The sequence below is a fragment of the Anguilla anguilla genome, chromosome 11, assembly GCF_013347855.1.
Source record: "Anguilla anguilla isolate fAngAng1 chromosome 11, fAngAng1.pri, whole genome shotgun sequence".
Classification (NCBI taxonomy): Eukaryota; Metazoa; Chordata; class Actinopteri; order Anguilliformes; family Anguillidae; genus Anguilla; species Anguilla anguilla.
In genome coordinates this window covers 30370665-30442753 of record NC_049211.1, presented here as the reverse complement: position 1 = coordinate 30442753, position 72089 = coordinate 30370665, and the positions used below count along the sequence as shown (strand labels likewise).

The 72089-nt window shown below is 41.7% G+C and overlaps 2 protein-coding genes and 1 long non-coding RNA gene across 3 annotated transcripts; 1 reads left to right on the top strand and 2 right to left on the bottom strand.

Annotated features, from left to right (window-relative positions):
* Window positions 1-34634: 34634 nt before the first annotated feature.
* LOC118207326 lies at window positions 34635-45776 on the bottom strand. Its single transcript, XR_004761356.1, has 2 exons — window positions 45486-45776; window positions 34635-35298 (listed from the first exon to the last, which is right to left on the bottom strand). It is a non-coding gene; the product is annotated as an uncharacterized LOC118207326 (long non-coding RNA).
* Window positions 40682-42551, bottom strand: LOC118207324 (protein FAM43B-like). The gene has a single exon (XM_035380791.1). The coding sequence runs from the start codon at window positions 42101-42103 to the stop codon at window positions 41135-41137; it is 969 nt and encodes a 322-aa protein (XP_035236682.1). The 5' UTR covers window positions 42104-42551; the 3' UTR covers window positions 40682-41134.
* A 19772-nt stretch (window positions 45777-65548) lies between the features above and the next one.
* On the top strand, window positions 65549-67818 carry LOC118207516 (calcium/calmodulin-dependent protein kinase II inhibitor 2-like). Its single transcript, XM_035381177.1, has 2 exons — window positions 65549-66113; window positions 66664-67818. Exons 1-2 carry the CDS (start codon window positions 65945-65947, stop codon window positions 66732-66734), a joined length of 240 nt encoding a protein of 79 aa, XP_035237068.1. The 5' UTR covers window positions 65549-65944; the 3' UTR covers window positions 66735-67818.
* The last annotated feature ends 4271 nt before the right edge of the window (window positions 67819-72089 follow it).

The following is a 72089-nucleotide window of genomic DNA, read 5'->3' as shown; positions in this document are numbered from 1 at the left end:
ACCGTACGGTAGCACTTTGAAGCTGTATTTTAACCAGAGTGTTGTAGATTCCAATCCCCTTTGGAGCACTGCAGTCATGCCTGTGATTGACAATAATAATAATAATAATAATAATAATAAGGGCAGCAGGGAGGTGCAGTGGGTAGCACTGTTGCCTCACAAGAAGGTCTAGTATTCAAATCTGGCCTGGGTCCTTCTGTGTGGATTTTGCATGTTCTCCTCATGTCCACGTGGGTTTCCTCCGGGTACTCTGGTTTCCTCCCACTGTCCAAAGACATGCAGGTAGGCTAACTGGGGACTCTAAATTGCTCATAGGTATGAATGTGCGGTGAATGGTTTGGTGAGTGAATGGTGTGTGCCCTGCGATAGATTGGTGGCCTGTCCAGGTTGTATTCCTGCCTCTCGCCCAATGCACGCTGGGATAGGCTCCAGCACCCGCTGCGACCCTGCCCAGGATAACATATAAGTATAGATAATGGATGGATGGATAATAATAATAAACTACTCAGTAATTTTCAACATCAAGCATGTGCAATTTCAATGATAATTCAAGCCAAGATATATGATCATGTTGTCATGGAAGTATATTGTAGCTGTCACTCCTGTAAAGGCTAAATCAACATACTCAAGAGAAAAGATATGGATCCTTCCACTGTATGTTTTAGATATGCATGCACTTCACAGATCAGTCACAGGGGTGAAAAAAACCAGGTCTAGAAAGTAAATGTCCCTCCCAGTATTCTGTTCCAATCACCTGGATTTTCTAATCTGTGCAATTCCTCAGCCAGGAGGTAGAACTCATTTAGTGAAATCAATTCATGGATGGGATAAACACAGGGCAGGACTTCTACTTTCTGACCCCTGGACTTTTCACCTCTGAATCAGTCATCATGAATGACTGTTATACAGATTTCAGTCAACTGAAAGGTACTGCATACGCCCCAGAGCTTGTTCCTGTGGAAAACTAGGTCCTTGTCATTTCCAGAGCACAGAAACAACAAAAACAAACACAGGAAACAGAAATACATCAGGGGATATAGCATACCCAGTTACATAATCCTACACACCTGAGAACTCTAATAACATTTTATTTCTCATTCAAAGGTGTTGTGACATTAAGAACAAGACACAAAGGCAAGGCACAATCAGTCAGTTATGTACAGAGAACGTAAAAGGAGGGCGAAAATTGATGGGAGGATTTGGAGGGGATTTCCCATCTTCTGCTTTTTTCATCCCCACCTCTGCCTGAAGACTCTTCATCCCCAGTTAGGGGTATGATTTATCCCCCCCCCTCCCCGGTTGGAGGCTATTCTCTTCTTTGAGAAAAAGAATCTAAGAGTGGAATTACAGCCGAAGAGAAATATAGGAACATAGAAAACACAGAAATATAGAGACATATTCCAACATATATTTTCCTAACTATATTGGATTTTTTACGCTTTTGGTTTTGCTTGTTTGTTTGCTTGCCTGTGTGGAAATGTAATATGTGTTTATAATTCGAGTTATAATACTGGTGTCTTCGCAAGTAGTAGGGCTCTGTGCAGATGGATCTGTGGAGCGTGCCATTTAATTTAAAAAATACAATATTTATAACCATGCACACCCCAGTGCTCTGCTCATTTACGACAAAGTAATGCATTTTTCTTTGTTGAAGCCCATTCAATTTCATCAACAAATAGACGAGGTATGTGTTTAATTCATGGCTTCTTTTGTTTTACGTCTGTAGTGACGTTAACTTGTCTCTTCGTATTCTGTGTTGGCTGTGTGAGATGCGATAAGTGTTTTGTTGATTAAAAAATGTTCTGTCATGAAATTGTTTCAACAAATTCAGTCCAAATAACTTCAGTATAATATAAAATCATTTTTATATTAACAATCTACTAAACTGCTTTGCAGTGCAAGACTATGAGCAGATTTGCTGAGGAAAAATGGCACTTAAAATGCCCCTTACCCCTCCTGTTTTTTTCTGCACAAATAGGACACTACATGAAAGCACACTCAGAGATAAACATCCTTTGTTGGCTTTTTAAAAAAGCAGTCATTTCAGCATTTCTAATCTTAACTGGAAGAGACGGAGCACAGAACCTAAATGCTCTCAATATAGCTGACATAAGATGATACCATTGGCTCGCGCACACACCGATGAGTATTTTATCATTGGACACAACTGTCAATCACATCAATGTGCATGTGGTGAAACTTGCCCCCAGAGAAATTTAATTGGCCACCTCAGGTGCCACACTACACACTCCGGGAAATTATAGGCTATTAGTTCGTCAATCACTCTGACCCGGAATGGCTACAGTCTCGGCTGTTCCATTAGCGAACACCGCTGAGCACCCATGTTTAAAAGCAAATGTGCGAATACAAAGCCCTGGCTCCCGCACATGCATCTTAACCCTTAAATTTTCCAGCAGTATCCTATGGGTACTGTCAGGTCACATATTTTGTCAGGGACAGCTTTTTCTCAGCGGTCTTCATTTTGTTAATCTGTCCGTCGGCCACGGTAGAGCGCATAGGATCACACAGTGCAGCACACAAGAAATGTCATTTCTGTTGCCATGGGGAAGTTTTCCTTTTCTACCCAGTTTTAGTGTGCACACACAAAAATCTGCATTGGACTACTCTTGGGCTGTCTAGTCCTGATCCTGGAGATCTATCATCTTGTAGGTTTTAATTGAAACCCTAATTTGGCACATCTAATTCTACTAATTAGTAGCTCAATGCCTCAACCAGATCTCTAGCTGTTGAATGAGATGTGTTTTGTTAAGGTTGGAGTGAAAACCTAGAGGACGGTCGATTTCCGGGAACAGGCTTGGGGAGCCCTGTACTACACCTACCATGCAGCCATTAGCCATTAACCATCTGCTAAAACCATTCAAACTAAAAACCTCATTTACTAACCACAAATATTTGTGAGCATAAGTATCTATGCAGCAAATAAGTTGCTTGAATACCTTTTTTGGTGTGTGTGCACATGAGCGGGGGGATTCAGGACAGCTACTTGCTCAGTGTACAGCACTAATTTGCTTATTTTTTGCCTCTGCACAGATTACAGATATGCTAATAAAGAGAGAGAGCAGACAGCAGCCATCCAAACAGAGTGAAGCAAATCTCCACACGCTGTGGGAGTACGTGGTCGCTGAAACCTAATTTTCATCGTTGAGTCCTGTTGAAGATAATATAGATTAACCTGTTCATTTAGAGTGTAGGGATGGCATCTCTTACTTGCAGAAAATCAATTTCTAGTTCAGATCTTCCAAGCATGTACACATCCAATATAGGTATTCCTAAGGCTGTGGTGCGAACAGGCTCGCAGTGGGATGAGATTTCATCATACGTAGAAATGGGATGCCATCGATCAACATTCTCTTCTGGAGTCATTTACCTGGAAATGGATTTTCATACATTGTCATTTATATTATGTGCAAAGCAATCAATATATGCCATGCACTGCTCTGAATGATTTCTATCACTGAAACGCCAAAGGGTGCTTGTAGAGCTACCTCACAGTGGTGTACTAATGACACACCAGGGGCTTGTTCAAGAGCACAAAAATATTCTGTCAGTCTTTTTTAAATTGAACCAGGATTGAACTAAATGTCCAGCTGCAGAACCCTGTTGGCATGGCGACGTAAAGTGTGATTGCCTGCGGTGTGCTGTGCCATTTCCACTGTGCCCAATTACATACACTTTACCTTGCAGCAACTCATTACCCCACCACCAGCCTGGAGAAGCCCCGCCCCCACAGCACACCCACAAACATCTCTCGAGCAGCGATGCACGGCATTGGCAAACTGTTCAGTGAGCTTTCCGTTCTGTAGATGGAGCACTCTAAATGTACAGTAAAGGAGATTTCTGTTTATTGAGTAAGACTGAATTGTTTGACCCAGTTCAATCTCTGGTCACTTGAATGGCAGAAAGCTGCATTCACCAAAGAGGAGAAGGAGGAGGAGAGCTATTCTCCTTCTCCAGCTCCTGCCTTTTAAAGACTCAGCTCTTGAACCTCTCAGTGGACTCCTCTGGCTTACATCTGGACTGAACTAGATTGGAGAGAGACTCAGAGACCTCCACTTGGCTCAGCACTTCTGACGAGTGACCGTGGCATCATTGTCCCTGTAATTTATTCCCCAAAAATTGATGACGATGTTAGTAATTGCGAAACAGCTTACTGTTTGCTGCACTGGCATTTTCTTACAGTAACTGTTTTATACTTGCAATTGCAAACATAACCTGTCCTTACAAGCATCCATTTGCCCTGTATATAAGCACACTTGACTCAAACAAGAATTGAGATAATATGATGAATGGTGGTGATGTAGAAAAGAATGACTATGGGCAGGTATTTTATATTTATATTTTATAGGTATATAATACTTCTGAAAGAATTGTTTTTCCCATTGGAAATGGCAAATCTTATCACAATGTATTGTGCCATTCGATATGGATCATACATCGCAGTCAGAACTGTGGGTAAAACTACAATACTGCGGATAAAACGATACAGTACTTTGGGTACAGCTGTACAGTAATGTGGTTAACACTACAATACTGCGGATAAAACGATACAGTACTTTGGGTATAGCTGTACAGTAATGTGGTTAACACTACAATACTGCAGATAAAACGATACAGTACTGTGGGTATAGCTGTACAGTAATGTGGTTAACAATACAATACTGCAGATAAAACGATACAGTAGTGTGGGTATAGCTGTACAATACTGTGGTTAACACTACAATACTGCAGATAAAACGATACAGTAGTGTGGGTATAGCTGTACAATAATGTGGTTAACACTACAATACTGCAGATAAAACGATACAGTAGTGTGGGTATAGCTGTACAATAATGTGGTTAACACTACAATACTGCAGATAAAACGATACAGTAGTGTGGGTATAGCTGTACAATAATGTGGTTAACACTACAATACTGTGGGCAAAGCTACACTGTGGGAAACTTGATCAATATTATTTCTGTTCTTAGACATAGAGCCTTGATTTATTGCAGTTAGTTCGAGTAGGAAATTGTATGTACAAGCTTTACAAGATTTGTCATGTCATAAGTGATGTATTGTTATTTAGCAAAGCTTTTTCCATTTGACCAAGATGGACAGAAACACTTCATGCAGAAACCTAAATTAAATTAATCAAAAAAGTTACAGGAACACATTATGTTCCCATGCCCTATTTTGATACTTTTTAAAATTATTTTGTTTTGAAGTTTGATGCATTTATTTCTGTAGTATACTGCATGAAATATTTTTTGTATGTATTTTTCTCTATCTCTGGACGTGAAGTACTCTCTCAGAATGCCTTAAGGTATGCTACAGAAATCTGATGCTAATGCTGGATCACTGTCATTTCGGGGCAAGGTTACCCGAAGGTCTGTTCTCCCGTACTTTAATAGAATAAGGCAGGCACAGTTCTCCTCTGCACAATCCGCAGTGGAGGTCGTGCTCTTAGGTACTTAAATATTCCAAACACACTGCCGCACACCGTTTCCATGTTAATGCTGATAATCATTCAGGAGTGGGTGCCCTCGTTCTGAAGCGAGTCTAACGATGATGTGTTCTGGTACTCGATCGATGTGTATCCTTCCACCGGGCACGTGCCAGCGCCCATGCCGAAACCCGCTCTCCTTTGAGGGTCCACTTGGATTTCGAAGGAATTGGGGAGAATCTTTCTTTTTTTTACATTTTCATTTAACCTTTATTTACCCAGTTTGGCTCACAGAGAGCTCACTCTTTTGCAGCCAGGAACAATATGGGCAGGCCATGCAAGGGATTGGGCATTCAGGTAGGTGTAGGGGATGTTTAGGTGGCCAGATGCAGAGCCAGTTCTGTGTGTGTATTTGACCAGGACACCAGTGTTAACAACCCTACTCTTTCAAAAAAGTGCCATGGGATCATAATCTCTCATTCAAGGATGGCACCTTAGACAGCACATCTATTTGGTCCAAGGGGAAGACTGCCCCCTACTGACCCACTATCGCTTGTGGTCTATCTAGCAGAATAACACATTACCTAATTTTAACAAGATTGTCTCTGCTTGGCAGGCAGTGGGTTTTGAGGACTAACAAGTGTGCAATAATATAGCAGTCTCTCTCTGTCTGCCTTTCTCTCTCTTTCTTGCTCTCTGTCTCTCTCGTTCTTTTAAAATGACCTTTACGTCCTGACCTTGGGAAAAAAAGGGGGGAACACTGTCACACAGATAAAGCATCAAAGCCTATTCTAGGCCTGTCCCTGCTTTCTATTATAATTACCTTTTTATCATACGGACGTCTCAAACCATATATCATCCTTGCAACAACATAACCTCGAGAGTTTCCTTTAGCTTCAGGTTTGCAGCATCAACCTTTAATGAAAAGGTGGAGGGCTGAGGCCACAGCTCTATTGCAAAGTTGCTACAGACCTTTAAAGTCATATTCAGAGTGTGTGTGTGTGTGTGTGTGTGTATGGGGGGGGGGGATTCTGACAGAAAAAGTGGGCAGATGGGGCCAAAAATCCACTGAAGGCCCACATCCATAGACAAAGCTATCTGCTGGACAATTAAGCAGTAGCTGTCAGAAGACTGACAGATGGTCTATAGCCAGTCCGAGTTCTTGGAAATATCATGGAGAAAAGGGAATATCAACATCAATTTTTATTTCAAATAAATATGTTTGTGCACTTCTTCTAGCCTAGCCTACAGACATGTTAACTAGGATGTACAGTACATAGACAGGAAGAGCAAAGTGATCGTTAGTTTGAAAACCTCTAGTGGAAGACATTATTAAACGTGTGGAGTCACGTTGTCATCAGCCAGCAAGTTTACTGGAGCATTGTGTTAGAAACAAGTTTATGAATAAACATCATAAGTTACTGCTCCAACAAGTAAAAAATGGCAAAAACCCACTCCCAATAAACTCAACAATATCCATTCGAGTACTTTATTCACCCATTTAAAAAAAACATGTTAAAATATAAAAATCATTTATTGCTCCTTTAATAATGCCTTTCTGAAATACCTTCAAATATGAAAATTCTGAAAAGAAGAAAATAAATACAAAAGACACCTGCATGTTCATTTCTCAACCTTGTTCCCAAAAATGCATTTCAAAACTGTTTAAATTCCCGTTTTCATTTGACACCACAGTTCAATCTCAGTAACCGTATGTTTTACTGATATTAATCTCTGCACACCCCTTTTGGAGAAACAGCTGTAACAACAATTTTCCACATTTTCTCCGTCTCGCCAAATCTTGATAAACTGCGCAGTTTGATGCATGACATGGTTCACTAAAGCAAACAAAACACTACAGTGCAAGATGCATGGAAAAGGATTTCCTCTGGCTATGGCTCTGCCCCTGAGTTCTTTCCAGAAGCAGTTTATTTTACACAGTCCATTTACTTAAAGCTGTTTCATGAACCAGGCAATCTAATTTTGGTTTTCAGTACAGTACATCCCCAGAATGCTATAGTTATTTAAGTTAGGCTGAATATTCCCCAGACCGACAGAGTTGACGTCCCTTAAAGATTACCTGTAAGTCATGAGACCTTAGCGCATTAACCAGAACATTTCTCCACGTTCTAGAAACAGTTTGTATTTGCCATCTATTAATCAATCTTTTTGTACTGATGTATTTGCCATGAACTGGGGGGAAATTCATAGCATATTCAGGTGGGGGGTGGAAATCTCTGCACACATAATTTAAATGTATTATATGAGTCGTAGGTCAGATTGAAGCCCACCTGCTGATAAATTATGTGTTTTTTTGGTATCTGATTCAACATTATGATGCCACAGGGGTTTATAGTTAGCAACTGACTCACCAAAGTATCAGCTGGATGTTATTATGAATATTAATTTATATAAAGAGTGTGCATGTATGGGGGTGGGGGATGGGGGTGGAATTGCAAACCATTACCTTATATATTAATGTCTCACATGGGATCCCCCATTCAGACAGACTATTTTCTACCTGCTGACTTTTCATTTGAAAGCGGTCCTACATGACCAAATGACTAGGGAGTTGCCATAGCGGATCTGTGCTCACAACCATTTGAAGCATGAGATCATGAAGTCTAAGAGACACAGCACAAGACTGCAGTTTTCCTGAAACACTTGAAAAGTCAAGCATACCTTTATTGCCGCCTCTTTACAACAAAGTTAAACCTTTATTTTGTCAGCCAGGCTTCATATTTGTTTTTGTCACGCTCTACCTCTTTCGCTTGGTATTTCATTAGTTGGGTGTGTGTGGGGCTTCCAAACATACTTTAGGTAGAGATGAATTCAGTTAATATGTGCACATTTATTGAATAACAAACCAAAATATAAATTGTTTTTCCATTTCTACCTACAATAACAGCTGGACCCATTAGCTGGACACTTCTGTGTGTGGACTGAACACTGCACCAGGAAATCTTAAGCTTCTTTGCAATTTTTCGCTGACAATAACCTTCCTGCCACAACATGTTTATTTGGCTCCTCACATCAAAACATAACTTCAGTGCCTATTTTACTTACACTACAGACCAATTCCATTATGTTACCTGTGTTCAAAAAAAGTCAAAGTAGGTAAGATTTCAGTCAGTATAACTAACAATCTAACTTTTTTCTCACAACACCTTCTCAAACGTGACACTTTGAACTGGTCTAACCTCCTCCAACCAGATTTTACTGAAACATAATTTTTGTTACATATACTGTATATATTTCTTATATGAAAATCTTGAAGCTGGCTAATGGCTGTTTGCAAGGCCCATTGATTAAAATATTCCACAGCCCCTGGTGTTCCCAAAGATGTGTGCATGCCAGGACTGGGACAGATAATACGCTGTGTGCATATCTACTGTTTGCTTGCAGCTTGGCATATGCCTGTATTCATTATTCCCAAGCATCATATCTCATATCTGTATTAATTATTCCCAAGCATCATATCCGTGTACAGTATTGGACACGGAGAACGCCGGGCAGCCTGCCTACCGGACCAGAACCGTTACAATGTCTCTGGCTCCCGGCCAGCCCGATTGCACCATTGAGATGAGCTGCTCTGAACATGTGACAGTGTAGACAGACTGCATCCATGGAGGACTGAATGTGAACAGCCATAGTCATCAGTCATTTAAAGTTTAAAAAAAATATATATATGGAGTTGTCAATGTGTGGAAGAGCTTGCCAGGTTGTGTAGAAGAAGCAGAGACCCTTGAGCTGCTCACGTCCAGGCTTGACACAGTGTTGGATACTCTCTAGTCTGTTAGTAAAAGATGATCGTAGGTGGGCTGCATGACCTATTCTTATTGCAAATCTTATTCTTATTTTTACTCTTATTAAATCTTCCTGAATTGCTTTTGAAGGGGGCGGGGTTCTGTCAATACGCCTATATTGAGAGAGTTTCCGCAAGAAATAAATAAATTGAGAAAAATATGTTATTTCGAGCACAGAGATCACACTTTTATTTTTATTTGACTCCACTGTCACCCTTAAAGCTATCTTGGCCATTACCTGATCCCAGGAAAGGTTGAAAAAGTGCTTTATTGCCAAGACCATGAACGACAAGTGTTTTAGCCACAGTGATTTATTTCTGTGAACTGGCAGCTATTTGTTTGTTATTTATTTATAAGTTGAAAACGATGCTAAATCTGGCCCTTAAGGCCGTCAGTTCCACCTATTTTCTTTTTAACCTGATGGTTGTTTGGCTGACTTTATGATCTGTCTAAATCAGTCTCTGATTAGACGGATAGAACAAAAACTCAAATTTGAGTACCCTGCTGTGTAGGGCGCCTATTAAAGATTCTGCTTCAGTGGCTGCTGTACAGTAGCTCTGTCAGTCTCTTATGCAGCCATTGTCTTTGGAACTCTGGGGTCTCATTTATAAAAAGATTTTGGAATTCATCCTAAATAATCCTTTCCTAAAATGTATTCAAAATTAGTTAATTCCTAGAATTAATTAACTGAGAAAAAAGTATTTAAACTAATATACAAATTCACACTCTTCATTATTCATTAGCTAATTAGCAAATGTTCGTAAAATAGTCACATTAGAAAAAATGTCTGTATTTGTATCCACTTTCAAAATATAAAATTTGACTGTTCGCCTGTGGTTAAGATATTGATTATTACGGGCCAAAATCCAACGGTATTTACAGAATTTGTTTTTTTTAACTGTTCCCCTAATGTTGCAGTTTGACTGTTCATTTGGTCACTTTGTTAAGGCCATTGGTGTCATAAATCCTGCATGTTGATGGGTTATGGCTGAAGAAAGAGTTGGTGCTGAAAAGACGAATTAGCATGCAGCTGGCAGCAAAACACTCACGCGAAGCACTCCAGAGCCAGTGAATAATCCATTATGGCGTCCCTGGACCTGGTCCCCTTAAAGCACCAATGCTCTTCATCCGCCGTAAACGAAATGAAAGAGGGAATGGCGTCGCATTAGTTCCTTTATAAGAGGGGTCGTCCCCATAACCCAGATAAACCAGGAATCCTGTAAAGGTTTCAAGGAAAACCTTCCCACACTCACAGTACAAGGAGAGGCAAGGACGCAGGGTAGGCGCTTGAATATAAATGCCCTTAATTGCCGGCATGCAGAGACAGGGTGGTGCTGGCCACTCGTACAGTAGGCACACAATGCAGCCCGGGCACAATAGGCACTCTGCCTGGCTGAAGTGCACTCATCGCTGTCTGTTTTGCCAACACGGCAGCAGTGTCTATAGCAGCAGAGGCACTTCCAAGGTCATTTCATTCAGGGATTATGTCATGCTCCTATTGCCATTGTGTTGTTTTCAGGGGGTATTGTGTGGTTTGAATATTAAAATGAAACGTTTGAAGATACCTTTTACAGATTTCTTTTTATTGCATATTCAGGGAAGCATTGTATAGCTCAGCTTTATTTCGCATTGTATGTATTTTTCAACCTTTACAGTACATCTGGTGACACGTTTATTTTTTGCTTTTTTTTGCATTTGTGTTTGTCTCGTGTGTTTATTTAGCCAGTTTTTTTGCTTTGTTTTCATGCCCTTTGAGATCATATGGGAGAGACATACGCTGTGCTATAGCACAAACCATATTGAAGTCGCTTTAATTCCTCAGTCCAGTGACTTGTCGGAAGAAGTTTGTGGCAGAAAATAAACACGAAGAGTGGGGCGTCCTGGAAGCCTATTTGATGAGGTAGAAATATCTTTTTCTTCTTCCATCAGCTTTATTTTTAATCAGTAATTAACTTAAGCTTCACAGAGAGCATGCAAAACCAATTCTACCGCACGTTTCTAATTTACTAGCTGCCGAATTTAAATGTAAATTTCTTCTCTGTTTCCTCTTGCTCAAGCGGAACAGTTGAGACAGTAGGTGAGGGCGGTGGTGTACGGCACAAGAAGCAAGTATGAGCTAAGAGATTCGCTTAAATTAACCTCCAAAATGATGACACCAGGTTCTTTCAGTTCACATCTGGGGAGGCTGGAATGAAGTTCCACGCCTATAAGGATCAGACTCACAAAATGCCTTCTGAGAAAAATAAAAATGAACAAAGAGAAGAGAACATTATCAAGAAGTGCCTACAGCATTCAGCGTTACTGTACATAGTACATAAGCAGCAGTGTGGTGTAATGGGTAAGGAACCCAGTTAGGGCACTTGTTTTACCCTTCAGCAAAATTCTTTACCTGAATTGCTTCAGAACATGTCCAGCTGTATAAGTGGATAGTGTATAAAAATGCTAAAGGTGTATAAATTGTCAGTTAATTGCCAGCAATATAGCATGAAAGGCCTACCACAGTTCGGCAAAAATATAAGATGTGCACTGGATGTCTGGATATCAAGATATAAAATATTAATAGGATGCTTCATGCTTTTCTGCAGTGCTTTTTTTGTGCACGGCGTATGTAGCGACAATACAGGAAGACAGAATGTCACGCAGGATAATTTGGGATAGTCCAAATGCTTTTTCGAGTTTTATTGTGTTCAGCGGATGTTTGAGCAGATTTTTCATGGATATTTTAATTCTCTGTATCAGTTTTGTCTTGAGGTCCCATTTTGCTCCTGAAGCACAGCACATACAGTTCACATACAACAGCACCCCCGCCCCCAATCTGGGTTTATCATCTTGAGCAGAGAGGATTTATCTAAATAACATTTCACGATCTTGCACATATTAACCGTCTTCCACCCTGGTTCCACCTAATAAAAATCTCCTAGCAAGTCATCAGCACACAGTGATATTTAAATGAGACACTTCCAGGTCCACAACATTGTTAACGCACTGATTTAATTACACACTTGCACGGTGTTATTAGGTGGGGAACAAGACTTTTCTGTACAGCCATTCTAATGCTACTTAACTATTTTTTGTATTTGCACTTGACAGCTATTCTCAAAGCATAGTCGGTAGGAACTGATTGATTTCCCCAGGACGCTGTGCTGAAAGCCTATATTTTCATTTATTAATTTTAAATTCTGATTGAGAAACGAGTGCCTAAGAGCAGGGTGGTTTTGATAGATGTCCTGTTGGGACCAAGCGTGCCTCTGTTCACGTAATGGTCACAAGAGGAAAAGTGTAGGTTTGTGTGGCAGCTATAATATGTGCTGGGTCGTGAGAAGTTTTGAGGATAGTCTAGAAATTGTTCTAAGTTTACTCAGCCGTGTCTTAGAGCCCTTATGGTGCCATCAGCCGCAAGGCTCTCGTTAATGCAATTCATTCTGAAAACCAAATTTACTGGACCAATAATACACCACCTATACCTCCCTCTCTCTGTCTTTCTTTCTCTCTCCCTCTCTATCTCTACTACCCCCATAGCAGTCTGATTGAGGATGAGAGCTTTGAAAAACAGACAGGGAGAATTACCCTAAGGGCATCTTTATTTTTTAATGAAGATTATTAGCTGCCCTTTATAATGGAAGCTTTCCTTTCTTATCGCTCAGGCTCAGCTCTGAACACAGAGCCCCAAAGGAAGTAGAACTACAAACCGTCACCACAGGACTCATTTTGGAAGTAATTGGGGGGGGGGGGGGGGGAATTGGGTGGCCACCCAAGAAAAAGTATTCAGAGTAAAATGTTACACTGAATACTTTGGTGTATAAAACACCTATGACCTTCTACAAGGGACAGGATATATTGCCCTCTCAAAGGAGTTAGCTTGTGCTAGCCGGGATAGGACCAGGTCCAGTTGGAAGCTATCTGGTGCTAACTGGGTCTGCCTGTATTTTCCCATGCCACATCACTTCCCTGCGAACTGTCAGCTCATACATACTGCAAGTCTGGATCAGAATGTTGGTAAAGAAAAACAGCAACCGGTGAATGACTCACCATCCCAAATGACCCTAAAACTAGCACACTGCCCCTCTTCTGTTCCTGGGACTGAAAAGCCACACTCTCCCAGTTCCCTGTCCACCCTTTGTCAGTAGCATGACATATAGCAGCTACAGCGGCCTCAAACCAATAAAAGTAACTGTACCCTCGATAAGCAGGGGCGTACAGTGTCAGGCTCACCGTGACTGAGTGCGCCCTCCTTATCTGACCCAGCACTGAACGGCCCATCAGCGCTCCTGGGAAGTCATAGCGGCGTAATTCAACCGTTTCATTACGAAGCGCGGAAGACGCCGGAAGATTGGGTTAGATGGTAGGCGGACAAGCCTGCTTTTAAACAAATAATCAGAATCGACTGGAACTGACTATCTATGTGGGTCTTAATGCACAATCAGCAGCACCTCAGGAATGACTGGTAGCAATGCAGTAATGATGGCCAATGTTTAAGCACTATTGTTTTATCATTTTGTCCAATTGCTTTATTATTTTTCTTTTGTTTTTTATTTTAATTTTATTATTTTATTAATGCGAGTTGAGCTTCAGTTGCATGAAAATGTGTGATATAAATAAACTTGAAATGAAAAAAAATGAAGGCGTCGCTTTTCTACTGTGCTACAGTGTTACATTCCCTTGCTCTGAGTCTGCGTGCGTGTCTCGATCCTGTAGGTGGAGCTGATTAGGGCTTGAGTGCCTGACGATGCACACCTGTGTTCTCTTAACAGCCAAGTGGATAAAGCCTGAAGACATGGCAGTTGAAGGGGGCTTTTGAGAGATTCCTTTGGGAAGAGATATGCCTTTTTGACTCAGACTCCTTTTTAAGACTCCCCTTGCTTTTATGTGTTACAATTTGAATCTACCTCATTTTGTTTTCTGTTTATGTTTTATGTTTGTACTTTCCTGTTGTAGGTTGCAGGTGGTCAGGCAGTTTCCTTGTTTTAACACATTTTAAGATGGTTAGGCCAGAGCAGGAAGTGTTCAGTGTGATATTAGTACCACCATACCACCAGTTTTATATTGTGTGGCTGTGAACTGCTGCTGAACTATTATTTTAAAAAAAGGACATGGTATTTTAAACATTGAAATCTTCCATGCTAGATGTTTCTGGATATCTAGCTTCTAGCTTACTGGGAATTTGACACATTTCAAAAGAGGAAGATAAGGAATTGCTCTGAGAAATATTTCACATTCCAAGAGCAGATCTGCAACTGCTATCCCTGCTGGTCTGTAAAAAGAACTATTCAATGTAAAACGCTTTCAAAAAATGCAAAAACCTCTCCACTTTTGTGCCTGCGGATGACAAATTCAACCACTCTTCAATTTTTCACTTTTAATATTAACTCCCAAACATGCAGGACACACATAAGCAAAGGCCTTTCATAATGTTCATTAGCGGCAACCTATTTCATACCGCTTAAATCTGTCCCTGGAAGGGCATTTCAGCCCTGGCTGAACCTGTGTTTTTTTTTTTTTTGCAATGTGCTCTGAGTGCTGGCTTGCTGTAAAGGTTTCTCTCTCTATTCTTCTTTTATACAAGCCTGGGAGCTAGAGAATGCCTTGTTCTAGCGCATGCATTATAGATGTGACTGAGTAAAAGAGCTCTATAGTGTTGTCAAATCTGTCTGTTCTTGCTGTTGTGGTTTGTCACTCTTTGCAAGCTGAAAGTTTCTTCTATAAGAAGACACACTGAAAATATAGAGCTTCAAGACAGTGATCTGCGTGTATGCACATTCACACCAAAAGCTTTGATAGTTTATGCTTCATTTGTTTATAACCCAGAAGCCATCCATTAAAATGACAATAAATTACAATATATGTATAAATTAAAATGATGATAAATATGAAATAATATTTACTGAGTGAAATCACAAAATTAAACTTTAAAATCACAATTAAACATATGTCGGGGGGGGGGGGGGGGGGGGGGGGGGGGGGGGGGGGGGGGGGGGGGGGGGGGGGGGGGGGGGGGGGGGGCAGGCATGGGGCTGTTGGTGGTCTTAATTCTTTCAACACATTGGTGCATTTTTAATGCAATCTGTAGGGATGGGGAATCAAGGTAATAAGAAACCATGACATCACCTCGGGTGGGAAGCATGACAACACCAGGAAAATGCCCCGGTTGCAAATCACAAAAAAGGATTAAGAAGCACATTACCCGCCAAAGTTTTCTGTCAGCGGCTAATCTCAAAGAGCTCCCCTGGTACATTGATCTATCTTCCCTGAAATTGCAATCTGAGCTGATTTTTTTTCTACCACCCCCCCCCCCCCCTCACTGAAATACAGTGATCCTCACAGTCTGCCCTCATTTTTAAGCTTTATTGACACTTTTTGGGTTTTTTGCCCACCTCCAGCCCCCTTCTTCACAGGTCATCTTTATTATCATACCAATTGAATAAATAGTACGTACAATTTTCATGAACAAAGATAAGCAGCTGCTTACTCCCCCAGTATGCCTCCATCCTTCCTGCCCTCCACTCTTCAATACTGTACCCCCTCTCACACCCACATCTATTACCGCCATCATTACATACATCTATTCCCCCCGCCCAACATCTATTACCCCCTCCCCTACATCCATCCTACCATTGCCTAAATCTATCCCTCTCCCCAATATCCACTCCCCCTGTCCTGTATCTGCCCCCCTCCCCCCACATCCGTCCCCCTAATCTATCCCCCCATCTACATTTCCTCCCCTCAAACCACATGCCAGTTTCTCCATGCCAGTGGGGGTTTGATGCCCTGCCAGTGCACCTTCTGAGTTGTGATCCCTTCTCTGTCAGTTACCCTGTCTGCTTTCTACGTACCTGAATAAAGCCAAGTACACAAAAGGAGGGACAGATTGTCTGTCCTCCTAAAAAAAACAAATCTATGATATGAATACTCGACTTTACATAAGCTTTAAGGTATTTCACCAAACTGTCTATCAATAGCGTCCACTAGAAATGCTATGGTGACTGTGACTACTTGAGTAGTTTTTATACCAGATACTTTTTCACTCTTACTCATGTAATGTTTATTAGGGATACTCTTACTATTACTTGAAAAGATTTTCATTCACATAACAATGCTTTTATTTTATTTCAGTTTTTCATTATGTTTCCTCAAATTGACAGACATACAGTAGTGCTAGCGAATGGAACTTTGTAATATTGCTGCATAGTTTAATTTCTAGCCTATAGAATAAAATGCTTGCTACAGGCTCCAGGCAGCTCTAACCTATGGACCAGAGAGAGAAAATGTAATGGAGGTAAATTGGAAAATGTAATAGAGGTAAAAGAAAAAATGCACCTTTAAAATGTGCTTCAAACAAACACTCAGACAAGTACAAATCCCTTCATAGTCTGCTTAATGATAAATATATGTAATGGAGCACACATTACTACCCACCTCTGTTAATCAGTAATTATGGCTTTGATTTAAAAAAAAACTGATGCTTCCAGTGTGTAATTTACGCAAGTTTTAATTTAATCATTAAACAAAAGCATTGCCATCCCCAAGCACTAAAAGATTTCCATGCTTCCATCAGATTTTTCAAACCCCCCCTTCTTTTCGAAACAGCTGAGCCTGAATAACATGTACTCAAAGACTGACAGGAGAAAAGCTTTCATTAGAAATTCCAACTGCCACTTCTCAGAGAAAAACAGGACAGAAGGAGCCAGTGTGCGAGTCCCAGAGCCGAGCTGAGCCGGAATGGCTGATCACTTCCTCAGGAGGAAGTCTGTCTTTATAAGCAAGGCAGGCTGCTGGACAGGCACATTGTTCAGAGATTACTTTCCACTCAGGCCTCTGCGTGGACTTGGTACGTCTGCGGGGATTTGCTGTGAGACTCTCGCACGACCGGCCTGGGGTTTGACAGGCAAGGCGTTTATTCCCGGGGAGAGATGCAGCGCGAATATAAAGCAGAAAATATTTTTGACTCTGTTAATATCGCCCGCGGCACGCGGTCCGCCTCTTGCGGTGACAGATGCAGATTGACGGCCGTCCCCTCGGTGTGAGGGAATCTGAGAGAGAGGGGCTGCCCTTAAGCAGCGAGGATGTGTCTTTGAATTCTGATGAACTATTAGCGCCATTGTTATTCCGTCTGAAACGCCACAGGCTGCCTGAATTTCGTTCGACACAAAGGATGACCAAATGATCAGACGGCAAAAAGAACAGGTAGACAGAGTGAGAGAGACAATTTCTCATTTTTTTAAGACTCGAACATTGTTTTAAAAATTTTTTCACAGCCAACGAGGTAACTTCTATCATTCCTCAAGAAAGAAGTCATATTCATAGAAATAATACATTTTAAGATGACACAGATTAAGCCTAGCTCTCGATTACAGAGATTCTCCATCCAAAACTCGATTTAGTCCAGGACTAAGCTTAATCTGTGCCTGTGAAACTGGCCCTAAATCATTTACTTTTGTACAGTGAGACTCACGGGTAGGAGGTGGTGCGTGGCAGGAAGCTACTCAAGTGTTCTTGTGACCAGAAGGCCAAATATCATCCAGCACCAGCTGCGTCCGTCCTCCTCGCTTGCTTATAACGCATAGTAAACCAAGGCTCTGTTTTGTGGTGCATTTAAGATGAACAGTGATGCACGACCGGCCCGCCATGTGAGTCTAATTGGTCCTCTCTCTGCTTAAAAGAGATTTGTGTGTTGTGTACCAGAAAGGTGAGGCCATTTAATGGGGCTCTTTTTTTACGGCTTTCTCATTTGAATAGATGGGATGCTTCAGAGACAATGAGCTGAGAGAAAGAGCTACCAGCTGTGGACTTAACCTGGGGACGGGGGAGCCTTCTATCTTCCGCTTGCCACAACAAGCCTTGCTGAAAAGATCACGATGGCAGAAAAGACGAGGCAGTCGTGTGAGCGAGCCACCCGAGTTGGGAGTCTCTGTCCACCGGTGGTGCTCATTACAAACCTGCCAGCCTACTGGATGCGCGCATCGCACAGGCTTTTTATGTTTGCGGTTATGTTTCCGAATCGCTTGCGGAATGATGGTTCCTGCCTGCAAACGTGCAGGCCAGCAATGAAGACATGTGGTTGTGCTTTTGAAGGGAGCGCTCCCCCTTTTCTCATGCTTAATGTCTTGTTAGTGGCGCGTCTTCACCGTGATTGATTGCGACCGCATCTCTACGGGCCGCTTGCAACGTTATGCAACCGTACCAGCAGCACTAGCTGTGAAAGAGCCCTTGTAATTTGAAATAGAGGGGAGAATTTCTGTCGCAGCAGTTTTTTCCACAGTCCTATCTTGCCACAAATCTTCTCTGTTGTTTTTCCATCAAGCTGGTAATTATGTGTTGTGGTGTTGCAGCACATAGTGCTGCACAGTGTGTTAAAGTATGTGCTTCCATAAAGTTATCTACTCGTAAGAGCTGACGTATGTCCATCTTCATGGCGAAGCAATTAAAGCACAAAGTGACGTCTAATTAAAGAATTGAAAGAACAATGTCACAAGATGAAAATGGACGCTGCGTATAAGCTGTAAACAGGAGAGAAGTTGCCAGCTCATTTGTTTAATGCACGATGGCTGTGTGCAATAAAGTTGTAAAGCACATCGGTGACAGCACACAAAGGCTTTACGAGGCTATAAATACCCAGCAAAATATCAGTGTGAATTTCTAGAACATTCTTCACAGTCTGCACATTGCTCTCAGTTTGGCGCTGAGGAGTATGACATGAGTAAGGACTGCATTTGCACACCAATCATGCTTCAAAACCAAACTGAAAATTATGTGACAGCGTTTTGATTCAAGAAGTCAATCTAGAACTGCCAAATGAATTGAAAACCTGGTCTCACCCCATCATGCCACTATTGAGACAAGTCAACCTTTCCAAGGACTTCGGCCAGCTTGATTTTGCACTTCGAGTGGTTAGATTTATATTCTTTTTATAGTGGTGCTCTGGACTGAGTGAGGCCAACTTGAATATTGTCAGTTAGAAAGCCTTTGAAAATGCTGACAGCAACCTGGCACTTTGCCTCAATCAGTTTCCTCTGATTATAGTGATGCAAAGGGTGTGGCTGTTAAAAATATGCTTGTAGAATTTCTTTTCAAATATACTTTGGATATCATCAAGTGGAGCCTCTGTGTAACTTAATTAGGAACCCATGAAGGGTGAACAAACTCTGCAGGGCGGTTTGCAGATTACAGCAATGTATCTCCGACCCAGCCGCCCAAGGAATGCGAATGGTGTCCATGGTGCTGGCACTGTGCCAGCAGGGCATCACCTCAACTGCCCGCGGAACGTTAGCGTCTTCTGCTTAGCGGTGATATGACAGACCAGGAGAGGCCAGGTGACAGAACCAAGAGAATTAGGCTGGGAGTACACTTAATAAGACGGGAAACTCAGCCAAAATTGGACCACGGCCAAACACGGTGCCGCATACAAATGCGTGTATTCATTGCAGCTCTGAACTGTTTATCTAGTGATACTCCACGCCAGTGGCGGGCACTGATTGTGATTCTGCAGTTGTGATAACCACGGGAAACATTTGCCGCACCAAACACAGAACAGCAATGGCTGCGGTAAAGGTGAAGAAACTTTTACAGGTGGACGCTGATGACTTCAGAGTCACTTATTCAATTTGTTTAGCACTGGAAAAAGGAAAGAAGTATAAAATAGCATGTTCATCCACACAACCACATGAGGAGAGGGGACACTGCCATCCATCTTATATTTTAGATATTCAATTGCAGGCAATATCCTCATTTATGTCAGTGTGCGAGCATCTCGGCTACCAGAGATGTGCGCGCTGCAGTGGCCGAAGTCCATGCAAAGTTTTGTTTTCTCCACAAACGTGTTATTTTCCAGCATTTATTTCATATGAACTAGCCAAAGTTTGCTTACCACCAGCTTTAGTAGAGAGTAAGGAGAAGAGAAGATTAAGGACAGGACTCTGGGGGACTACCCCCCACCCAGGCGACTATCGAAGTAGGAAAGCAAATCAGTTGAGCGGTTGAGAGCTGCTGTTGATTCCCAAGGAAGTCAAGGAAGACAGCAGGACTTAGTGCTCAACCATGTGAAATGCTGAGAAGTCTACTGTAGAAGGATCAGAGAGAAGTCACCATTGAAAAATAGAACTCCACACTGACTGCGCAAGACTTGGCATGGTATTAGAGGACATACTGCAGACCTTTGTTAGTTAGCAAAGCCTCTTCCGTTTGCCCAGGGTAGACAAATAATTGAAAAAGGGTACATTAAAAAAAATGATGTGGTCTCTAACAACTAAGTAAAGTGTTTTCAAAAAATTAATTTTTGTATTTCCACAACACAAAATACAGTATTTTATTTGATTTACTTCTGAGGCAGTTTGTATCCAAATACAATGCAATGTCCACAGCAAATGTCCAGTGTTAATTCAACTCTAACAGAGTACAAGAGTCAATAGCAATCGTATGTACTCTGTAAAAGTTTATTTAACACTGAAAATTTTTCTGTGATGTTTTTGCTGAGGAGTCTTCACTAGAGGTGAATACCGGTGGAGTGATTTGATCTGATTGGGTTTATGTGGCGTGAATAGTTTCCATGAAGGATGTATTTAACACACCATTGAGTTTGTACACTTTTCACCTTATAACTGGCAGTTGTCACATTGACACAGACCCGTATTGCTGCAAGGTTACCGAATTTTATCAGGCATAAAGTCGATAGCATTCAGGATAAATTTATAGTCCGACTCACAACCATTTCACTTCAAAGTTTAACCCTAGCCAGGAAAGTGACTTCATCCCAATTATTTTTAAAAAAGGATTTTCATTTCAATTTAATGAGCCAAACCAAAAATGTTGCTTTACACTAACTATTAACAGTGACACTGCACAAGGTAACCCTCATCACAAGTAAGAGGGACAATACTTACGAAAGTATTTCCGTTTTAACTCCTCAATCTGCCTCTATTAAGAGTCAGCATGTTTTAAACCATGTGATAAAAAAATCGCTGTATAAAGAACACCTCAGCCTGTGTGTAGAGAGGCCTGTCAGCCCTGGCGCTTCTTCCTGCTGTGCGTGAGCTTGGGTCCCTTGTCGTGTGGGGTGAGTGGCAGCAGCTTCGGTCCCTCGGGTGTTGTGGAACAGCAGAGCCTCGACTCGGAGCACGTAAAGCGCGCTTCACGTACACGCACTTCAGCTTTATCTCACCCGAGCAGGCTCTCCCGGCAGCACAACGCTCAAATACCCTCCGCAAATCCACCTCCTGCGTTTCCCAAACTCCAGCCGGCAGCTCCCCTCCTGGAGGAGAGAAAAGCATCTGAGATAAAGTCTATGGTAGGCTCATGAATGCAAACAAAATGGAGCTCATGCACTGTCACCCCCTCGAGAGTCACAATTAACTTGGAACAATGTTAGATTTTTTTTTTTTAATGGCTAAAGACTTTGTACTTATGGAGTCGTTATACAGTTTTTGATTGTGATTAGCAGTTTTGAGAACTAGCTTAATTGCACACTTTTGAGGTAACCTTTGTCAGTGGAAATGTGCATCATTTTGTGATACTTTAAAAATAAATCTTCATAGGCCATGTTGTGTGCATTTTATGTATTATTTAATTCAGAAATACAAAATACAAAATAATCATATAACAGCAAGATACTTCAAGACTTCATAAATATCTACATTCATTTGTACTATTTTAGAAGGAAAGTTTTCATTTGTTTTATATTTCAAACACAGTAAGACCATGAATATTGGTATATCACTCAAATTATTAGCAGAGGCGTTGTGTAAAATAATATTTGTGATAGTTTTTGAAGCTTGGTTGTAAGGGGTATGTAAACATTTGCATAAATAAGCTGAGAAGCTGTTGATTTAATAAATGCTTAATTATTTAAATATTTTTAGCTATTACTCAATTTTGTCATGCTATCACAGAGAAAATTTACAGTGACATAAAAAAGAAGTGTTTCCTGGTACAAAATATTACTGGAAGTCAGATTTATGTGATGAGCTCATAACAGATGAGCAGTCTCTTACACTTTTTCATAAATTTGATTAATTATGTGGTTGTTTTGTGGTGGTGTTTCCTCGTATTATCAGACGAAAAATGTAACTTCAGAAAAATATATCAAATACACCAAATAATGAATGGATTCAGAAAGGGTTGAGGTTGAGGTGCGGTTCCCTTGTTGTTGGCTGTGACGGGTAAGTGGCAGCTTCTTTGGTCTCTCGAGTGTTGTGGCAAAGCGAAGTCTCGACTCGGAGTACGTAAAGTGCACTTCACGTAAATTAAAATTTACAATGACATAAAATAAAGTGTTTCCTGGTACAAAATATCCCTAGAAGTGGGATTTATGTGATGAGCTCATAACAGATGTGCAGTCTCTTACACTTTTTCATACATTTGATTAATTATGTGGTTGTGTTGTGGTGGTGTTACCTCGTATTATTGGTTGATAAATGTAATTTCAGCAAAATATGTAAAATGCACCAAATAATAAATGGATTCAGAAAGAGTTGAGGAACTTTTTCTCCCAGAGACTGTGGTCTGTGCGTGTTCTGTAGCCACGCTGGGCCTCTGGCCCCATAAATATCTTTGTGTTCTGTGTCTCATCAGGGGAAGTTAGATGTGCAGAGAAAGGAGACGCCATGGAGACACCTCTTTATGCCTGTTGAGGGGAAGGCAAGAAAAAAGTCACTCAGCGTGGCTCTAATTACCCTAAGGCTTACTTTAATGTTTGTGGAGGGGGATCAGAGATAGAGAGTGGACCATGCGCAAGTTTGCCAAATCAAATTATATTGCCGGTCTCTCACAGAGGATGATCTAAAAACTAGATATCGGACTCCATATAATTCAATTTTGTACCTACATTAAATAATAATAATTAGAAGACATTATACAGCTTAAAAGACATAATTAATCCTAATCATGTTGAGTAAGAAAATGTATTAATCTATCATAAGCTTGTGGCTAACCAATATTTGTATTTTTGTTATGATTAAAACCACTGGAAAAAATAGCAGTGTAAGTATTCTTTGATGGTAAAAACTAAACTGAAAGTTGTTAAGGAATGATTTTAGTTACATAAGAAACATATTTAACTCAAACCTCAAATGTCAGGATGACTAAACTGGTCATTCTACAAATATGGTAACTTTTGGAACTGAGAAATCAGTATATTTATAGAATGACCTATTTAGTCATTACTAACCATGTTGCAATGCTTTCTATATTCATCTGCAATAATCAAATCCCCTGACTGGAGTATAAATCACCCTTTCACAGTACAAAATGTTTTCTCTGTTAACTGTAATGGCTCATCTACATCGCAGAAGCAGTGCAAGATGTCACTTGTGACATCCACACCAGACCCGTCGGCTTTGCTTCTCTTGCTGTTCTCTAGCGAGACATCACTTGAGTGCAAAAATTCTGAAAAATATAATGATTTCACGATCAATGCTGCTTTTTATACTTATAATTTATTAAGGTTTCTTACATGCCATTTTAAAATGTTTTCATCAAACTGTTTTGCAGATGTTTCAGATCCATTAATGGATCATATTTAGTTCTCCAGCATGGTGGGAGTTGGTCTATTTTCAGACCCGCCCCTCTCAGCTCTCTCCCAGGTAGACCGGCATCAGTCCTCCTGTTCTTTGAGAATATTATCAGTCCCATCTAGCAATGCACTGCAACTCCCAAACACCATCAGTTCACAAAACAAATTTCTTCCTTTAAACATTATTCTGTGAAACTAAATTCATAATTAGCTGAGGTGGAAAATCCAGGTTCAGAAAGTAAAAGTCCTCCCCAGTATTTAAATCCATTCACCTGGATTCTCTAATTAGCAAAATTCTACAGCCAGGAGTTAGACCTAATTAGTGAAATCAGCTGAGTTTGTGGGTGGCAGAAACATGTGCTCATTATTTTCTGACCCCTGGACTTCCCACCTCTGATATGATTTGAGAACTGTTGACACAGCTCACCTAGAGAGGTAATGAACTTTAAATTGTTGTGACAAAAAAAAAATACGTTGTTGGAACATCTCCAATGAAAATTTGTTTTTTGTCTCGAACACAGTAGTCTTCTCTGGTCAGTGAAATTATTTGATGCAAATACTAAATCTGATTTAGTAAAAAGTTTACTCATAAACAGTTTATCTTGAAGAGATAAATCACCATTGAAACATCCCAACATTTGAGGGTCAATGTCACAGTTCCTGCTACTGTTCAGCATTAAGCCTTGTTCCCTTTTTTGCTTGTCTGTACTTTTTCGCCCAGAGAACTGACCCAAATGCAGCTCTCAGCCCGGGATAAGCCCACATGGCTGGGGAGAACCAGATTTCCCCCACGGGACAGAGCCCGGTGCATCCACGAGAAGTGCTGCATCTACTGCGGACAATCTGTTCACTTCCATGTTTCATGCCGTTGCTGTCGGGAAGCGAGTAGACTCGTCAGGGCCCGGGAGACTCCTGATGAGTCAGCTCAAATTTTCATGATCCCACCATCTCCCACACCCTCCTCCCTGTCAGACTACACTGGCACTCATGTACATTTAAATTAACTGCATTTATTGATGCTGGTACTTCTGGTAACTTCTTGACCTTTAGCCCAGAAGTGCGGGAATACCCATTAGTTGTTTGCCTGAGCCCCAGCTAATCCGTGCCTTAGATGGTCAACCGCTGGGTTCAGGGAAAATAAAATGGCTAACTGTACCCATTAAGCTCAGCATTAGCGACTCCATTAGTAGACTCTCCTGCACTCGTCCTAGTGCTCGAGCATCCCTGGCTATCCTTACACATTCCCCACTTTCATTGGTCATCAGGAACTGTACTCACCTTGGGAAAAGAATGTATTAATAACTATTTATCTTCTAATCTTGCTTTCTACAGATCACCACCCCTAGTGCCCACTGCCTCTCAGACCATAACTGAGGTTTTAGAGAAGTACTGGGCTCTCTGGGCTGTTTTAGCAAAACCCTGGCTCGCAAATTTCCCCCACACACATCATATGACTGTGGAGTACAATAGATCTTCTGCCTGGCACTTCCCCTCCTGGGAGATAATTTTTTCCTTGCCTGCTCCTGAGACTGCAGCTATGGAGGAGTACATCAAAGACGGCCTCACTGCAGGGTACAGTCGTTCCTATACTTTGCCTGAGGGAGCAGGCTTTTTTGTCACAAAGAAATATGGAACCCCCGTGGCTATGCATAGATTACCGGGGCCGGAATAGTATCGCAGTCAAAAATCTGCCTCTCATGTCTTCTGTTTTCGAGACTACAAGGGGCTTCATTTTTCATCAAACTGCATCTGTGCAGTACCTACCACCTGGTACATATTAGGGAGGGGGACACATGAAAAACTGCGTTTAACACTCACTACGACACTATGAGTACCTGCCTATGCCTTTCAGGCAACTGTTTCACGGTGTTTCAGGCCCTTCAAAATCCTTTGGTGGATTAATCTTGTCACCTGCAGTCTTCTCCTGCCATGCACCATGTGTATCTACCCATTATCCCATGTGCCATGCCTCAAGCCTGTGGTGTCCAGCCCCTTGGCTCCTCCAGCCCCTCAAACACCTTCACCCCACATCATTGGAGGTCAATCTGTCAACACAGTGCCACCCTATCCTTGCCAGCTGCAGGGTGGGACACAACACGCAGTACTTGGTGGACTGGCAGGGCTACGGGTTAGAGGAAAGATCCTGGGTCCCAGCTCATGATATTCTGGATCCTAACCTGATCAAAGAGTTCCTTCAACGTCATCCTGGTAACCCTGTGGGAAAGTCGGGAGCCGTTCATCGGAGGGGCGTCCTGCCACGGTTCCTGCTGCTGATTAAGGCCATTAAGCCTCATTTCATTATTTGTCTGTTTCCCTTCATTGCCGTTGTAATTAGTTCATTCGATTATTATCGTCTCTTGGCGTGCCTTGCTTAGTTAGTAGTTTTACCTGTCTCTTGTCATTGTTGCATTAGTGTTTTCATTATCATGTTCCTTTCAGTTTCATTTTGGTCATTCATTTCACCTGTGTTCCTGTGTATGTATGATCCACGTTCTCAGCCTTTCAGTGCTTGGTCTTTGTGTCACATGACCTCAGCCATAGCTTCCCAGTATCTGTAACTGAGTTCTCACAGGCAAATGTAAAAACATTTTCACAAAATCAGGGAATTCTCATTAGTAATCAGAATATGCTCTTTTTATTCTATGCGCAGTATCTTTTGTTGTCCAAAAGCCCTTGTTGTAAATGCTGAGAATGAATGTGTGAGAAATCAAAGAAGCCTGGAACATTAGTTTAAAGGTTCTTCAGTTTAAAACGTCCTATGTTTCCAGTTCACAGACTGTGGAGACTCTTCTCCCCCTTCACTTCTAGGATATGTCATTTGATCAGTGTTTCGGTGTATTTCCAGAAGTACCCCACACCTCCACAAAATCCGAGAAGCAGAGCTGCCTCTTCTCCCCAAGGATTTGATTTTATTTATTTTCCACTAGGGCGCAGCCAAAATGAAAAGGCTCGTTCTTCAGTGTTTGAGCTGGCTCTTAAAATATCTGCTGTTTTTTTGCTGGTACTGGAACAAGGGATGCACCTGCAGAGATATAATAATACAATTTAAACCTGATTGTATTTATCCAGCATTTTAGAGCGACTCTAATTGTATAAACACATTTCTCTGTGCTGTGCTGCAAGCCTAAAATATAGAGCAGACACAGACTGCACAGATGTGTCCCCACAGGTCCTCAGCAGGTGTACCAGGTGTTCCATTACTCTGGAACATATAGTAACCACTGTGTCTGTGGTCTAGGTAAATCTCTAAGAGCAAATCCCTCATTGTTTACTGTCCTACTATTTATGTGGGGACACTTTTAATTGAGTCCATGTATGTTTAACCATATGTCCTCACAAGTAATGTCAGATGATCTGGGCACACAGGCATAGACATACATGCAGGCATACTTGTACATGCACACGCATGCAGACATACACACATGCACATGCACACACTCACACACACACACGTACACACATACAAGCACACGTACACATACAAATATATGCATGCAATTTTACATTGGCACACACACACACACACACACACACACACACTCAACACTTATAATCAGTCTGGGCCACGTGAACATCACCCACAGCCAACCTGGGACACAAACGCGTGATTGAGCATCACAAATCAGGCCTTTTCCTCCGAACGGATGTTGTCCAATAAGGGACTTATTCACAGATAGCGTTTCACTCCGATCGATGGACGCCATTAAAACGTGCGGTTGCATGCAATCCTGCCTGAAATGTGATTGAAACAAATGACGGTGTTTCAATCGCAACTACTGCATGGGTGAGAAAACATCATGAGGACGACTGTCTACTTGAACACGACTCTAGAGAGGAGGCGAGAGAAAGCCAAACAATGACTCACACCTTCTCCTTTGTCTGTGAAGAGTGCATAATTTATATTTCCTGCTAATGCCACCGGAGACCCAAAAATACAGCCAGAATGCATTATATAAATTGGTTCCTTCAAGTTTAGAAAATGACTAATGCAAAGGATCAAAATAATTAGCTGGCTTGCAGATTCAAGGACCCGTCAAGGACCTACCTGGATACAATGTGCAAATGAGGTTTGGGAATTTTGTTTTAATTATCTCTAGCATGGATGGAAGTAAGTGTCACAAAAATGCATACATTTGTGATTCTATGACTCAAACATGCCCAGAATAGGACGATTTGCAGATCACAGCTAATGGGGACCGCTGCTCCAGAAAAAAAGTGACGTTTTATCAAACAGCATCCAAAATCACGCTGATCCAAGCTTGGTGTCCTGAAGCACCTTATGATAGAAGTCCATTGTGTTCAGTTTAAGGTTGTGAAACTAGTACCTTTGTAGAAGTACATAAATGATTCTTAGTGAAGTAACCGACATTGCTAGCAGGTTATTGGTGAACTTTATGGTGGCTCGAAGAAAAATCCCAGAATAATATGAAGAGAAAAGAATCCTTAAAATATATATGAACTGATGTAAGGAATTAATGTATTAATGTGAACCTAACAATGTAAAGCAATTATTCAGAGCCTTTTGGCAGCATTCCTTCAATAAATATAAATTCGTAACAAACACTTCAACCCCACTGGTCTGTAATGATACTGGACCCTGCGGTTACTGTTAGGCAGGGATGGATCAAGCCTTTCTTCCCAAGGCCCAAGGCCCAAGGCGAGATAGTGAATGGGTGAGGGGGGAAGACCCCAGTGGTGGGGGTTTTAATGATTGCAGACTTGGGGGGGGGGGGGGAGGGGGTCAGCTGCATCGGGAAGTCATCGGGAGGTCACGGCCCCATTCAAACAAATCAATTCCTGTAGGGCCCTCGGCACCACAGAGGGAGAACGTGCAATCAACTCTTCCCTTTCTGCCTTCCCTTACTGAACTGACCATGCGGAAAATACAGCTCTCTCACTGCCGCGCTGACTGACAGTTCATTCGATAGAGACAGATACATATTGTCATAAATACACTATCGCACTGCATCTGATGCATTGTATCACGCTTGTGGCTATGGCAAATTAACACTGCTGTATGCTGTTGCTTTGGATGACAATAACAAAAAAACAAAAATAAATAAATAAATGTTTTCCCCAAAGACCCAAACCCCCCCCCCCCCCCACGTCCTCTGCCCTGTCAAGTGTTTGAGTGACAGGGCCGTAACTGTGGAGCGTCGAAGGCTTCCCGCGGTGCGATCGATATTCTCGCCTCGTCTGCTGCCTGCGGGACTGCACGCCTCCACCACCCCCCCTCCCCTAAACCCCCCCAGCGGGAGACGGCTGAAAAAACACGCGCTAACAGGACCGACGTCAGCGGCCTCTCCTTCGCCAGCGGGCCGTAAATCCCCCCGACGGGAGCGCCGTAAATAAGGGAGTTTGCGGATTAATGGGAATGCTTTTCCAATTCCGTAAGGCAGGGGCTCGGTGGGGATGACGGCGGTGGCGGGGGGGTGGGGGGGGGGGGGGGGACTGGGGGATTGAGGAGGGCGTTTGAGCGCTCGGCCCCGCGCTCAGTCGGATCCCTCGGATCGATGCGGGCCAGCGCACGCTCGCATTTCATAAACCGGGCGAATTCCAGCGGACACTTTAACGAGCGCTGTTCCGCCGGCCTGTCCGTTTGAGTTTGCGCGCTCCGCTGAGGGAGCGCGGCGTGGAGCAGCTCTCTCCGAAACACCCGCCCGCTATCGCTCCTCCATCTGCACGGCCCGGGCCAGCCACACGGTGCTGTTTTCAGCGTCATTTAACAGCTCCAGCCCACTATTCAATAGCAGCATTTGTATTTTTAATAGTTATACACAGATACATTAAAAGATTAAACAGACGGCATTTAAATTTGAATGTAACATGTTTCATACTGTCTGTTTCAGGTCAGTAATCCTCCTGCCATATATTACTTTTCATATGGAGTCTTGCAGATTTTTATGTATATGTAGCAATGAATGTAAATCTTTGCAAGACATGATCAGTTTTAAATTTAGAGGATTTGGAGTTAGAGTGAACCCCTGCCAGAAAGAATTTAGGGGATCAGGGCCTTGCCTCTCAGGATAAGCTGTACCTGGGACTAAATAATCAATACCCAAGTTAGACAGAAGAAAATGAGCATCTCTGCATTCCCATGACACTTTTCTTTAGCTACCAAATATTTTTATTTCATAAATAACCGCACACCAAAGTGACTGGTTAATAATGAAAAAATGACAGACATAACGCACACACATAACTCTACAGTACTGACACACAGAACTCTGAGGTACTGATATGAAAAACTCTAATACTGACTCTGAACTCTGCAGTGCTGACATGTAGAACTCTGCAGTACTGACACACAGAACTCTGCAGTACTGACACACAGAACTCTGCAGTGCTGACACGCAGAACTCTGCAGTACTGACACACAAAACTCTGGAGTCGGGAGTGTTGGAAGAGGTGGCAGAAAAAAAGCGGTGTGAAACGTGGTACTAAGGGGTGTGGTGGTGCCTGCCAGCAGGGCTCTATGACTTATGGGTAATGACGGGCGCACCCACATGGTGCCTCTCCGCAGCATGCGCGTTCTGTAGCACACACAACTCTCTAGTCCTGCCAGCATTGTCCATCTGTCAGGCACCGCCCTGTATTCAGGGGGGAAAGGAAAGGTATTGAGATAAATAGTGGTCAAAATGAAGGGCCCAGTGAGTGAGTGTCCTTGTGTATATATGTGTGTGTGGGTCTGTGGATGTGTGTGTATATATGTGTGTGTGTGCATTCTTGTGTGTGTGTATGTATGTGTGTGTGTGTGTGTGTGCGTGTGCGTGTGCATGTGAGTGTGTACGTGTGTGTGTGTGTGTGTGTGTGTGTGTGTGTGTGTGCATGTGAGTGTGTATGTATGCGTGTATGTGTGTGCGTGTGTGTGTGTAGAGTGTAACAGACAGTATCCCGGTCCCTCAGGATAGTCTCTTGATAAAAGCAGTGAGTTAAAGGGTCCTGAGCTGATTTCTTTCTGTGCAACAGGGCAAATAATTCCCCCAAGATTAATGCAACGTAGGCATTAAGGACTTTTCTCATTAGGTCAAAGAGAAGAATGATGGGACACAAAGGGACATCTACGGCTCACAGAGGGAAATTACTCGCCACTCACTTTCTTTTTTTTTCCAAACTCAAGCTTATTTGAGATGTGTGAGTTTGAGAAATGTACATCTCAACGCAAACCCTTTCTCGTGAGTAGCAGAGCTCGGCCAAAATGCACATTCTTCAGTAAACGTTAACGGCAGCGAGTGAACTAGGGCCATCAGCAGCAGATGGAAGTGGCCTAACACGCCTTTGGGGCAGGAAAACCTCCTGGAGTGACCCTGGTGAGTGAGATGGATGAAAAACCCCACAGGAGATTGTGCTGTAAACAGGGCAGAAATTATGAACAAGCCAAAAGTGAGCTGATTTGTATTCTTCCTCTTCCGTAACTCAGCAACAACAACAACAACAACAACAACAATAACAAAAACAACAACTGGTCTGAATACATTTGCAGGATCTCTGCAGGACAATACACAGTGAATAGACACTGGACAGTTTATACAAGAAGCTTTTAGTTTGTCTCAGTAATGCCATTTAAATTAAAGTAAATGTTTACTTTACATGAGAATTATGTAGATATATCCACACATGAGTACGATAATAAAGAATACTAACAAAAGATCATCTCAGTATGCATTTGGTGATGTCAGCTAAAGAGTCTGCCCATGCCTGCACAGTTAGACCTTTTTGCAGAATGCAGATCCAGAACTTTTTTAAGGGAAGCTCTGGAATAATCATTTGCTTTCTCTTTAACCTAAGAACAGCATTGGCACCAATGCAGTAGATTTCACAGCTTTGTGGGCTGTATTTTCCAGGAGATTTTAGTGGTGAATGCTGATTAATTCATGTTGGATTTTTATTCATTTTTGGTGAAGGAAATGACACTGCACGGGGGCATATGTGAGAGGGTTAAATTTTGAAATAAACTGAACACTGAAATAAAGGTTGAACTGACTAAAAGTATTACTGCTAAATTGTGTATTGATAAATTTAAATTGAAATAAGATTTATCTTTAAAATAAATTTTAAAAACCCATATTAAACAAAAAAGAAAATCTTGGAAAGTACCACAGCTGCCAAATTTCCCTGAGCTACTTAAACTTTTATAAGGGCCAGATGGAGGCAGCTAAGGACACCAGAGCTGATTGCAAATCAGCCTCGGGTGTGTTTGCCTGCAAGTAAGGCCGACGTTGTCCACGGTCCTCAAATCCTCCTGGGCTTTGTAAGACAGCCAAGGAGGAGCGGCGGCCCTCCCCAACCCTCGCTGGGGTGACAAGTGCATTATCCTAATTGCAGTGACGCTGCGTGGAAAGGAATTTGAGTACAGTACCTGCCTTCCCCTCGCTCCAAACTGAGGAGGACGTGCGGATCGGAAAAGGCGATGTGATCTGCATGTCGAGGAGAACTGGATAATATCTGAAGGTTTGCGACTGTAATTTTGGCTGGATCGAAAGGTGATACAGGGCTGCGATACTATAGGAAATAAATATCCCCTGCTCCACCGCGGAGGGACGTGTGTGCGTTATTTACGGCACTGTTTCAGGAAGGTTTGCTTGTAAATAAATATCCTAGTTTGTCCTCCCATGCCGTGTGACTGGGGAAAAATATTACCAAAATAAAAAAAGGGAATCAATAAAATGTGTATGCCCTGGCTTCCAGCTGAGAGAATATTAAAGTTCTGATGCACATTGCAGGGGAAATCCATGAAAAGACATTAAAGACAGAATTACCCTTAAGGACAGAGGCTTTTTTAAATACAAGACACAGGGTACATGTCCCCACAGGTTAAACATGGATATAGGGAATTCTGGGAGTTGCGGTTTCATGCAGCATAATACAAGTAGAGCATCTAGAAGGTGTCACTACTTCTCAACCAAATAACCAGAGATGTGCTGCAGATTTGCATTCAAAGCTGGGACTGTGGTAAATTTAAAATGTAACAGTTTTTCACATTATTGATTTTCTAATTAGGCTCTCTAATGGAAGGGATGATGGGCGCTATATAGAATGGCTGAGAGAGAGAGAGGGGGGACAAATAGAAGTTCATCACCTGCCTTTTACACTGAGGAATTTATGCAACAGTACTGTGAATATCCCGTATCCTGTGGGAGCAAAATAAAAAATAAATATGCAAAGTAATTTTATTTAAGACTGAAGAGCACCCCCACCTCCACCAGCCTAAAAGTTTTCCAGAAGCATGTTTCTGTTCGAGGCTTGCTGGGGTGTGAACAGTTCAATCAGTCACACAATAATTTTTGGTCTGCAGAGAAACGGAACTTGCGCCATAAAAAAATTAAATTAAATTAAAATGCATTTGATAGAAGTTCCTTTCAGTCTGAGCAATACTTCTGGTCATTGAGTAAGGAGGAACTGGCAAACAAATAGATTTCCATCTGTTGAACCAAGCATTTCAGTGTTTTACATATGCATGGGGCTGTTAAATCCAGTATATATATAAATATATATATATATATATTTGCAAAAAGAAAGTACTGCACTGCAGGTATGAATTCAAATGATGCAAATGCAAATGTATTATTTAAATATTTATGAGCAGACTTTCAGTCTGAATGACCAATGCTCAGGAAAGCTTCTCAGCCACCCAGGACTGCTATGTTAGCTCTCTGCGATCTAACTGGATAATTATAATAGTGACCAATAATGTTTTAATTTAATTGGTTGCCAAGAGCTCTAAAAGATTAACTGGGCTTCAAAATCAGGATCCCCAGAGAAATATGTCAAATTAAATCTACTTTCAAAACAGAGCGCCTTAAGTAGGAGACTTACATTTTGGAAAATGAAAACCGGGTGTCTGTGTGTGTGCGTGTGTGTGTGTGTGTGTGACAGAGAGAGAGCTGCGATGCACTGTACAGTTTGGGTTTTTCTGAGAGCAATTCAGAAATCAATGGCTTGTGGTTGGGTTATTTTTTTAGATTGAAGTTTTCAAAATAAACGGAGTGAAACTGAGAACGTTTTAAATGCCCAAGGCCTACATGAATAAGTGAGCAGGGAGAATTCCGGTTGTTCGGTGTTTTAAGCCAAAGGTATATTGAGAAGATTTAAATAACCTTATAATTAGCATGCTCTAAAAACCGGTGTAACTCCGAGCGTAAATTCATATAGTGAAGCATTGAGCCCTCCCACAATATTCAGGCACTAAGAAATGGATGGACAATATTCAATACGCAAAGAAAATCTCTTTATTTTTCTGTTTTGTTTGCATTCTTGGGCCTCTTGTGTAGAGTATTGCTCCGTAGTGCTAATCACCCCCTACCTCTGTAGTTTATTTTTCAGGTACCAAGCTGAGTCTTAAAAGATGGCACATTTTCTCTATTTATGACTGTGCTGCATAACAGAAATATGGTATGGAGGCTCTCTAATGAGCCACTTCACTCAGGTATGCATTTCTTGTTTTTTTCTGGGGTCCAATTTAGAGCACACACAGAAAGGAATAATCAAGTCAACAGTGCATTTATTGGAACAAGCTACACTGTTGTGGGATTCAGACACAGGATGAATGGAAGCTCAGCTGTCGGATTACTTTTCCCTCAATGTATCTCTTTCTCATTATCAGCTCGGTTAAATAATTTTTTTGTAATTATAAAAATTTACTGTCGTCATAAAATTTTTAATTTGGAGTCTTTTATAAAGAGTAACATTTGATACACCCCAACTAACACAATTTAATACACCCATAATATCAAGTTATAAAATGAATATCCTTCAAGTTTCAAATAAGAAAATGTATGTACATAAACCTACTGTACCTGCATTTGACAAAAACTATCGTGAGAGTAAATAATTATAAACAGTATTCAGCATGCACATTTAATAAATGGAAAGTTAAAAGGCCAAATATGTGCAGAGAAAACAACGTTTTATTTATCTTTATTTTCAGAAAAAGAACAACATATACCAGAATGCAAGCAATTTCTAATGAAGATGCATTTAACAGATTAATGTCAATTTTGAGTCCAATTATTATATGTATTTCAACTAGAGTTTAGACATTATGAAATATAATTGTGTTGCTATAATTTGGATATTCTCCCGAAAGTTACCTTCCATATATTTTCTATAAGTGCCTTTCCTGTAAATACAATATTTTTACTAATTTGCACATTGAGACATAATTGCAGTGCACACAATGCTGTAGCAATCATTCATGAAACTTTGTTCCCTCTACAATTCAAAACAGGAACATGCTATATATATGCTATATTTTGTATCTGTTTCTGTTAAATTCATCATTTGGACGTAGTATAGACAACATTTGACAATGGGTATGCGTGAAGTTACTGTATGGTTTGTCTTTTTTGATTGAACATTCAGTACATAATGGTACAGTTAAAATGGCGTATCATGGTTTGTGTTGCAGCATTTATTCAGATGGGCTTTGTCCGACATGGATGATGTATTCTCTCTTCTGTATTCCTCTCCATCCCTGACTCACTCTGTCTGCCACTTCAGATGAGCACAGGCTCATTGCTGTGCTTCTGGAACTTTCTAGAACGGATGGCTGCATTGATAGCCACACAAGAATACATAATGACTACAACAGGGCATTTGGTCAGTCTAAGCTCACAATATACCTACAGACTTCAACTTAGAGAGAGTATCCAGCACTGTGTGAAGCCTGGACCTCAACACCATGAAGCCCTCTGCCTCCTCTTTATGGCCTGGAAAACTGTTACCAGCTTTTTGTGTAAAAAAACAAGAAAAACTTCCTGATATCAGTGTGCAATTTACCTTGAACTCATTGCTCCAGAGATAAAACTTGATCAGAAACTGTGTAACATGACAACATCGAGCATTGTATAACATCAATGAATTACGCTTAATACTTTTTCTATGCATCACAGCATAATGGCTGACTTGCTATGCTGCCTGGATCCTGATTGACTTTGTAATCTACTAGCTCCAAGTCTTAAGACATACTAATTGTGTCCCTCCCATTAAATAGTCTTCTCTAAGAAATTTTTATTTCCCACTTATATAACTTTAGATGTAGATACTATATGTCAAATGCCACCTTCCTGGATTACTTTTAGAGAGATTCTAAGCGGTTTGCTAAACCCTGGAGTTTTGTATCATCTGCAAACTGAACTAATTACTCATGTCCGTCCCTACGAAGGTCCTTTATGTAAATAAGGAAAAAGAAAAAGAAAGCCATCTGAAAAATGGCCCCTGTGGGACTCCACTTCTCACAGCCCTCCAAAAAGAACCCTCCTGCCGTTACTCTTTGTGTTTTGCCGTGCAGGTAACCCACTCTGAAATCTTCTTCTTCTGAAATTCCTTTTGACTCCATTTTGACAATGAATCTCTTGTGTGGTTCCTTATCGTGAAGCGGAGAGGGGAGAGGGCCCAATAGGGAAACAGCTACTGTGTTACAAAAAATATATAAATAGTACATGTAATGGGTTTTCCCCTTGGAATTGGCAAACATGCTCACTCTGCAATGCTCCTCCTATCCTCTGTTGTCAATTTGGGAAAGTGCAGACGGCGCTCTCCTCTGAAGCACGTGATGTCAGCCACTGCTTCTCAGCAAACTGCGGTTCGCGAGTCGGGCTCGGCTTACACAGACGTGAGGTGAAGGCAGACGCTTCACGTGCAGGGGACCTGACCGACCAGCAGGGGTCACTGGCGCGTGGTGCCAACCCTCCCTTCCCTGGGCTGAACTAGAGCCCGATCGAGCATCGCCCTGTGCGGCTGCTGACCGGATTCGATTACCCGACCGCGAAGATGCTGTTTTATCAAAGAAACAATCCAGCTTGTCTGCTGTGATAGATTCCCGTATTTCACACGAGATGGTAGTTATACTGACAGGACTGCAATGTCCTGGATCAATATGCCCCCCCCCCCCCCACCCCCCTTCTTCTATATTGGTATTACATTACCCAGCTTCCAGTCATCTGGTATTTTTCCAGTCTTGAGAGAGTGCATAAAAAATACCTGTCAGTGGTTTATGAATGACGCCCACAGATGGCTGCTCTATAGCCCACATTTTTAACTGGGAACTCCAGCCAAAAGTAATTATTTAATATGCTGGTCCTCACCTTAAAAAAGGGTCTATTTACCGCATTCAGACCACCACAAAGGAAATGTATAGAGTCCCACCCCAAACAATGATGTCACTTGGGTCTGATGTCATAATGCCTCCCCCCCTTCCTCCCCCATATCCTCACCCCCATTGTAGCGAATGGATTTAGAAACTTTCACGCCGGCTACAGTTCAAAAGAATCTAAAGCAGGGCTCCAGACCCATCAGCTATATCCTTATTGCATTCAGACATATCTGGTACGCCGTGACTGTGACTCTGACTGTGACTGTGACCTACAGAATACGAGGAGACTGTGTGGCACAATCCGTAGGGCAGCCGAATCTCTACCCATATACAAATCCCTTCCTGCAGCTGAGCTGACCATTCCCCACCATGGCACTTTCCCATCTCTATCTGTCACCCTCTCTACTTCTCTCCTGACTCAGTAAAGCAAAAAACACATAAGGAGGACAGACCATCTTCTCTTCTTAAAAAAAAGAAATATAGAGAAAACAACAGATTTCTAGCCATTTTGAAATGCTCTCCAATTCAGCAGACTTTTCCACTCAAGGCCATTGAAGAATAAAAAGAGGACAGTGGCATCTTCACCGCAAATGGCCTTTTGGAGATACAGATGAAAGACATAGGTCACGCCAGGTACCCCGAGGGTAAGAGACACAGGATGTACCAATTGATCGAATGATCATTTGCTGGCAGGGTACCACTAAGATAAAGGCACCTGCGTCTAATACTGATCACATCACTCTGTAAACACCTTCAGGTGAGCAGCGCTAGCTCCCCCCCCCCCCCCCCCCCCCCCCCCCCCCCCCTTACAGAGTGCAGTGGGACAAGCCAGAGGTCCATATTGAGCTCCATATTGACACTGAACCGCCCCCCCCCCCCCCCCCCCCCCCCCCACCTCGAACGTCGACGCCAAGCGCTATTTGAGATTCGTTGGAGCGCGACCGAGAGCGAGCCTCGCCGAGCGCGGTGGGGGAGCCTGGCGGTGCGCAGCGCGTGCGGAGACGACGCCATCTGCGCGTTTGTTTGTTTTCCTCTCCGCAAACACACGCCTGCCAGACACAAGCTCGCTCCCATGGCTTCTGCAAATTCACAGCCAGGCGAAGAGCCATTATCAGCCAAGCGCACCACGGACGCACTCCCCGCTTAAAAATATTCCGATTTCTGTGTTTTTTTTCTCTTTCTGGGGCGGGCTGCTTATTTTATGTAAACATAAGCATAACAAAGGCAATGAATACTTTTGACTTCATTAGTTTTTCATTAAAAGTTCTGTCCTATCTTTGGGAGGGAAAGTTTGCAGCTGAAGAGAAACTTGTGATTTAGAAAGTCCAATTTGTTACTTCATAAACTGAAATCCATGGGAAAAAAAATTATATGGGAGTGTAATACGTTACACAGCTCAAAGTCCTCCAAGCAAGGACAAGCGATCTTGGCCCCCCCTCCCACACACACACAGACACACGCACACACACACATACACACACTCAGCCACATATAAACACAGTGACTCATAATATAACACAGTGCTAAAACCACAGTGAATAAAACTTGCTTTGTGTGTTACAGGATATGTAAAAACAACTGGAGACACAATCCGGTCCTGAATCTGTTCCTTTAAAATAAATAACTCCCACATAAACCTTTGTTTAATTGCGTTATGGCATGCTCTTAATCAAAGCCAAAGTAAAATTGCCTTCATATGGTCCACTCATGCTGTTTGGTCAGTTGCCGTTGACACTAAAGAGAACAACTTAATTACTTTCCTTTTATTTGTGGTGCAGCAAACTCTTGAGGAAGGATCATTAAAATAAAGCTCGTAATAGCTTTGGGGCACTCAGATCTGGGGTATTATCAGCTGCTTTGTGTAAATCTGTGAGTGATCTTCTGCCAGTCATTAATGGCAGTGTCCCACAGTACATGATGTCAGAGGTTTGTATCCAACACAAACAGAGAAAAGCAGCAAGTGTTCTGTCACATTACCAAGAACAAAGAGTCCCACACAAAGCTAATTTTATTACATTGGCATTTGTCTGCTGACCAACTAATGCCAGGACAGGAGAAAAAAGAAAAACAAAAGGAAAACAAGAAAGGTTATTTATATGGAAGGCACTGAATCATTCAGAAACAGCGCAAGAAAAGATTCACTTCTTCATATTTTTTATCATGATATATTATTATATATTTAAGACTAGGAAAAAAAAAGTAGGTAACTACAATGTAACTAAGCTTACCACTTTTCTGTTTTATTACATGATGCTATGACGATTAAGTTTTATTATTAAATTTTATTATTATAAATTAAATTGCTGCTGTGATTTATATTCACATTTTTGAATATATATTCTTACGGTTGTTCTTAATTTGTAATGTCAACATTGTCAGATCTGTTTATTTGTTTTTGTCAGAGACCATATTGGGGTTGTGCTTTCTGTTTTATTTTCACATGCCAGTCTACATGTTATCTTTGGTGCAATGTATGAATTTAACCCGAAAATAAAACCCAGTGCAATCCCATCCTGCCGGGATCATGCAGTTTGGGGAAATGCTCCTTGTGGGATTCATATTCTGACCATCATGTGCCCTTCACATCGAATGCCCTCTTTGCTTTCTGGTCTTCCCTCTCTGAGCAATTCAATTTACTGATTAATTGTTTCAGTCAGAAATATGGGCTGAGTGGTCAATTAGCATATGATCCACCTTGGGCCAACCGAGAGACCTGGCCGGGCCTTCCATTAGCGCGACACACCCGTCTGTCTTTTACAGTCACATGACACAAATCGCATTTGCTCTGACCTGAAAGTTCAGTTAAAGAAAAAAACTATGTCTGTACTATCTGGTAAATTCAAACAACTGTCAAAAGGAGTATTTTCTTTCAAATTTGACCTTCTGTTTTGCTGTAAAAAATATATTTGCTTCCAAATGCAACGCGTGCCTTTTTAATTAACAATGCTCTGCTTAATTTTCAGTGTTTCAACTAGATTTCATCATAAACAACTGACCCTCCGGAAACATCCTGGATCCCCTCGCATTCACGAAGACCACGTGCTATCAAAGCCACAACACACAGCCCGACACACACGCACCGGAGACGAAGGGGACCTCGGTCAGCTCGACCCCGTCGGATCAATGCGCCCGCACGCCTCTGCAATTAAACTGCTGGAAACGGGGACCGGGCAGCAGCGCAGCCAATCAATGCGAGCGACCAAACTTGCATTTTCCTCTCGGAGGGAGACGGACGGACGGCCTTCACGTCCGTCACGGAATACACGTCAAAAAATATTTCTGCAAACCCCGGGGCGTTCGAAGAGGAGAAAGGAGAATTCAGCATCTGCTCGATATCCAGCACACTTTATTGCATTAAACTGCAGGGAGTAATGCAAAACAGTCACACCTGCGCCTCTGGGTCGCATGTCTCAGCCGTATAAGCATCACAGTGTAGAGCTAAAACACTCCTCCTAAGTAAAGGTGCACATTAAGAAACACAAACAGAATGTGATATTGGAATGGCACTGTTGTCATGCACAAACGATAGGCAGGGCACTAACAATCAGTAGCTATAAACATGTCACCTCGATGGGTCAGGTCCTGAATAACGGCTCAGTTCATTAGTGGAAACAGCTCCCTGGTTACAGCAAAATTGTATTAGACAGTTTTTTTCCCTCAGAATTGATTACACACGCTGCGTGTTACCACTTGAAATCAGATGCGGAAAATTACAACACAGTTGCGATGACTCAAAATGCACCTCCTTCAGGAATTATCCTTCTCAGGTATCTGGATGGCATTATGGATCGTGCCAAAAAAAAGCGAAACCCATCCAGCAATACCTACAGACTTCAACAGTCAAAATATATGAATGGCTATGACAAAAACCACGTCTCACGCTTGGTTTGCCGCTAAATGTGTACGCCTTGCCAGGTGGGCTTCGACGCCCGTCGAGTCGACCGACAGTTTTCTGCCCGTAGTCTGAATGTTTTCGGAGACCAGGTCGTCCCCCACATTGTGCTGCTGTCAGTTCAAACATTCCAGCCTTTCCAGAAACAGCCGACCGGGACACAGGATAACTGCCAGCTTTCGAGAGGAGAAAACAAAAGGGAAAAGTAGTTCCCGTCTCCTTGGAAATCCCGTCCTGAGGAAGTGCCAGAAAAGTGGAAAAGCAGTTCTTGGGGAACAGGGGGTAAAGGGGGGGGGGGGGCAGGTTCAAGTGGGATTAGAAAGAGAAACAGTCCTGGTGCAGGTTCACCGAAAGATAGTCAAAAGCGTGCCCGTTTGCCTCCCCCCCCGCCCGCCCCCATCACAAGAGTCTGCTAACGGCCATCTGTCTGCTGAAGCGCCTGGCTCCGCCCCCGCTGATTCTGCAGGCGTCCAGCCCGTGGACGATCTTCCCCACGTCCTTTTCGGGCGGCCGAAGGGGACGCCCGTTACGCCCGGCCCCCTCTCCGTTCTCCCCGTCGCCCTCCCCTCCCACCTCTCCTTCCTCCTCCTCCTCCTCCTCCTCGACGATGGAGCAGAGGCGGGTCCCGGCGCGGGGCCTGTCGGGGGGCGGGCGGTAGTGGCACTGCCCGTTGAGCAGCCTCCGGAGCGGGGTGAGGGGCACGGCGGCGCCGCCCAGCGCCTGCTGCTGGCAGTGGCGGGAGTCGCTCTGGCGCTTGAGCCGCTTGAACTCGCTGAAGGCCGAGGCCGAGGTCTGGTACAGGCTGAGCGCCATGGCCCGGGCCTTCTCCGCCCGCGTGACCAGCACGGCGTGGCAGCGCAGCACCACCGCCTTGTTCTTGATCTGGTGCCGGTACACCCAGGCGAAGATCTTGGGCCGGCGGGCGTCGGCGGCGCAGTAGGTGATGCGGTGCAGGAAGTAGAGCTGGCCGGGCTTCCTGGAGCCCTTGGAGCCCTCGTGGCTCATGCGGATGCCCTGGGCCCCCACCGTCAGCTTCATCTTGGTGCTCTGGCCGCCGTAGTCGCTCCGGCTCCAGATCTTGGCCACCGCCTCCTCCGTGCAGCCCTCGCCCTTGGCCGTCAGGGTGACAGCGTTGCCCAGGTAACGGACGCTGTAGGTGGGCTCCTCCTTGTTGAGCTCCACCTTCTGGCGCTTGGTGCGGAAGAGGCCGCCCAGCCGCTGGAGGGGCCAGTCGGGCAGGAGGTCGGGGCAGGAGCGCGCCAGCGAGGAGAGGATGCTGTGGTAGCTCAGCCCCACGCCCAGGCTTTTGGGCTTCCCCCGGGCCTCGTCCTCCACCAGGACAAACTTACTCCTTCTCCAGGGCAGCATGGCTGGGGCATGCAGGAGGGAAGGAGTCCCCCTACTGGATCAGGCTCTGAACGTTTCCCAGAGAGAGAGAGAGAGAGAGAGAGAGAGAGACAGAGTGAGACAGAGAGAGACAGAGAGAGACAGAGAGAGGGAGAGACTGACAGAGAGAGAAACAGCTCCTGCTCACTCAGCGGCGAGAGCGAGAGTGAGAGCCGAGAGCTCCAGCCAGCTGGTTTCCTCTCCTCGCTCGCTCGCTCACTCGCCCGTTCGCTTGCTCCTCCTCCTCCTCCTCCTCCTCCTCCTCTCCTGCCTGCGGAACGCAGCCCAGCTCCGCGCTCCGGAACCTTCTCCTTAACCGCTTCATCCCTCCCCTGCCGACAGACGCTCCGCACCTCGCAGGCTTTCCCCTCAGGTTTTTAAAAAAATAGCCTTCCTTCTCCCTCACCACGAGGAACCAAGAAGGGTGCCCTGCCTCGAGGGACCGATTCGTCTCATCAGGGGTGCAGATGCACCTTTTCTTTTTTATTTTTCCGTTTGTTTTTTTTTTGAAGGGGGCTGAAGTAGACAGCTATGATATAAAAACCATCATCTGCCATCACCATGGATACACTGTAACACCCCTGTCAATGAAGAGCTACACAAGCCTACACACCCACTTAAGCTTCCAGTAGAGCCAGGCCTGTCTAATCCCAAACATCTGAAAAAAAAAAAAACTTTTTCAAACTGGGACCAGCTTGTTTGTGCCTGATTCTAAAAGCGAGCGACTACAGCCATTACAGTTCAGAAAAGCCACCGCGGCTAACCGCAATCAGGATGCATTTCCTCAGCCTGTAATGGATTTTAAAGTATGTCTCCCACCCCCACCTAAGTGCTAATATTATATAACGCTAGAATCAGTCATTTGGCTTGCCCTCAGAGGGGAATTCATACTGTAAAACCATTCTTCCTCTCCTTCGTAATGCATCCATGAATCACCGTTAGATTAGCCCTCCCGTTCAACCTTTCTGTACTTCTTCAGTGTTATGAAGTCATAAATAAAAAAAGCAAACAAACAATACGGTAGAACAGGAAAAACTCTAAATGTCCATTCTGGCTATGACGCAGATTGTTCACCGTATTAGTTTTTAATGTTGACATGAATATTATTTAACGCTCATTCTAACATTGTAGCCGTGACACATTAAATCGTAAAACTGTGAAATATTCCCATATTTGTCTTTGCTCAATTTTTCTGTTAGTTGAAACTGGCCTGTTTACCGGAAGGTGCAAATACAGCAGTTCTGTCCCAGGGGACCAATGAGGCATCCATTTTGTGAATCATTTACATTTGTTCATTGGGGTGAGATGGGGAGAGCTGGCGGAATTGGCTTTGACGGGCTCAGATGAAGAAGGAATTTCATCATGATTGAGAAAGACTGAAGAGAAAGTGTGGTATTTTCAGAAAAAGATGTTCTGTCCCCTCTTTTTTAAAGTGCCTCAAAATTTGGCAAGACCGGTCATGTTTGCATAGCCGCTCAGGAGAGCTACTCCTCTACGCAGGCTGTGAGCACCCCAATGGCAGAATACCCTGAAGACTAGTTTTGGAACCCAGATGCTCTCTCACTCTCCCTCCCTTCCTCTCTCTCCCTCTCACTCTCCCTCACTCTCTCTACCACTCTCTCTATCTGTCCCTCCCTCTCTCTCTATTTCTCTCTTTCTGTAGCAGTGCTATAGACTAACCAGAAAAGAAACAGCAAACTGCATTATCACGTGCATTCGTTTCCCCCTGTTATTCATTCATTTAATTCATTGAATGAGCAGAAGGTCTGACAGCTAGCACAACAAAAATATTACTGCTTGCGCATGATGTTGAATGTTGTATTACTGTACACTGGCTGGCTAATACAAAGGTAAGCATGGCTACGTGCATTCCTAATCATGTGAAGTCGTGAATAAATCTGTTATGATGATCTGAGTATGATGAATATTAAAATATGTTCTGTGCAAAAAAACCTACTACAGAGGAGCTCATGGAAGTTTTCTCTTCTTATATTAAAAAAATCATAAAACGTAATCTTTCCACCCCCATACCGCCCTCACTGCTGATGCCCTTGCAGGACAAATCTAATACTATAACTTTAGTTGTCCAGTAAAGACAAGCAAAATAAATTCTCTTGTGGTTAAAAAGCATACAATCTCAGTTCTCAGGTTGTGTAAATAATCGTCAGCAATAAATGATCATAACATACTCCCACTGTGAAAAGTTGCTTCCAGTTAAAATTTCCTGTTGAATTGTGGCTCTTGCACTAAATGCACAATGCACACAGATGAATGGGCATTGCAAATAAGCATTGAAAAGCTAAACTGGCACCCGGACCCTAAATTTCTTTTCTCCACCAACCCAAAAAGCCGTCTCTTCACAATTTGTTACCCTCTCTGCCCCCCCCCTCCCCTCCAACTCTAACCCCCCCCCCCCCCCCCCCCCCCTTGGCTAATGGATACAAACCTCAAACAAGGGCAGACAGTCTGTCGTCAGCTTTTTTTACACACTGTTAATCTATTCAACAGTCAAATAATTCCCAAACAGTGAAAACATTCTATTTTTCTCATCTGGCCATTCACGAAGAACAAATACACGAACATGTATACTTCCAACACTATACTTTATAACAGTTCATTGAACTTATTTGCTTTCACTGAAATAGTCAGATTTTGGTCAAACTCAAGCAACAAATGTTTTTTTGCATTCCATAAAGGTCACCATAAAACACTACTGACCTAAACTGACCCACAACGTCATTTTTGTAAACAAAGGGCCTGGTTAACAGAGACCTTTAACACATGAAAAACCTTTTAGCACACGCAAAACAAATAACCCAACTAATGATTGGTGCTAAACAAATACCATGACCAGTCACTGGTGATGTTACTGGCTTTGTGTGAGCTAAAAGGTTTTTTGCATGTGAAATGGGAATTTATATTATTATTTATATTATCTGGAAAATATACAATAAAATAAAAACATTGCATAACAGGCTTAATAACAAACTTAATTCTGTTATTTCCTACATTAACAAGTAACAAAAAACATTCTGTTACTTCATGTAATTTCCAACATGAGTGTGACAATACCTGCTAAGAGCTAACTTCAAAACATATAATGTATAATCCTGCCTAGTCAACCTGGAAAGTAATGTACCATTGATTGTGAGAGCGTATTTAAATTTGTTTCTTTGTTTAGCTGAGACTTCAGCCATAGTAAGCAGCATGACAGTGGCCTGCCAAAAACCCAATCGATAACCCTCCATACTGTCCCCCTCCCCTTCTCTCCTCAAGTGTGATCCAAAGTTCATAACGCTAGTTAATCAAAACGGTCACCGGTGTCGACACTGAAGTGGACACATTAATCTGTATTATTTCCAACCTTCATTTTGTACTCGATTCCGTCCCGCGCACCAGCATGTATATTCTGCTACGTCTTCACCTTCCGTCGGCCAGACTAATACAATTTGCCTCGGTCTTCGCCAGAGTGCGCTTATCTGATCCTCTGTAATGAGCGAGAGGGTCCGGGGAAAAAAGGGTTTGTCTCCTATACGGTTGATTTATGGCTTACGCGGCTCGGCACGGTGACGCTCGCGCAGGAAAGAAATGAGTCAGGGAAGATGAGAGAGAGTGCACTGCGTAATTCGTCAGTCAGCTTCTGGTCACATCCAGCTTCTCGCTTGGAAATTATCCCAAAAAAGAAATAACAAATTCTCAGGGGCTGACTGTTTTTGCTACGATGAGAAGTCACGTAAAAAAAGTAAGCAAGGACGTGGGTGGCAAAAAAAAATTGGGTACAATGAATTTTCCTTGACAGATAAATAATGTTGGCCAGTATCTTAAATGCCAAGATTTCAGCACTATAACCAATTTATTTATTTTGTTGTTCTGGGGGAATATATACTTGAAGGCAATACAGAAGGAAAAAGACATATTCAACAAGACATACTTGTGCAATGCACTGCTTATGTTCCATCCCATTATTTGTAGCTGACTATATACACAGAACTATGTTGCAGAAAAAGTCCTACTATGTTGAGGACTATGCTGCAGGCCTGTAGTGTATTTCATATAGTCCTTTGGCAAGACCTAAACTGCAAGCTCTTTCCATTTTCCTCCTAGAAGGACTGTGGACATGTGGAAAATAACCATAACCATATGTCTTAAAATATCAATCCTTATTATATTTTTTTTGTATTCAAAAAATGCCATATTTGATACCTTTTCACACTGGCATTTTTGTAGCAATATCCACTCAATGTATTTGCTTTTTGTAATTGCTCCTCTATGTGCTATTTTCCATGGGTGCCACTGGGGTGACATTCCACCAAGTATTCAAATGTGATGACGCAGGCACAGGAACTTGGCTGTCGAACGCAGAAGAGAAAGCACCTATTATATAGGCCATTATAGCAGAGACTTGGTGTATTTATAACTACTTTAGGTAAAAGATGTTTGGTGGGTTTATATTGCCCTGATCAAGCTATCGACTAACCTCCTCCTTTTCTTAGATTCACAGAGTTGTGAATAAAAAATAGTGAACGTGAGTACTTACATTATACTTACAAATTCTGACATTGTTACCTAATGTTAGCTCCCTTATTTGTTGTGTTTAGTAGTTGTCTATGACCATGAAATGCACTTTTTGTATGTCGCTTTGGATAAAAGCGTCTGCCAAATAAATGTAATGTAATGTAATGTAATGCAAATTGCACAGGTAAAGCACTCCATCCTAATCCATTAAGCACCTTTAAAGTAATCAATAAATTCTTAAAATGGATTCCGTGAACAGCTGATGTATGACATATGAGCCCTCTTTTTACTGTAATTGGTAGTCAGGCTGTGGCATACTGAATAAACTAGTGATAATTTTCACTTGGATGAAGAACATTATAATAATCAAGTTGAAAGGAGATGTGTGGATATTTTACTTTTTCTGTGGATTGAAGTGAATAAATCTAATTCTAGATATATTATTGGGTAGTATTAACAAGCTTTGGCCCGCTCCTGAATATGTTGGCCAATACCCAGCTTGGAACCAAAAGTGACACTAAGGTTCTCTACCTCAAAATTTACACTTATGATTCAGATACCCAAACTAGCATGAACAATATACCAAACTTCAGATTTATCTGAATTTAATAAGATAAAACTTCACGCTGTCCGTTTTTAATATCACTGAGGCATTCGTGAAGAACTGATAGATAGTCTGAGAGTCTAGACAGACAATTACAGGTGTTGCTTGATTGGCGACAGTGTGTCCTCAGAGAGGAGTTAAGGGATTTGCTCTCTGGAAGTGTTACCGAGTAGACTGTTTTGTGGTTCCTGACAAAAACTAATGACAGCAGGCTGTTCTTCATGGCACAGAGCAATTAAGTCCCATCAGTTCCCATTGGCAGGCTGGGCTGCAGCCCTGTGTCAATAGAGATGAAGCGTTTACTCACATCTTCTATTAGTAGGCCTGAATCACTGTTTAGTCACTCTCAGGGTTTTAGGCAGGGGTAAAACTGGGATTTGGGAGAAGGGGGAGCCCTAAGATCAAGTAAAAGTTGGGGGAGGAGGAAAAAAAATTGTTAAATTACTCTAGAAAATTGATTTTAAATGAATAAATCTAACAAAATCATCTAAACTCAAAATCAGTTTGCATGATGATCTCCTAAATGTATTGAGCAAATGTTACATGGGCGGATAAACCATGTGCACTCCATGAATTAAAATCATCCTCCATAATCGGCTGTGGGTTTCGGGCTTGAATGCGGCTGCAGTTGCAAATTGTTTGGACATTCCAAATTAGCATGGGAATTGGATTTGTAGAGCCCAACGCTGGGTGACAATATTTCAAATTTAAAAAAAACTTATCAACAACTTGATCTAGGAGCAGGCAACCCAGTTTTGGTAAGAAGCTTAAATGCCTCTCATGTGTACCTATATCAGATTGTTTTTCCAAACCTAACCAAGAGCTAACTACCGAACTGTGCTGTGCTGGTCCAAGTAAACCCAAAAATGTGAACCCTAAGAAAGTTTTAGCAGTTCTGAACTGCTTATCTTTGTTATTTTTCTGCTTGGTAACATTGCAGCTTGAGAAGAGACACAGCTTGCAGAAAGTTAGACTGATTCAATTCCTTCTGTCAGACTCATTTTCAAAACACATTAGGTAGCCGTCAAGCTAAGTCTATTTCATTTAGACATCAATTCCAAGTAAAGAGCCACCATTTCCATAAGTGGTTCTTGCTACAAACATCATTGCTTTCTATCTGGCTTTTCAGTCTTTTCCTTTTTTTGAGAGTTTCAGACAATGCGGAAGCAGCAGAAGAGCAGAACCCTGCATTTTGTCAGCTTTGGGTTCGGTCCCTTGCCAACACCACACCACAGCAGCTCCATAAATTTGAGAGCAATGCTGGTATTTTGTGGCATTTCGTTGGGTTGTATTTATAAATCAGAATGGGCCGGAAGCAGGGTTGAGGTGGGGAGGATGTTGCCCTAACGAGGAAACTGTTTTTTTTTTATTTATTTTTTTTTAAAGCAGAGAACCTGTGGCCTAGGGGGATAATAAGAAGGTAGCTCTCCCCAGCATGTGTAGGAACAGCGTCAGTCCGGGTGCCAGTGGTGATTTACGATACTGAGAAGTAGGGTATTGATCAGGAACATGAGCTAGCTCTAGGCAAGGGAGATGGGGAGCTAACTGTGTCGGTTGGAAAGGGCACAAAGTTTACGTATATGGGTGTGTGTGTGTGTGTGTGTGTGTGCATTTGACAGTGTGCATATGTGGGTCTGTGCAAGCGTGTGCATTTGTGTGTGTTTCTGTGTACCATTATATCATTGCATGCCTGAGTTTGTTTGTGTATATGTGTGTGTGTGTTTGTGCATGTGTGTGTGAATATGTGCATATGTACATGTGTGCGCATGTGTGTGTGTTTGCATGTATGCATGTGCATGTGTGTGTTTGTGCATGTGTGTCTGTGTGAGTGTGTGTGTGTGTATGTGCCTGTGTGTGTGTGTGTGTGTGCATGCACATGTGTACGTGTGTTTGCATGATTAATGGGGCTGGGTCAGCAGGGTTGTGAGTCAACTACACTGATGATTAACCCCTTACTGATGGAATCCTATAGAACATGGTGCCTCTCAGGTTTCTTCTCTTCACCCCTTTTCATTTTCAAAGCTCTGAGATCAGAGAAATGGTACTATGGTTTGTATCCTCCTTTCCATTATTTTAATTTCATTTCATAAACTATTCTATCTATTCTGGCTATTCCAATTCATTCTATTCTAGTTCCAAGGCAACCTAATACATAATATAATTCCTGAAAACTCACTCATTGCTAATAAAAGCCTGTATATTTCGACCAGCTCCAACTCTGAGTAGTTTATATATCTGTATTGTAGTATGAATCCATAGCTTGACTTCTCATGGCAATAAGGGAATTGATTTAACTTCATTATGAAGGTGCATTATGCAGTGGGCCAGATGTATTAGTAGTTTCCAAAGCCAGGAAATGAACAGTTCCGTAATGAAAGACATGTCGAAAAGCTTTATTATACTTCTTTTGGTTTTTAAAAGATTTTTTAATCCACAAAGGCACTCAGAGGGGTTCTTTCTTCCTCCGTAAATATTGGTTTGATTTTAATATCTTTGAGTGCTGCAAATGTTTTTTTCTCTTCATTTACATTTGCTAGCAGGAAACATGCATCAATATGTCCAAATCTTAAAGGAGCCACAAGCAGCAAGTCTGTGGAAAGGAGGAATGCCCCTAACTTTGCATGAAAGACGAAAGAATCACTTCGTTTTTTATTTCTTGCAAGATGTTCATAGTTAATTAATAGCTTCATTAATACTTAATGAATAGTTTTAAAAACGTATTGTTTATTTAAATCGAAAAAGCAAAGCTGCATTGATTCAATGCTGTCCTAAGTGCACCTGCAGATGCACTTGAGATATCACTGTGCATCATGTTTTCTTGGTGGGAAAACCCAAAAAGTGGGAAAGGTGCAAATATTAAAGTTCTTGATCAATTGCCGAAGACAGATACGTCACAAGGGAACAGAGAAAGCACAAGGGAACAGTTGGCCCAGGTGAGAGAGTCTCTTTAACAAAAAGAAAATAGCAGGAGGAGTTTGGTTTTCTATTTCCTTGCATGTGAGCTGTTTGCACCAATCAGAGCACCTCTAAAGAAACAATGCACATTTTCTGAGACAACTTAGAAGAAACGCACTAAACAAAGTATCCTAGTCAAGAATGTGCTAATTTTTTTCATTACATGAACAAGAGCCATAGCAGAGCCCCGCCCCTCCATGAGATCACTCAGTGCAGAGGAAATTGGCTTTACAAACAAGAAACAAACCAAATGAAGAAACTGCTTTGAATTACTTCAGGCTTTCCCTTCGAACCATTTTTAAATGATGGCTGACTTATGGCAGAGCTCCGGGAATGACAGTATGTACTGGCATACTCAGTTATACATCACACCCTTCTCAGAGATTCTGCTCAGCACTTAAATCAATCCATGGTTTAGGAGTTTTGCTGCATTTTACGAATGTATTTTATATCTGCATTTCGATCAGATTTTACTGGGGTTTGGGATCAGGTTTCAGGTTTTTCTATAACTGGCTGTAGTTTTTTCCAATTCCCTCTCTCTCATGTAGTTCCAAAATTGTAAATAAAATAAAATAAAATAGAAACATTCACCATAAGAAATGCATTTCTCTGCACCGCCAGAAAAATCTGCCAGGCCAACTTTTGTAAATGTCCACCCGAAAGACCCCTATTACAGTCCTATTTCCCTTCATCTGGCTGTCAAATCTGACCCAAACCGACCATCAGTATTGGTGACACCATTGAGGGTGGGCGAACTCAGTGGTCACTAAGGGGGTGGGGGGGCACGCGGGGGGGAGGGGTTTGGGGGTGCAACAGCCCGGTGACTCACTGGTGGTTGAGATGAGTGAGGCTAGGCAGGGCAGGTGCAGCGGGTGCCCGGTAGCCACACACGCCAGGCCTGTAACTCTCCACTGTAAGACTGGTGAAACCAGTGCAGTTCAGAGCGTTAAACCCGCCCACTTTTGAGAAATTACACATTTTTTCTAACCAACCACATCAATACTTCAAACAGAAACCATGAGATACAGGGAAGTGGTTGGACAGAGGGAGAGAATGCCAGCGTCAAATGGCTAGGCTGCATTGTCATCTGTGAACCACCCCTCTGAGAACCTGACCAATGCCTACGCTGCATGTCCCTGGTACACCAGCCGTTGCCGCAGTCAGTCCCCAATCCAGGTCTCTTGAGGTCTGAACAATCTGGGACCTGATATTAGGTACCTCTACCTGCCTGGGCTATTCCGGTCTAAATCCCCTCAGCTCTGTGCGGTCCACCATGTTGGTGCAGCAGCTCCTGATTCAGGCCGCAAATGCAAGATGGCTGACGTTTAGATGAACCCTGAATGTAAGTACTTTTGAATGTGTTGAGTCAGTGTTTGAAAGAGACCAAATGACCAAGGGGGCCAAGTGACTTGAAACAATTTATGGGTAGCATTACTTTGGAATACAGCTTCTTTAATTTCTGTGTGGCAGGATAGCTTATATTGTTTGTAGTAAAGTAACTTGGCGTCATTTTGAAATCAATACTTTTAATGGCAGGCCTAGATTTAGCCAGTTTGAATGAATGACTTATAGACAGTGCTTTGTAAGTGTGAGTAACTTGGCATTTTTGTACATTGAAAACGTGTTTTTAAAGAGATTACGGTGACACTAGCATCTTTGTTTTGAGGTTTTGTGGTGATAATGCTGGATATTTAACATTCTATGCATGTCTATGAATTTTTAACAAAAGCCCATCTTTGCAAACATTGCAAATCATCTTGTCTAATAAATGTTATGACACATAACATCACACTATTTGTTCAATACTCTATTGTCATATATCAGTCCCTGCTCGAATAAATATTAAATAAATAAATAGAATTAAAAAATTCGTGAAGAAAACACCATTTCGCCAATGCGACGGCCTGCATCATGCCATGCGCAGGCCCGAAAATAGAACCCTCAACCCTCAGGCTTCTGGAGATTTTTGAAAAATGAGGCATTTTTTGTTCTGCTGACAGATGGCTCTAGTCCGCCCTTACAGACGTCAGGGTGATGCTGATTAGATTGAACACAGTCTCATTCTCAGACAGAAAGCTTACTCCCTCCACTTACTGTCAGATCAAATTTGTTTAGAAATGTAGGATAACTATTTCAGGATATTGTGAGCCATTTTCGTTGGCTTACTGTACACTAACAGAGCTTGCTAAGCTCCGCCTCCAGCTTCTCACTCCATAAAACTTAATCCACGTTTGCCCGCCATGTAGCTACTTGGTTGGTTTATTGGTAACTTCTGTTTGAAAACGTTTCTGAATCAAAATGTTCCTGCTTGCCTGCCAACTGAATTAGATGTTTTAAAGTTTGAGTTTCCAAGTGTGGCCCACCATTTACCTTTTTCTACACAACAAAACTATTGGTTATTTCTCCTTTACTCTTGATCATGGAAGATCAAGTGAAGTTCTTGAGCTCTAAAGTATAGTTTATATGGCGTACACTGGTCTAAACAGAGACACTGAAGAGGAGGTAGAAGCAGGGAACTTCTCCATTATTTTCCATTTGCCAGAGACCTTCATGTGTAATGGAGAATGGAGAGTATGGAGAAGGGTTTCTTCCTTTTTGCGAATGTAGGTGTGGCTATTCACGTTGTTTTTGGCAAACATGAGTGTGTGTATTCACTTGTTCACGGTTTGTGGAGTTACCTGGAAAAGTTTAAACACTAGATTGCCCATCGCTGAGGTTACTAGACAGCACACAAAAAGCAATGAATTTGCAACAGAGAGCTCAAGCAAAAATCAATAATACAATGACACAAGCAGGTACGATAATAATAGCAGCCCTTGCTAGTTTGGTGCAGACATTGTTTAATATGTCCTGATCCCACTCTGTTGGAAGTGGGCAGCCTCTACTAAATGTCAAACCTATTAAAATAGACACTAATTTGCAGCGATGGAGAGGGACACATTTTACATTTGGTGAGATCACCTTGATCCATTCTCTAGTAATGTCCCGCTGTGTGTTTTTATCTATGGCATTGGCATCTCCAGGTGAATCATTCCTGAAGCTGTATGAACGTTAAATCAGGGAATGGTAAACCAGATGAAAAGTATCTGAAAAGTATGTATCTTGATGATGAATATGAATCTGGTATCTGGTGGTCTCCATCTATTAAATCCAGGAGCCTTGAATCTCTCACTTAAAGCCTCCCTGATTCAGTAGATTATTAAAGAATGTCCATCTTGTCGCAGGTGAAACTTCCCCAATCCTCATTAATCCTTATAATATCATATATAATAAATGCCTGAGAAGCCATTTGTCCAAAACATTATGTTGCCCTGGTTATGGGGGGGGGGGGGTGGCTACATATAAAAAATGCTGTAATTTATACATGGTGAAACCAAAATATATAAAAATACCTATTAATAAAAGCTGAAAATCTGCACTTAAATCACGTTTGTGGACCATTTCTGTGCAAGATTGCAGGCCTGGTCTTCTCATTATAATGGTCATGTTTGTAATCCTGCCCAAAAACCATCCATATGATTTTACTTTTGGAAGAAAAAAAAATATTTTCAGCTGGACTCTATAAGAATCAAGAGATTTCAAGAGATTTCTACAACACCATTAGAAAGATACATTGCACATGAAAGTGGTTCTTTCCTTGTATAACTGGACAGACGGGATACAGTGAGACTGGCAGAAGGCTGGGAATAAAAAAGATTTAGAGGAAATTCATGAAAAATTGGAAGAAATGTACAGGTGTCATCTGATGAGGATGTCTGGAGATGAGGGGGAATTTTTATTTCAAAATTTGAATTACAGCTAGCTCTAGTTCCAATTATTGATACCAAGAATGGAAAAAAAGCTCCAATTGATTTTTTTGATATAAACCCTTAGAATTTCGACGTTTATTTGGTCAGTACAGCCTTCTTATTGTTTTCATTACCTTTTTCAGTTGTTTTACTGATCAGGATGGTGTTTTTAAACAAGGAGAAAAGAGCTCGACTTCAATATATGGTTATAGCGCTGCCTGAATCAATAACAGGAAAAAGCAATTACTTTGAGTTAACGCTTTTCCTTCACAATGGCGTCTTATGCCGAATGGTCACTGAGGGGCATAAGAAGATACTTAAAAGATCTGCCAGCTTCAGTCCATTTTATGTGGTCACATCTCTTGTAATTTTGATGGAAAAAAATCATTCATATGACAAAACTAAAAAGTGTAATTAAGCCAATCAAGTTAAAAATAGGTCTTGGGGAGGAGACTGTGTGGTGCAGTCCATAGGGCAGCCAGCATATGAATGCTCCATGCAGCTGCAAATTATATTCCAGACAATGATACCTTCTGTACTGTGACCCTATCTCTATCTGTAAATCTCTCTGCTTTTTCTCTGTCAGAATAAAGTGGAAAGAAATACATAAAAAATTTAGGTAGCACTGTTGTTTTGGGTGGCCCAGCATTTGAACAGAAGCTTATGACAGTGAGTAGAATAGAATGCGCGAAATCACACAGTTCAGATGTCTCCACGTAATATGTCAAATGAGGTGACAGAATTAAAAACGGGAATTCTAGGAAAGGAAAATAACACATCGCTTTATCTTTCCCTATTGACATTGGTCGCAATTTGCGATTTTATCACTGTCCTCTTCGTCGGAAATATTGACTTCCAGGTCACCTGCTCCACTTCACACTTCATAACCCTCATTGTGTGCTGATAAATGCAAACGCTGGCGTCGGATGCGGTGACTGTAAATCGGCCGCTGCGGGCGGCTCTGGAAAGCGAGCTGACGAAGCAGGAAGATATTATGCTAATTCGCCGCCTATTATGATTGGCTCACAAAGCTCCTCTGTTCGAGGCGAGCGCTTGCCAGACGCGCAGAATGAGCTGGAACGCGAGAGGGATGAGTCACGCGATTTATGGGCCTCCCAGACTGCCGCAGCGGAGCTGAACTGTTTCTCGGGCGCTTCCCGCTGCGTGGATCATCCTGTGCTCCGCCCCCCTTCGACGCTTTGCCCCAGAAGCCCCGAATTTCGAACCTGTCACCGGTCGGCGGCGTCCGCTTCATGCGACAGCCGTCGCCGCGGGCCCGGAGGGGGTGGGCGTTTGGCTTTATGGGAAAGGTCAGAGGTCGCGGCGAGCTTTCTGGAGCGTGAAACAGCCTGGGGCGGCTTCCTCCATTCCATATCAATTGCTGAATCACCGGGCAAAGTGACAGTTTAAATTCTCCAAAGCTTCGGCGTGACGAGATCACCGCGAACGACATCATCTGTCCTGGTTATGCTTTTCGACCTCAGGCAACACGAAACAAGCACTGGTGCAGAAAACATCTTCATAAAGGGGGTGGCAAGCGCTGATACATCAGTTACTCAGACACAATCTCCGTCCCTGTAATCTCCAGTGGTCATAAGCGGAAGACAGCATAATGTGTTCTCTGTTGATGTATTTGATACCCAAATATGACCTCATGTGTCTCTCACCCTGCACTCCTCAGAGAAAGCACAGCTGTATTTGTTGGTCTAGTTCAACCGTCATGGGTCATCTTTCGGGTGCAAAACTTATTTTTTGACATGTTTATCCTCACTTTCTCTCTTTGTTTGGAATGCCCGTGTCATATTTGTTGGCCTGTCTCACCCCTCTGACATTGCACAATTTTAGGATTGCCTTAATAACCCTCAAATTTCAAACATGTGTCTATCAGCCATGCCTGCTGTCCTCATAGTTGTTGCCAATTTATCATAACTTCAAGAGAGTGGCAGTGCTACTGATGCACGTAGCAAATTAATTATAGCACAGCGTAATGGGAATGAGTTATCAAGGATTCCAACCAAGGACACATGAACAACAGTACAATGGACAACAACTGTTTCCTGGTCAGGCTCCTGGAGTGATTGGCAGACTGATTGACCAATCACATTATTGTAAATCACATTTCCAGCATCAAAATACAAAGACTGAGAACCGTGCCCTTTTTCATTTGCAACATCCTCTGTCCACCGTGCGAGTGCAAATCAGCATGCGCATCATCCCCTGTGTCAGGTGACCAGCTAAGCTGCAGTGGAGGGCTGCACTTTTTACAGCACAGACAGGCTCCAGTCAGTGGAGTCCATTCTGCCTTAGGAGAGATGGGAAACTGTAAAATGTAAACAGATTTCTGTTTTAACTTCATGACTTGCGGTAAGGTCATGAAATCTGAAAGCTGTTTGCTATTTCATGCTATTAGAAGTGCAGTCCTTCAGATCGACGCCTGAAATTACACTTTGAGTGACTCCTTATTTGAGATATGCCTTCAAAAAAAAATGTTGAGCAGAGAGAGACTGGAGGAGTAGCTAAGCATGCTGTCCCAAATCCTCCAGCTTTGAACTTCACATCCTATCAGCACAGATGTATGTGACATGTTCTGCGTACCTCTGCTTGTTTGACGTCATGGAGTGGACTGTTTCTAAATAAAAACTTTAATATAACTCAAACTCAAGCGTAGTTGGAGGAGATGTTTTGTTTTTTTTCCTTTCCTTTGCCAATTACTTTACTGTTAAACAATGTATGCTTATGTAGTAAGAGGGTTCTATATTATGCACAAGACGCTATCTATCAATAGCTCATAAGCTCAAGACCTCACAAAGCACAACATATAAATTATATTAGCTATGCTCTTAATGTTGCTTGATTGCTAGCCGTTTTAATGATTTGGCTAAAGCTTAAAAGCAAGAAGAGTGGTGGACAAAATGCTTAGATCAACAGCAAGAAGCACATTTCATGATTTGCAGTGGGCACCAAAACAAAATAAATGAATGGCTATACACAGAGGCCTTGCTGAAAAGAGATTGCCGTGAATTAAAGGCAGGCTTTGGAGCTGGGAAGGGAACCGACAAGCGTAAAATAACTGCTCGCGCCTGACAAGGTTTAACAAGACTGCTCCTTAAGTGAGAAAGTATTCCCAAGCTCAGGTTCAATCTCATGAAAAGATTGAACAGAACCGCAGGGAAGGACCAGCTAAAGCTGTGCTGTGTGGCACGGGGGCCCGTACAGACATCGGGCCCCCAAAAGGTCCCCTCAAGCTCTCTTCCCATGCCCCGAACACCCCCCCCCCCACCCCACCTGAGCCTTCAATCAAAAAACAATGATAGACTAGGGTACAATTCATTAAAACAGCTTGACCTTTAAGTTTGCTCGGGTCCTTACTGAATCAGGAGCTCTTTTCCTGGCCTTCACAGTGTCCACACTGGCATCATTCATTGTGGATAGTTCTGTGGGCAAAATGTCAAATTGTAACTGAATTCATCAGTGTATTGGGAAAGAATGAGGAAGCTTCTATCTGAGGGCTAAAAGCAGAACTGCCCGCCAGCCAAACATCTTTCCAGTTCACATCGAGACTCAAAGAGGTGTCTGCATTTAATCGCATTAGGCGTGGGGAACAGATCAAATCTGTGCTCATTACCATGGAAAGTTGGTTTGTGGCTGGGCCCTAGAATGCTTTAACTGTCAGGTATTCCCACAGCATATGTCAAAGTATACCTTATATGGAGTGGAGTGACATAGATACAATTTGGAGTTGACATTAATTTAATGAAATGAATACATATAACATGAATTGGTTTTTGATTCAGACTGTGAGATGACCTGGTGATATTCTTCTCTGCTCTGCCCCAGTTAATACGTTGCTTGGAGTTAACATGATCTGTGTTCCCTGTCTTTACAATAGCTAAGGGAGACAATGAACACTGTAGTAATGCTTTGTAAATGGCTGAAACAAGTACCTTTGAGAGTCAACCAGTTTCTAAATCCCTTAATGAGTGAATGTGCGGTTGGGCATTCCAGGAGACTCCATAAAGCAGCTATTTTATATTTTTGTGCTAATTAACTGCTCATAGCTCAATGAACTCTGTACCCGTGGCCTGTAAAGCACTCTACAAATAAAGTTTATTAGGCACCCAAGCACAAAAACAATTATCCTATTGTAATTGTCATTTTTCTTTATTGTTTTCCCTTTTAATATAATCCAGAGACTATGGAAGACCATATGTGACAAAATGCATAGTTCAACAATTGTCCATAATGACCAATTGATAATGAAATAAATAAATAAATAAATAAATATGCAATGAAATAGATAATGAAATAATTAAGAAGATTGTAACATTCTTCAAATAGAAATAAAACATAGAATATCCTACTAAACAATATAAATCTATTTATTGTTTATTAGGCAAATGTATAAAATGGACCAGCTGAAAACAATCTCAGATATGGACTCACAAACAGGAAGAAACAATTTACCATTGTTTCATTGTAAAGTCTTTAATTCTTTTCTTTTTTCATCTATTCAGCTCTTACGTGATGACTTTTGCTGATATTTTTTCGCAGCTGTGCAGAAACCACTTAATTTCAGGAGCACTTTCCTAAGTTTTCATAATTAAAGTGTCACACGTGTCAGATGCTAGAAAGGCAGTGTTACAGCACTAGTATTTTTGCCTCGCGGGGGTGTGCTTAACCTGGGCAAATTAGCATTTTTCAGTATGCACAAGGATGTGCCTCACATTATCAAAGATAAGCACATGCGCAAGGTGACTGAGTTCTTGCATAACTTCAGTGTAGCAAAACATTTAAGCAGGTGTGTAAATCTACCAGGTTAAGGCCCATAAATACCACATTCTGTTGTGATGGCAAGATGAAGTCACACATTCCCATTGGAGTGTGTATGGGATCTTGAGCACCCTCAATATTTGAGGGAGAAAACTTTTAGTTAAAAAAAAATGTTTTTAAATAAAAATAACTAAGCTTTAACCAGTCAGTCACTGCAGTCACGCCATCTGCACTTTGAAAAAGCTTTGTCAAACTATATGCACTTTTTTTAAAATCCAAAGTATATGCACAATTTTAGGGCACGTATACATTGTTTGGTATGGTAACACATTACAACCGTGCCGCATGGGGATAGATTTGCTGTCTTGTTGCTTATTAATGTCCGTGCATAAGCAATACAAGTAAACTTATGCTGACCTGGAACCAGGAGATAAATGATCAAAATTGTATGTGTTTTGGTTGAATGAACACAAACATTAAAGAGAAAATGGAAAACACCACAGATTCATACATTTATTTAAGTGGGTGGAAAACCTTTTTTGTGAATAACTCACGTAGAGCTTAATGGGGAGAAATTGCAGGTCAGTTAGAGGGCAGCTCAGCGGAACGCATTTTTGCATTTGTGCGTATACTGTCAGGTGATAAATTGTGTTTTATTACAGTTGTGACGTGTTACAATCATGCTGGTTCTCCCTGCTGTTGATGTCAAAATATGCCTGATGGCAACAACATAGAGTGACTGGTTTTGTGCCAGCTGTAAGGATTATAGCTAGGGTTTATGGAATGGCTGATATTTAAGGCCGTGTTGTTAGATTGGTCGGTGTGGATTCATAACTGGAGAAATATGGGCTTTTTATCTTGGAGCGGCTGGCTACTGTTATAAAAAGGAATTCTATAGAAAATGGGAGAAATGGCTTTTAATCTGTAAATGAACATGAAAAATGATTTGCTTTTAGTTGTGTTATTTGTGTGCATTCAAAATGTACGTGAGATGTCTGGCGTTTCATAGATTACTGAGTAGTAGAACAAGCACTGGCAGCTTGTGATGAACAGTTTTGCATGATATAGTGTTGAAGAATAATTCAATTCTACAATGAGACTTCAATCAAGGTTCAGAAGCTTTAATACACAATATTTTGGAGAGATAATACAACATCTGAGGTTCTGTGCACTTCTCTGAAATTCGGCAAAGAGATAAGGAACAATAATAGTTCTTTCTCAAAGGGAAATAATTGAACATGGGAGGTTTCATATTTGGCAGCATGCCCGGGCTATATGTCGAGTAGCCCGGGAACCATGATAAGGCACTAAGCATAAAGATATACACTCGCAAAAGATCATCTTCTCACAAGAGAAAACACGATCTGTTAAATTTTTCCACATATAGTAATCTGCTGTCATAAAGCTTCTCTAGCAACACAGTAAAATGTCCAGTGTCAATTCAACTCTAACAGTGTTAATTCAACAATTAACAGATAACATGTGACCCCACTCTGGAATGTGGGACCAAATGTTATCTGTTAAGAGTTCAATTAACATTGTTCGGGGTTGAATTAACACTGGACATTTTACTGTGTATGCTTTCTCTCAGAAACTGTCGCTATAAGTTAAACTGTAGTGGCTTCAACATAAATGCAAACATCACCAGGACACATAAGTCTTTACAGGAGGCTATTATTGTAGGCTTATGGCTGTTGAAACTGTCAACCTGCTTGTATAGCTATCATCCGATACATGTATGCTAATTGCCTTTTGACATAAAACTTGCATTAAATTATGTAGCCTATGACGCCTTATAAATGGGTAAAACAAGTCAAGCAATTTCTGTTGTCAGATGAGCATTCACAATCATTTCATACGTTGGCACTTGTGCACATGCCAAAGTTACTTGAATGAGAAAATAGGTCACATGTAAACATATGCATCATTGCTTTGGGATGTAGCTTGCATAGATTCTGTAAAAGATCGATGAAAGTTTACTTGTACATTGTCATTATTTGATATCAAAAATCTGGCATGCAAACAGATTTTTAGGAATTGTGTTTTCACATAAAGAGTGCACATTTAGCACAGGCTATGAAGCCCCTGAGTGACATGGTAGAGAAACAAAAAAAGCCCATTTCCGAGGGCACACAAATAGCTTGCGTTCCCTCACAATACTTTTTCAATAGAATGCTAAATAATATCCACTGGTTTAGAGAAGCACTTCTTATTATATTATTATTTTTCCAAGCAACAAAGTCTACTCTGAGCTGTGTTCAGCACCAGACATGGGTGTCATATCAACCGAAGACAGCTTTGGCACTTCAGTCATGGGGACTTTGTCAAAAGAATGATTATTCCAGCTTGGAGGAGCAAATTAATTTCAGTCGGAACCATCCGCAGTTCTCCGGAACTTTGTGAGTAAAGATGGATGTGCTCTTAATGTAGAGTGAATGGTCTGTGAAAGAAGGGAAGTCTCTTCAGCTTGATTTGGATCCCAGAGGCATAACACTGAGGGAAGCAAGACGGAATTACTTTCCCAAAGGGGTCCAACATTATTTGGCACATTGACTCATAAGATGAATTGATGCCTTTTGGTACTAGTATTAATGGTGACATTGACAGTTTTTCGTGGAAAATGGTTTGGCTTAATGCTTAAGCATTTAACCAGATCAAGCATACATTTGCTAGCGGTGCTCATATGTGTGCGGTTCTTAGCTTAAAGCACATAAGAAGAGCTTAACTTACATTGAGCGGTTGAATGATGTCGCATATATAAAATGAAGTTGCCGGTCTAAGAATATTATTAATCAGGTATAGCACTGTGGCTCACATAACCCAGGCTAACCTAAGGCTCCGGCTGTCCATGCAGACATAATTATGATGCAGCGCAGTCCTAACTGTGACTGATGGTATCAACTGAACCGTGCATTGCTACATTGATTTGTCCCTGTTTTATCAGTACTGATTACCATGACAACTACATCCTATCCTACTTCATCATACACTGTATCACACAAACACACACGCACACACACACACACACACAGACAAACCCATACAGAAATTACATATGCACAAATACATGCACATTTAAACACACCAAATTATTTTGGAGAACGCATGAAGGGCTGGTATTTTGTGAATGTTATATGTGTCATTGCTGCCATCTGCCGGAAAAGAAGGAATTGCTTTCTGTATACTCAAAGTATGGGCATCGGGCCTCATTCATGAAACATGCATACGATCACACTTGACCGTGAACTGTATGTACTGTACGTTTCCACAAACATTTCGGCATTCATCATTTTTTTCTTATTCATAGCTGGTTTTCTTGTGCTAATCACATGAACAGGATTGTGCATAAAATTTACAAACAGCATTCATCATCTCATACACCTGGGAATGCACAAAAACAAAATTGCGTCATCAATCCCATATTGGTTTTTCATAGGAATATTTTTAAGAACAAAAGTAAGAATCTTTTTTTTTTTAAACTTTGTGAATGAGACCCATTGTTTCTTAATGTTATTAAACCACATTACTAAGTGGTTTAAGTAGATGAAAGCAATGTACATTATCATAATTGGTCACTCAACAAAATTATCTTCACATAAACTGGAATCAGCCCCAACCAAAACACCACCTAAAGGAATATATCAAATAAATAAAATGTGATTACTCATACAATGCCATGGCTATATGTAGTAAAGTTCTGAGTCATCTAAAATTCAAGCCTGCCTTTGAAATACCTTATCGCATTCCTTTAAACAGTTTAACATTTAAAATAGTTTTCGCCATTTTATCTGTAGAAAAGTAATTTATTTTATCTTTAATTTATCTTTACTGTATCTCATAGTTCTCTTCAAATTTTAAGTGATTTTTCTCTTCTAATTTTAACTAAAAATGCTATAAGCTTGCAAAGTTAGTGTCTGAAAAATGTTCAGAGAAGCTTTGTGCTTAGAAACAACAACAGCACTCTTCACCTCTTTATTCTTAAAGTACCAATAACAATGATGCTGCATTAAAGTGTAAAAAAAACACAAGTTAACAATATTATAGGTTAACAACAATAATAATATTAGATTGTTTACTTCTTCATATATGGTGAGTTTTTAATTTTTTTAATTTTATTATTTTAACTGACACTGGTGTGGTGCTGTCCAGGCTGCATGGTAAAATGTATTTAAAATCAATTCAGCCATGTCTGTCTTGGACAGCTGGACCAGTGCTCCACAGGCTGGGAGAGAATCCCTGCCAATCCATAAAGCTCAGGACAGACAAACGATTTCTGTTTTAAAGGAGAGCACATCAGTGATGGGTCCTATGTCTCGGCAAGTATGAAAAGAGGATTCACGATAGAAAAGGGGAGAACATGTACTGGAGCTTCAGCTGTATACCTGGAAAAGCAGTCACGTGATATTCACATTCATGCAGCCATGATAACTTGCTATTCTCATGTCTGCCTGTTGATGGCAGCATACACTCAAAAGTAAACTGAATTTCAGTAGACTCCATAGAGCATTTCTGAACGCAAATAAAAGTGACAGAGTATGAAAAATGATAAAGTGGGCGTTGTAGAGTCAGATGTGTCTTCAATTCTCTCACAATGTCCATTTTCAGGAGGGGAACATGAACGAAATTTCTACAGGGAATTAAAAAAAAAAAAAACTGTTAAACTACTTATAAATATTGCTAATGTTTTAATCACATTTTTTACATGGGATGTGTCTGACCAGTTATAGAGAGTGCAATCACAACGTGACACAATCCATCCACATGATCGTTCTCTGTACTCCCCTGGTGATTCGGAATTGTTGATCCAAATGTGAAATTATAGCCTAAACAAGATTAGAAAATTAGACCCGTCATACGCGCTATTTTATAAAACATGGTCATGACCGAGAGCACAGTTTACTTTTTTCTCTCCCTTTTCAGTCGACTCAAGAAATGCCTGCAATCCTGCAAATTCAGAGCACAAACCTTGTATTTCCTTGTTATATATAATTACTTGTATGGCATTCTGGATAAGAGAATGCGCTAAATGTAAATTTAAAAACCGGTTAATTGGAAAGGTGGATTCTCTAGAGAACAGCCGGGATTCAGTAGCCTACAGATGTTTATACTGGCGATCAAGCAGGGGGATAGATTCTTCTCAGTGCATTTTGACTGCACGTTGTCTACAATGTACACAACCCATTCAAATGGAATATTTATAGCCTACGTGCTGAATGCTCACTGCCGCAATGACAGACAACTGTCTGTGTTGCAGAGGTGGAAAATCCAGGATCAGCAAGTCCTATAGGTATACCTTGTATTTTTTTTTCCAATCACGTGGATTTGTTAATTAGCACAATTCTTAAGTTACCATTATATAAGCAATATTACGAATAAGCTATATTAAGTCGTTAAAAGGGGACGCAATGGAGTAGCACATACTAATTTGTTATTATAAAAAACACAATTGGGCTAAAACGTAAAATGAATAAGTCACGGTCAAAAAGCACTCTAACCAATTTATTTGTCCGTTAAATTTCTGCCTACTGAAAATTAAGTGGCATATGCCAGTATTAAAAATGGTCCCTAATAATTGAACCAATTTACATTGCGGATGCACCTGAAGACTGTCAGTAAAACATAAAACTCGGTGAATGCCCAAGGTAACGGTGTTCATTAGTAGGCTATGTCTTCAATTTAGGAATATTTTCCCTCTGGAATAATTTTCAAATGTAGCTATTTGAAAGACGAAATGTTAAACACTTATGGCGATTTCCATTGTACATGTACAAAAACGTATTTATATTTGACAGAAGAGGGCGGTAATTGCATTTAAAACGGTAGGGTCTTGTTATTTTTCTACCACTTCAGCCGTAGGCTTGTGTTCCTCTTTGGAGGCGGGGGCGACAATAAGGCGTGGTAAAATAAAAAAAAATCAACAGAGGTATTTTAAGTATTTTGTGATGATAGGAATGCATTCTTTAAATTCACTGTAAAGTAACGAGAGCACATGTGGCAAAAAAACATTGGTGATTATGTTTCAAATTTGAGCACGCAATGTTAAGTATTTTTATAAATTAATATTGCGTTGAGTTAATTGGAAATAATTACTTTGTCATTGGCTGCAATAATAGCTGTGACTTGACGCATTTGCTTATGCGTCATTCAATGCGATGCCATAGCATTACTTTGAGTAATTATGCACATCCTTTGTATTTTCCGATGGAAAAAAAACATCTTCTTGGGAATTCCCGATAGTAACTAATCTGCACGTCACTAATCTCCAGGTTCTCAACCATGAATGTATTGGGAATATCGGTGCACTTTCTGGCTAATCTCGTTAGGCGATTAGTGATGCGCTTCAGCGGTACTGAACATCTGTAATTCTAAACACAATGTGACACGACATTTCTTCTTCATTGGTGCACTATGAATATATCCTAATCCTCGCTCGGTAGTTTATATTTCACTTTCTTGCGACAGTGTTTTCCAGGGGAAAACCCATACTGCGTAAAGGCGTTAACAGTAGGTGTACGTGCGCTGTTGGACTCCGTTGCTTTGCATGCCGCACTGCAACGCGTTTAATTTGTCACAATCCACATAACGCACTAATGTGACTTGCAAACCGGCTACCTCTTCCCAAAAATCTGTAAATCAGTTGCTTTTGAATTTCATTTATAATTAGGCGACGTGAAATGTCTCCCTTTTGAACAGCAATAGATACAATAGGACAGTTGGGAGGAACGCCTTCCCCTGAACACAGACAGCAAAAAATCAATGCGGAGCGAAGGGATTTGGGGGGGGGGGGGGGGGGGTTGCTGGATGCTCCAGGAAAATTCAGTGACGTGCTCTCGCTGGCAGCTCTCCCAGGATCCGTGTTTTGCATCGCTCTCAAATTTGCATTTTTCTACATTTGCTTTTCCGTTAGCCCGAACCTGCGCGTACTTTTTGCAATTGTATACACACTGTCATATCTCTAATCTAATAGCCGTGAATGTGCATAGCAACAACTCGAAACTTTAAATGATGTGACTGTGGTCAGGGGAAAATAGACGGGCTTACTAGTCATTCAACCACGAGACCAACGGGCTGCCTTCAGATTGTCGCGGGCTGTTGAGCTGAGCTGTTGTTTTTTTTTCTTCCCAAGGTTTGCTTTTATTTTCGTATTGATCAGCGTCGAGTGTGTTTGGTGGGGGCAGAGCAGGAGACATCATGTCGGAAGTGTTGCCTTACAACGAGGAGAAAATTACCCACTATGGCGATGACGGGGACGTGGGACAAATCTCCCTCACCTGTGGTCTACAGGATTCCAGTAACTTCTTTGGTGGTTCACAGAATAAAAGACCTCCAAAACTCGGCCAGATTGGGAGAAGTAAACGAGGTGAGAGGATTTTTGCAAATCTCTTGATGATGGGATGTCAGTGGACGCCCGCGAGACAAATGATACATAAAACACAGACACGCGCCTTGTTGTAGCATCGTGTTGTTCCTTAGTTTGTAAAGGCATGCCAAACCTGTGGTCTCTGTTTGCATTATAATATTATTACGTATGTTAAATGATAAAATTGCATGTTACATGGTTTGGTTTGACGGTTAAATAAATTATGGTGTAATGAATAATTCCTAATGCAGATAATCTTATTTTTATTTGGCGTGGAAATCGAGCCAATATCTCCATAAAAGCCCAGATTTATTTACTCGTGTAGTTATATGACACTGTCTTTATTGGAAATGGTTTGTTTATATTGCTAATAGACACTGACATTTTAACGTTTTATAAATCTCTTAATTCAGGAACGTTTACCCACCATCATCAAATAGATTACATTCTGCAGTAGAAATTTAGCTTCAACGATGATGCTAATACGCAGTCTACGACATACGCTCTAAGCTGGGTATTTGCATTGTGTCCTCTCTTTCCTTCTCTGCAGTTGTGATTGAAGACGATAGCATCGATGATGCGCTGGAGAACGCAGCGGAGAAAACACCCACAGGTGTCTAGAACAATCCAAAGACATTGTTAGAGGAGAATAATGACCATGCACCACCCACGTTTGGCAACAAAGCACTTTGAAATCCCTTACAAAATGGGCTGTGATCCACTGTGCAGTCAGCCATCAGTGTCCTATTGCAGGCAGGCGAACATGGAAAAGGCTGAGCGAGTCGCCTTTGATCGCTGAGCATTTTCTTTCTGACGGCGTGAAATTAAACCCTTATCGATCAGTCTGTTCCTATCCAAATGTGATAAAGACTGAAAAGGAATTGTGTACCCCATGTACAGCCAGTATTGTACAACTAAGAACAGTAAAGAGGATAAATGATACTGCTAAGCACACTACTGTATATCCCAAAACAAGTTGCATTCATTTGCTGTACTCTCTGGCTGTGGCTGAGCTCTTTGTTTACTCTCCATATCTTGCAAAATTATAATTATCTTTCTTCGTGCACAATGGATGTAAAAGCGCTGTTTTGTTCTTCACCTGTACAGATGCACCATTTATTATTACCTTTTGAAATAACTTTTTTTTGCAGTGTTGAAAGACTGGAAAACATGTTTTATATGAAATGACAAATGAAGGTTTTAACTTTTTTAATTATAAAATTTTTGATGTTGCTCGACATATATATTGTTGTCGCTACAAACTGCCTGCTCATTTTAAAGCAAGAAGCTTATTTTTTATATTAGGGAGCTATTTATAAAGTAGCAAGGCTCGTTCTTGTTTTTGGAAAAAGGTGGTAGTCATTACATTTTTTCTAAATTAATACGTACATTGTATGGTATATAATCACAACTGTGCCAAATATCATTGAGGAGACCAGCCAGTCTGGATTTCTGTGATCTTGGTAAATGTAAAAATTAGCTATTTTGGCTGTCATGTAAATGTAACAGGGCTTTTCCTTATGGCTCATGCATGAAAGCCCTTTGTGGCAAAGACACTGGTAAGCTATTGAACATCTCTTTTGCAACATGGAATGACAGACCTCAATAACTTTTAACTGAATATTGTGTGTGTGTGTTACACCTCTTTATTCACCGAACAGGGCTATTTCTGCAATGTAATAATATTAAAGGTTAAAAAATTAAATACGGTTTTGACTCGTGATTTGCATCTCTTTGCACTAACCTACCAGGCTGCCTCTTAGTGGAATCGACAGATGAATCTAGAAAGCTGCCACTACACCATTATAGTCATCTGAAATGCATTAAGCCAAACTGATTATAGAGATCGGCGTGGATTTTTAATAATGAGGGTGTTATGTGATGCACATAGCAACTCAAGGAAAGAGTGCATACACACACACACACACAGACGTAACAACATAACTAGCAATACCACTGTCCTCATGTTCAGGAGTTCCCTCCTGCTGCCGATGCACTGTGACAATAAAATACTTGTATGATCATGATGGCTGCATCACATTCTCTTTGTGATAACGCAGACAAGATGAGGCTCAGAACAGCACACTGCAGCAAAGGAGCTGTTGCTGTAGGGGACTCAGATTTTCAGCTGTGACACTTTAGAAATGGCAAGAAACTATCCCACAGGAAGTGCTTTTACCTGTCAGTCGACTGCAACACTATATGTTGTATTTGTGGCCATCACCACAGCCATGGATGTAGCTGGACTTAACTGGAAATGAGCTGCCATTAAAGCAGAAGATTTGGGTGAAGAAAGCTGAACTAAAAGTGAACATGTATACGTTTTTCTATATGCATATGCAGTGCATTCACTGGACTCAACATATTGTGACACTGTAAAAGGAGGGCTAATGGGAGAGTGTGACCAGTACAATATTGCTGAGAACCACATAGACATTCACAGTTTCCATGGTGAATTCAGGCTTTTATTGTGATATCCCAGAGCAGAGAAATCAGCAGAAAGACAAGCAAGCAAACAAACAAAAACAAATCAACTATCTCAGAGCTATCAGAACAGAGCTTTCCTAAACTTGCGGTGGTCCCTCTCTTATGCCGGGCAGCTAAGCTGCTTACCCGCAGCGGGAACCACCAGCAAAGCAAAAGAATGGTAAGGAGGCCGGTAATGGCCATGACACGAAGAGGGTTCTCACACAGGCAAAACAGCAGGCTAGAAATCTGGCGTTTTGTCTAACACAAAAGCTCTCCAAAAAGCACAAAGCAAGTAATTCTCTCACACACCAAATCCTGAGGCAGCTCTTTACTCCCACACCTCACCCAGCATTGTCGGCTTTTTTATGCTCCACTGACAAACGGGATTTCTGGACTGGGGATTTTAAAGACGTTGTGGAGTTGTCAATTGAAAAGGGGCAGAACCAGTGGTGTGGTACAGTATATACTGTGGCTACCTTCCACCACCGCTCCCTTCTTCCCATCAATCACTCCTCCCCTTACCTCTGACTGGCTAGGAAGGGTCACCATTGTCCAGAGCACATCTTGCCATGACAGGGCATCTGCATTCCCATGGTCAGTCCCTGACCTGTGAACAACGAAACATTTGGAAGCCTGGAGAGAAAGAAACCAACAAATGACACAATGTTTGTCTCCTTATTCCGAGCCATCCAGAAAAGAGGAGCATAGCCTATCACTAGAGTAAAGCGTCTTCCCCAGAGGTCGTATTTTAACAAGTCCAGGGCTCATTTAATTGCCAGGCATTCCTTTGCTACTGTGGAGTTGCATTGTTCCCATGGCAACATAGAATAATGTATAGGAAGGTATGCTCTTACCTCTTAAGATAGCAACCACCCCCATTTCCAAGGTATCAGTCTGTACTACCATCTCTTTCTTTAAGTCTGGAGTAACCAGGACAGACTCAACACACAGGAACCCCTTTAGGCCAGAAATTCATGTGGAATACCTACATGGGCTTCCTTCTCCCTGGTTGTCTCACTGTAGGTGATATAACTGAGACTTTCCATGATTTCATAAGGTCATTGCCATGAAACTAAAAATGTGCACTCAGTTGTAGGCACCAATACAAGGACTGTATCTCCTGGCTTGAACTCCTGGCCCTGGGCAAAGGGGTTTTACAATCTCTGTTGTGCCTCCAGGGCTTGAACCATATGTTCGCATACCAGCAGGCAGATCTCCTTCATCCTCTCACTCATCTCCTCTAAGTGTTCCACCAGGCTGCGGGGGGGGACCCGGTTTGCTCTTCCTACACCTCCTTAGTAATGTCCAGCAGTTCCAAAGGCTGTCTTCCATAGAGAAGCTTGAATGGAGGAAAACCTGTAGAGGCCTGGGCAACCTTATGAATTGAAAGCATCACATAGGGAAACAACTGGTTCCAATTATACCCATCTTTATGAATGACCTTTTTCAACATGTTTGTTTAGTGTTTCACAGGGGTTTTGATAAAACACTCTACTAACCAGTCAGTTCGGGGGTGGTAAAATGAGGAGTGCAGTTGATTCACATCCAACAAGCACCACAAGTCTTTCATAATTCGGGACATGAAACAGGATACCCTGATCAGAGACCCCAACTCGGTTGGACATCACCACCAACTCACCTGCATGGTGCGCATGGATATCGCCTCTGGGTATCTGTTTGCATTGTCCATAATGACTAGGATATGCGGATGTCCCCTCGCAGACTTAACAAGGTTCCCACGAGGTCCAAGGCAATGCATTCAAAGAGAACCTTTACAATATCAAGAGGTACTAGAGGGGTTTCGGGAACTTAATTTTATGAGACTGATTAAACGAACTGACCACATAATATGGAGTAGTATGTCACTAACCCATAACACAACAGTAACAGTACAGTACTACCTTCATTAAATGGTAGTACTGTTAACCTCCAGCCATCACAAAATTATCATTTCCTCTGATTAAGAATTGTCTAATATTCTCCCTCATATTATGCTAATTAATGTTTTCAATTAGCTTATTCACATATTAATTATCATAACCAATAAATATATATCCTTTTTTTCCAAACCATTGTTGCGTCTAAGTTGGGCTCTACAGGCGTACATATTTCTGATTGGTTGTTGAACTCAGTTGTTCTGAATAAACCTGACCAAACCTCAATACAATAGTTTTTTTCATTCCCAAGTGTACCCCTAGGAGGTGAGAATGGGCCATCTGTAATACACTGGGTAGATACTTTTTCAGACAACAGGAGTCATTTTTCTTCATTCTAATAATATAATAACCCACAGTTCAGCCCTCACTTTCAGTTACATGGGCATGGAATGGGTTTGGCTCCTCGGCTGAACAGTTTGAAAACTTGCATCGACAGCTCCATAATGTTTGCGTCAAAAATATATTTTTTATTGATTACAGAACTTTTTATACATTATCCCCCCATTTCAAGCCACCATAATGTTTGGGTCAAATGGCTTCGCAGGTGTTTCTGATTAGTCAGGTGTGTTCAATTGCTTTTTCAGCGCTCGTATGAGAGAGCTTTCAGTATCTAGTCTTGATTCAAATGATTTGATTGCCTTTGGAGTCTGCTATTAGCCTGCCTTTGTCATTATGAGGACCAGAGTTGTACCAATGAAAGTCAAGGAAGCCATTATGAGGCTGAGAAATAAGAAGAAAAAAAAGTCAGACACATAGGCTAAACTTTCAGCTTACCAAAATCAACTGTTTAATCGACTGCAGGTACCCATGGGATATTTGATGCTACAATGCCCCTGAGTCATGTCCACTATCACCATACACATGAGCTATTATTTTGTGTCCCCATGAATGTAGGACATGACCACAGCGGACTCCACCTTCTCCGGCCTTACGCCAACCTGGGGTTCATTTTACATGAAAATACATGTGTTTAATTTTTAAAGAATCACTGGTCATATTGTTTTATGATATTCAAAGAGACAATCACATTATTTTAAAATCCTACAACAGGTTGGGCAGTTAAGGCAGTATTCCAGTGTATGGGTGGCCCCCATGAATTGGCATCAAAGGCATATGGTGTGACTGGCTGCCCTGCAAGGAGACACAAGATGGGTCGATGAAGGAGAGCACTACAATGTGAGCCACAGCTGTGTGGTTTATACCTCTTTCCTGGGCTTTTTGGTTTGACGAGTTGTGTTGTGTAGGCCTTAGCAAGCTATTGGCCTAGATAGTTGGGATGTTGTTTTTTTGAATGAGCATCTGTTTACATCTATTTACCTTGGCCTACATTCTCAAAAGCCTAACTTGTACAACCCAGCAGTGTCTACTGTAAATAATGATGTCCTCCCCGGAACTCTGCAATCTCTACCACCTTCCAATCTGTAGCAAGTTTTTTTTCTTAGCTATTCTAAGGACATTGTTGAAGACATTTTCATAAATTAAAAATGTGTTCGAGCTGAAGACTAAGGCTTATGTTCCTCTGTGTTAAAGTAGCAATCTCTCAGAAACATGCCATTAGTCTGTCAGTTCT

Bases quoted from the DNA above. Each gene is read 5' to 3' on its own strand.
- LOC118207324 (XM_035380791.1), bottom strand. From the start codon at position 42,103: ATGCTGCCCTGGAGAAGGAGTAAGTTTGTCCTGGTGGAGGACGAGGCC.
- LOC118207516 (XM_035381177.1), top strand. From the start codon at position 65,945: ATGTCGGAAGTGTTGCCTTACAACGAGGAGAAAATTACCCACTATGGC. The intron at 66,114-66,663 runs GTGAGAGGATTT...CCTTCTCTGCAG, and splicing joins GATTGGGAGAAGTAAACGAG to TTGTGATTGAAGACGATAGC.